General features: G+C 43.6%; 4 protein-coding genes across 7 annotated transcripts; 3 read left to right on the top strand and 1 right to left on the bottom strand.

The window, feature by feature from the left end:
- Positions 1-3,728: 3,728 nt before the first annotated feature.
- On the bottom strand, positions 3,729-5,042 carry LOC127295748 (sex determination protein tasselseed-2). The gene is made up of 2 exons (XM_051325738.2): positions 4,816-5,042; positions 3,729-4,723 (listed from the first exon to the last, which is right to left on the bottom strand). Exons 1-2 carry the CDS (start codon positions 4,926-4,928, stop codon positions 3,865-3,867), a joined length of 972 nt encoding a protein of 323 aa, XP_051181698.1. The 5' UTR covers positions 4,929-5,042; the 3' UTR covers positions 3,729-3,864.
- A 12,344-nt stretch (positions 5,043-17,386) lies between these two features.
- On the top strand, positions 17,387-25,764 carry LOC127295749 (U2 small nuclear ribonucleoprotein B''). Of its 2 annotated transcripts, none has more exons than XM_051325739.1 (5): positions 17,387-17,557; positions 18,071-18,243; positions 18,814-18,907; positions 19,822-19,898; positions 25,325-25,764. In XM_051325739.1, exons 1-5 carry the CDS (start codon positions 17,485-17,487, stop codon positions 25,598-25,600), a joined length of 693 nt encoding a protein of 230 aa, XP_051181699.1. In that variant the 5' UTR covers positions 17,387-17,484; the 3' UTR covers positions 25,601-25,764. The 2 variants fall into 2 exon arrangements, with proteins under 2 accessions (XP_051181699.1, XP_051181701.1); XM_051325741.2 differs by having other exon boundaries at positions 19,825-19,898.
- A 1,504-nt stretch (positions 25,765-27,268) lies between these two features.
- Positions 27,269-33,774, top strand: LOC127295750 (uncharacterized). Of its 3 annotated transcripts, none has more exons than XM_051325742.2 (9): positions 27,269-27,691; positions 28,788-28,948; positions 29,055-29,178; positions 29,286-29,415; positions 29,639-29,706; positions 29,800-32,836; positions 32,927-33,010; positions 33,086-33,193; positions 33,301-33,774. In XM_051325742.2, the coding sequence occupies exons 1-9, from the start codon at positions 27,537-27,539 to the stop codon at positions 33,343-33,345; spliced, it is 3,912 nt and encodes a 1,303-aa protein (XP_051181702.1). In that variant the 5' UTR covers positions 27,269-27,536; the 3' UTR covers positions 33,346-33,774. The 3 variants fall into 3 exon arrangements, with proteins under 3 accessions (XP_051181702.1, XP_051181703.1, XP_071675359.1); XM_051325743.2 differs by having other exon boundaries at positions 27,270-27,691; positions 33,304-33,774; XM_071819258.1 differs by lacking the exon at positions 27,269-27,691 and adding an exon at positions 28,517-28,583.
- A 22,177-nt stretch (positions 33,775-55,951) lies between these two features.
- LOC127295751 (uncharacterized) lies at positions 55,952-59,689 on the top strand. The gene is made up of 4 exons (XM_051325744.2): positions 55,952-56,411; positions 58,382-58,451; positions 58,554-58,639; positions 59,377-59,689. Exons 1-3 carry the CDS (start codon positions 56,046-56,048, stop codon positions 58,604-58,606), a joined length of 489 nt encoding a protein of 162 aa, XP_051181704.1. The 5' UTR covers positions 55,952-56,045; the 3' UTR covers positions 58,607-58,639; positions 59,377-59,689.
- The last annotated feature ends 11,578 nt before the right edge of the window (positions 59,690-71,267 follow it).

The following is a 71,267-nucleotide window of genomic DNA, read 5'->3' on the forward strand; positions in this document are numbered from 1 at the left end:
GCAGGCATCGCCGCTGATGGCGGCAAAGAGCTGAGCTTTCGCCTGAAAAAACCTTAGCACAGCTCCGGAGATATCATACATTTTTCTGTTCTTCCTATAGGCTTTTACCAGATTCGTGATGACATGTAAAGAGATAAATAAACGGCGTGTACGTGCATCGTACATAAAATATGCCCGAAGCGATGGATGCAACGGAATGGAGTGATCGAGTAGAGTACAGCTATAGAAAGATGGACGCAGCAAAAGAGATGGGAACCACATGTCCCCCATACTCGGAGCTCTGTTGCGGCGAGATGGAGGTAGCTGGGGGTGGGAACGCGTGACCCGGAGGAGGCCGTCACACAACACGATCAACAGTTGTCCGTCGTGCCGTGGCACTCCTACTCCTCGGGATCGGGGTTCGCACCAGTCTGGCACCACGCTGCTCCCCCAGCTCCATCTTTCTTTACACTACAAATCGGTCTAATCTAGTATATCCAGAATCCGTACTTGAAGAAAGAAAATGCAACGCGTCCTATACCCAGACTGTCACCGCATCTCTCTCACGATCTTTGTTTACATAGATGGTTGGTCGATCGGTCTGATCCATCCATGGTATCTGAAAATACAAGTCCAAGATTATCCCCTGCAGGCTGCAGCGACAGCAAAAAAAAGACGACTTATGGCTCGGTGTTGCTCCTCTGATGTGTTGTGCTGCAGGTAAAGCTGGCTAGCGCGTGAAATAGTAGTCATTGGTCAAAAACGTTGTATGGACAGAAGAATTTTCACATCGTGACCGGCATAATAATTCCCAGATTATTTATGACTCTCTCCATTGTATGTTACTAGGACATGTCTCAAGTCAATGATAAATATCTGAAATACAAGCAATGTTATTCACATTGAACCTAGAATATGAGTTCAGGTTTGGAGGTAAATAGTCTATGTTATCGGTTTGTAATCAATTTTTCGTAGTGAAAGAAGAACAATTTTCTCATATGGAGTCTATTTCCGACGTATGACCACTCAAATATTTCAAAAAAAAAAAAACACACGTATCTAAGTATATTCACCAAAAAATAAAATAGGAAAACTGCCGTAACTTACCTTACTGGGAGATTCGTCCCTGGATATTGCTTCCCTCACCTTGCTCGCTACGTGGGAGGGGTTGGAACAATGGAACGAGTATAATGCAGGTCTTCCACAACAAGAGAAGGTTAAAAGGCAAGCACATTTATTGGTTTTACCAGGTGAGAAGTGCTTCGATGAGATCATGCAGGCGTAGCACATTAATTGTACTCTCTTTTGTTTAAAAATAGGTGTCTTAGCTTTGTCTAGATACATCCGTATCTAGACACACTAATTATGGATATATTTGTATCTAGAAAAAATTAAGACACCTATTTTTAGTTTTTTTTGAAGCTTTCACCGGGGGGGGGGGGGGGAGGATCCCCACCTGAATATATTACATCAAGAAATGTTTTGTTGGTTACATAGGTAGAGGTAGTCACGCCACAGGTCGGCGTGTACCTTCATTTCCAATTTCTTGAAGCGGTGAGACCAAAGTGTGAAGTCTGAGACAATGTTTCTAAGTGTCATCTCCATTGGTTGATCAACCGCTCGGAACACTTTGGCGTTTCTTGCATCCCAAATCTTCCATAGAATAGTGAGGGCGACAGAGTTCCATATCGAAGATGGGAGGTGGCGAGGTAGCGGCGTGGACCAGATATCTGAGAATGTCTGAGTGTTTGGTGCTATGGACCGCCGCCTCCATATTACTGCGGAAGCTGGGCAGGAGAAGAACAGGTGTGAGCGGTCCTCGACAGGTGCTTGGCATCTCGGGCATTGTTGCGATGTGATGATGTTTTTGTGCAGCAGGTTTGCCCTTGTATTGATCCTATCAAGGTGAAGCAGCCACCCAAACACCTTGATCTTTTTTGGCACGTTGGAGCTCCAAATGTGTGAGGCGTCTGGATCCTGGAGCTGGGTTTGGAGTTGCTTGTAGGCTGCTTTGGTGGTGAATGGCGATCCATCTAGCATCGTTCTGGTATCCTGTTCATCAGTGAGGTGTACATCCTGCAGCAGATTAGAGAGAGAAGCAAGTTGCTGGGACGTTGCATTGGTTAGTCTACACCGAAGGCCAGCAGAAATATTATTTTGCATAATGTCACATACCAATGCATGGGTTTGTGTATGGTGGGAGTATAGGGCAGGGTAGGCTGTGGCTAGGGTTTCTGGTAGGAGCCATTTGTCATGCCAAAAAAGTACCGATTTACCATTGTGTACAATGCAAGTAGTGATCTGTAGGAGTGTGTCCAGGTTTTTGGAAATAATTTTGCTAAGGTAGGAGGGGTTTGAGGCAGTGTATGGATTTGGTGACTGGGTTAGTATCCATTGTTTCCAAGGTAGATCATGTGAATGCAAGAATTTGAAACAAAATTTTAAAAGAAGGCAAACATTCTGTGCATTTAATTTTTTTTGCGCCAAGACCCCCTCGTGTAGTCGGAACACATAACTTATCCCACGCTACGAGGCATTGAGATCCCGTACATGTTTCTTCAGCAGCCCAGAAGAAAGCTCTACAACGAGCGTCGATATTTTTTAAAACGGAGATGGGGACGAGGAAGGATGACATGAAATATGTTGGTAGGGCATCTAGAACTGAGGAAAGGAGTACGAGCCTCCCCCCTTTGGACAAGAGGGTGGCGCGCCACCCTGCTAGGTACCTGTCGGAGCTGTCTATAATAGGTTGGAATGCTGAAGGTGGCAATTTGGTGCCTATTTTTAGATTGAGAGAGTAATAAATTTATTTACGTTTTTTGTAAACTTCTCCTTAATCAATACTTTGGGGCAAAGTTTTTGACGCCATTTTAAAAACAAAGGAAAGAACTACATGGGGCGGCTGCAATGCGGATTCAGCTTTTAGACCAGCCAGCCATTGCTTTGTGCAAAGTTCCTATATATTCTGTCTTTTTGGCTTTTCGGTCTGTTTTGAGCTACAAACGGAATATGCCCTCCGAATTGTATCGCGTCCTTTCCCGGGTCGGAAGCCAGCACGCAGCTGCTGCTTGCTCAGCTGCACTTATTAACCGTTTCAAATCGACAGATAGATTTGATCGTGGAACCACATTGATCCGACTTGCTGCACTTGCAAATGGGTATATACAAACGTCCGCGCGCAACTATGTCAAATCTACAGGTAGATCGCGCCATGGACACCCAGCTTAGTTAGCCGTCGGCTAGTTGCAAATTGTAAATGTACAATCTACCCAACCTTTCCAAGTCTAATGGACACCAGCTTAGCCGTCAGACTAGTTGCTCTTTGTAAATGTACGAACTACCCAACCATTCCAAGTAGGGAGTAGAAAGTTTGTCTCTGTGGGACAAAACTTTTCAGGGATTTGACACTCCAAAGTGGACCATACACGTACATACATGTACTAAGCTAAGATAGACCTTGACGTAACTGTCTGCTCTATCAATCACACTACTCCTGTACTTTTCGTTTCAGATCGTATCTGCTAGGCTAGAGGTAGCAGCTAGCCAATGTTCACCAATTATTTTCAATCGCTCTTGTACTCTTCTTGTACATGATCTTCTTCTTCTTCTTCCTCTGTTTTTTCTTATCTTCTGTGGAGCCTAGACCAGGCGAGTAGCCAAACGGTTGGAGCGTTCCTTCGAGGACAGAGAGACAGAACAAATACAAACAGACTGATCAATGGCCACAAAATGCAACACGAAAGCAAGAATTCTCAACACACTTAATCAATCAATTAACCGAACGAACGAAAGAACTTGAGTACAGTTGCATCGACGACTAAACAATCTTTGTTGTTTTGTTCTAATCTAGACAGCGAGCAGAGTGAGAGGGGTCATGTGGCTTCTTCACAGCCCGATCATGTTCCTGGAGGTGGTGACGCCGCCGTCGACGACGAGGTTGTGTCCGGAGACGTATCTGGAGTCGTCGCTGGCGAGGAAGAGCACGGCCTCGGCGATGTCCCTGGGCCTGAGCGTGGACCCCTTGAGCGTGGCGAGGCCGCGGACCACCTCCTCCATCTTCTCCACCTCGCGGTCGCTGGGCACGGCGGCGGCGCCGTCGAGGCCGATGCCGGCGTCGGCGTCGTCGGCGGCGTCCGCGTCGTGGCCCTGGCGCCACGCGTTGATGAGCATCGGGGTGGCCACCCCGAAGGGGGACACGCAGTTGACGCGCACGCCGTGCGCGCCCAGCTCGCACGCCGCGTTCTTGGTCAGCCCCACGATGGCGTGCTTGGACGCCGTGTACGCGTGCGGTCCCAGCCCGCCGAGCACGCCGGCGACGCTCGCCACGGAGACGATGCTGCCCTGGCGGCGCGGGACCATGGCCCGGCCGGCGTGCTTCAGCCCGAGCGCCGTGCCCAGCGCGTTGACGCGGAGCACCCGGTCGAACTCGGCGGCGTCGAAGGACAGGATGCTCTTGGCGGCGCGCGTCTGCCGGCCCAGGATCCCGGCGTTGTTGCAGAACACGTCGAGCCGCCCGTGGCGCGACACGGCGCGGTCCACGGCGCGCTCCACGTCCTCCTCCACCGACACGTCGCACCGCACGAAGGCGACGCTGTGCGGGCCCAGCGACGCCGCCAGCGCCTCGCCGGCCGCCTCGTCGATGTCCGCGATCACCACCTTGGCGCCGTGCTTCACGAACAGCCGCACGATCGCCTCCCCGATGCCCCGCGCGCCGCCGGTCACGATGGCCACCTTGCCGTCCAGCCTGCATACCAAAGAAACCGCATTGGTCAGCAACACGATCCCGACCACCACAGAGCGACGACGAAATGAGGAATACAGGGGAAGCTTAATTACCTCTTGTGCATGGGGGTGGGGGCGCCGGTGGCGTCCCAGCCAAGCGCACCGCGGTGCGACGGCGACATGGGTGGCTGGTGGGCCTTCTCCGGCATGATGTCCAAGGCAGGCATGGCGGTGGTCGCCGTGGCGAGGTGTTGCGTGTAGGTGGCGAAGCTAGTCGTCTTCACAGCAAGTGTGTGAAGCGAGGCTGATGCTGCTGAATTTGGTAGGGAACTGCAGGGGATATCGGGCTGGTTTTATAGGCGGCCATGCGCGGTCGACTCGTCGTACGGCCACTTTCTCAGGCCTGCACGAAATTCAACGCGTAGTTGTTGTTGCGAGTTTTTAATGGTTGATCCGGTCGATCCATAATGCGAGTATAGTAAACAGATTAGCCAAGCAGTTCAGTACCAATCTCTGATGACATAGTCTTAATCTGCTGCCAACAGTTCAGTAAACAGCTTTGTTTAACTCGATGTGGTGTGGTGTGGTGTGGCTAGGAGCATCTCAACCATATTCATACCTTGAAATCAGCTTACAGTTTGGGCAGCTCTCCTTGGACTCTAGAACAAACTTAATTTTCGGTCACATAAAAATTACGATGCAAAATTCAATGTAAAATCTAACACCTCTAGAGTCGGTCTAGAACTAACTTAATTCTCCGACGACCTAGAACAAGTAATGGGTTACAATTTACCCCGACTCGTTTCTACGGTGCGAGAGGTGTCCCCACAAAATAGGCGCAAAATATAGCACGAGACCAATTTGTCGATGTCTTTTATTTTCCTTTTTATTTGGTTGTCTTCTTCTCCGGCCAGCGGCTGTTTTCTTCTCGAGTTGAACCGGCAATCGTCTTCTTTCCGAGCCAACCGATGTGCTTGCACACCCGCTCTAGTGGCTCAATCGCGCCCACATCCCTGCTCCTGGCGGAGGGGTCCTGCACCGCCCATCGCCTCTAGCCCTCACCTCGCGGTGGCCCGCGCCCCGAGCCGGCATCCCACGTTCTTCGCACAAGAGCACTTGTGGAGGTGCTTCCATGGACATGCTCGTGTGGTGTGAGATGCTCCTGATTTTGCGCCATTAGGGCGACTCGGTGGAGATTGACATGGATTTAGCTAGAATTTAAGCAATGTGGCTGAATTTGGCTAGATTTCGGTGACCGACGCCGTGCCAGTGAGGCTTGGGCTGAAATTTCCCTCGTGGAGGTGCTTCCATGGACGTGCTCGGGTGGTGTGAGCTACCAATTTTGCGCAATTAGGGCGGCTCGGTGGAGATTGAAATGGATTTGGCTAGAATTTGAGCAATGTCGAAGAATTTGGTTGGATTTCCGCGACCCGACACCGTTCTGGTGAGGCTTGGGCTGGAATTTCCCTCCCGCCAATCGTTTTCTAGTATAATGGGGGCTATAAAACTCCCTAGAAACTAGCGGTTATCGATATATTTGGCGCTTTTGCTTCTTTTTCTACAACACATTGTGCAAATTTTAGGAGCTCCAATTTTCGACGTTTTCTTTTACCCTAAAATCGTAAAATAGCCTCATTTTACACTTGTAACATCTGATGGAGATGCTCTAGCTCGTTAGTATTATTCCCTTGGGAGAAGAAGACATGCTGATGAGCGCGGAGAGCGACGCTGTCTCTGAGACTCTGAGCACAATAATATAATCTGCGTCCTGGCGGGAGGAGAAAAAATGTACTCCTACTAGGATGGATGGCGTACGCCAGCGCATCCGTGGAGCGACAGGGAGGAGTTCGGTTCCGTGACGCCGGACGGGGAGGCAGAAGCCGGTGGAGCGAGCGGCGCACATGGTTGGGCCATGGGCGATCGAGTTGACCACCGCGGCTTCGGGGGGTCGTCCGGACAGGTGGGGCGCCGGATCGGCGCCGGAGAAATTATGGGCTCCGACGACGACCGACGTTGGTCCTGGTCTGGCTGTCTTCATCTTCTCGGCTGATGCCGATGCTGACGCCGATGCGTGAGCGTGACTAACTCAACCACTGGGATTTGATTTGATTTCTTTCACCAGTGTGGACGCAGCTGAAAGATTGTGGGGCACGAAACCGACGCCTTTTCTCTAGTTTCTTGGCAATCTCCATTGTTTAGGGCCTTGGAGGGTTGCTGAGTCAACCCCGGTTGAGAGGAGGGCGTTGATCCAGCAAGCAGGAGCGAGGTAGGAGGACGTGGTGTTTGCTTGGCTCTCGCGGTTTCTCCTTTCTTGGCTGGGTAGTTGCCGACCGGAGCCAAGTTCAACATCAAATTCTACTTCACAGAATTCTTCCTACGCAACACCATACTGTAGTGGAGTAACTTTTTTTTACCCTTTTGAAGAACTAGCTGCATCTTCTCTGGTCGGGCTGCACGGTTCCTTCTCCGCCCAAGACTGTGCCAGGTCTAATCGCATCGTTCATCCTGCCTAATTGCCAATCTTAAGAATATTTACGACGAATCACGCTACTAGCTTGTTTGCGTGACTGCTTTTCACTCATCAATTTTGGTCGTAGAGTTTGGCCAACTTGGCATGTACACATCACCTGGCTTTTACCCAAGTGCCAAGTGTTTCAAGTGTCTAAAAGCATCTCTATCAGGTAAATATCGGCCCTTAAAACACATATACGTGATTTAAAGACTGGAAATACATCGCGCAGAGTAGATATCGCAAAAGGTAAAACAACATACTCTGAAATATGCCACTAAATACCCACAGGTTAGCGATCGCCCCCCCTACACACACACCACTTCCCGCCCCGTACCGGCCGGCCGTCGGCCTAGCCCTATCTCCGCGTTGGCCCCGACCTGCCCTTGCCTCCGCTTCGGCCATTGGCTGACGGCCACCCACTTTCCCATGCTTGACCAAGCATCCAAGAAGGGACATGCACGACGTGTTGGGTGGCCAAGGAGCTGCAACACTTGGCTATGGCATGCAGCGCTGCTGCCCATGCGCGCGGCGGTGGCATTCCTGCCCATGTGTGACCTTTTGGAGGCCTACGACGGCTTTTAAAATTAGCGGTTATTTTACAATTTTCGGCGTGTTTATGAAATCTACTCTAATGCTACCCAAGCAGCGCACTTCGTTGACATTGCAGTATAAAGGTGACTGGTTCTAGTTAAAAAAACCAACGGCCCTCAGACATTCATACATGCGTACATGATCACAAGATTGCAAACTCATACTCCCTCTGCCCTAACTTATGTTACGCATAATTTTTGGCGAAAGTCAAACTTTATAAAGTTTAACCAATTAGTAGAAAAATACAGTAACTTTTATAACATGAAATCCATATTACTAGAATCGTGGTTTTATATATTTTCATAGTATACATTTCATATCATACATAATAGTAGTAATAATTTTAGATATATAGTCGTCTAACTTTACAAAATAGGAATTTAAATAAAATTTATATGCAACGTATTTTAGAACGAATGAAATACTACATGCAGGCATGATCACCAAATTAATGACGCCAAAATCAGGTGAGAGCTAGAGAATTGAATACGGTGGTGCTCTCTCCGCAAAGAAAAATTAAATGGAGAATAGTAAGAAACAGATGACGTCTACTGCTCGTGAATAGTCACCGTTGAAAGGAAGAGAAAATTCCGACGAGCACGTAGGTAGGCAGAGGAAATTCAGTGCACCCCACGGCACCACGCACCAGGCCAACCGCCAACGGCAATCCCGATGTTAACCTCTCCGAAAGTCAGAAGGCGAAAAGGCCACCCTCGGTTCCATCGCAGAAGCTACGAACCCTCCTGCATCTCCATCTCCAGCCATGGACCTACCTAAACAAATTGACCAAATCTTGGCCTCGCCACCTAAGCACTTTTGCAACCCAGCGACACCGCTCGGCCAGCTAGCTTAAGCTTACGTGTTCCGCTCTGCCTGACGCACCTACTTACATCACTACCATAACTTCACCGACCGAGGTCCGTGGTGTACAAGTCGTATGACGTGGTGCTGACCTGTGTCCTACACGTACAAGAAATATACATATGAGATATGATGCAAAACAAATACTCCCTCCGTTTCCATGACACATATTTTAACTTTAGCAAAATTTGAATATATATAAACACTAAACAATAATTAGATGCGTTCAAATTTATTTTTGATAAAATTAAGAAATATTGAGTATAACTAATTTTTAGGGCACAAGAGGCAAAAAAGGAGCTACACCAGATGTCCCATCTTTATTTGATGATGTAAATCTTTGCATCACACCTCAAAATTTTGCCCTGCGTGCTGCATATTTGCAGCACCACTACAAAACAAATCGAGTCACGCGTACAACCTGTTACAACATTCGGCCCATTTCCTTCACCTTTAGTGCGCGATCGCCCTTACTGCCGCCAAACAAATTGACTTGGGATTACTCCGCCGCCACTCCTCGATCGCCCACCGGCCCCTCTCCACCTCGCCTGGCTTCTTCGGTTACTTGGGAAGGCCAACCACTCCTCACCGTCACCGTAAATCTCCACATATCGCTGAGTAGGATCCAATCGATTCTAGCCCGCCGCGCTCCTTCACGGACGTATGTGGGGCCACAACCACCCGGGGAGCTTTGATTTGGTGGCCGGGAGGTGCCGCATGGCCCACATGCGACTCGCCCTTGATCGGTTCGATGGGTGCTACTGTGCGACCTCGACGCTCCGGCCACCTACCACGTTTTGTTGACGCAGCTGAGAGCCTCCCATCAGCCTTCTTCCTCTATCATTGTGTCAACGCAGCCACCTACTGCCACCGGCAGAGGAGCTCCACCTTGCACACAAGGTGTTTTAGAGTTTTTGTCAAACAGATAATTTCACTCATTTTTCTAGTTTCTTAATTTCTAAAATTTGTTGTTGTGATGTAGTAGTAGTTTGACACACATATTATTGGATTGTAGATGAGTTCGAGTTTATATGATTATTCAGCATCTGATGAAGAGTTTGACATGGACGAGGATGGAGACATCGCTTTCCCTTGTTGCATTGCAGAAGAACAAGCGATCAAAGCACGGTGGTTGCGTTATCGACCGTGAGAGGTGGCAGAGGGCTAGGGTTAATGAACCAACAAGTACGGCTGCACCGCCGACAAGACCGCATCTCCCACTTCCTTGACTGCTACAATGGCATTCACGATGCTGATGTGCACGACAAAGTGATGGTTATGGTTTGGCCAACAAAGCCACTAGTACGTGATGATCTCTATGTTGTATGTCATGAACTTTGAGTGTTCGTGAGTTGATTTGTGTGCTACTTGATGAACTATTTGTGTAATATTTGACAAACTATTTGTGTGATGTAATAAGTAAGTAACATTGGTGTTTAGAATCATTTAAATATGAGTTGATTTTTGTCTCACCTATCTTTGCAATTGTGAATATGGGCACAACCCGAGTGTCCTATTTTACATAGTCTGGAATTTTGCTTGTGTTCTATTTTACATCATCTGAAATAGACGTCCTATATTTAATGCCCTAAAACCACGAAAGTGGTGCCCTAAAAATATTTCCCGCTGCCATATTTTACATCATCTGTTTAAGATGCTCCAAGACGATGAAATGGTGTAGAGGCCTGACGATTTCAGTAGACTTTTCTACGTTCGATCTGTAGTGTTAGTATATTCTCTCGTGGACAGAGAGGAGACTAGGTTATGCAAATTAGTTAGTTACGTGGACTAATCGCCGCCTTTTCCATCTTAAACTAGTGCAGCTTGAATGCTTGATCGCAGTCAGCATCGATCGATCGCCCGATCGACTAGCTAGCTACCTACGCATATGCATAGCCATGTTATGGGCAAACGCAAGTTGGGAGTAGGACGGAGATGGAGATACTGTCTAGCGTACTACGCAATACCCGCCGATGCAATCATGCAAGTAGTCAATGCCAATGCATCCACATTATTGATTGATGCCGGACAAGGACAAACCGGCCGGGGAGTTTCAGCTCCTAATTATAAGGCCATTTGACACTGATGCTACCAGTATTTCGTATAGTACACTGATCGATGGATGTTGTCCATGAGTAAGCACTTGCATAAGGGACGTTTGTGAGCAACTTTCTAATTAAAGAACTTTGTTAATACACGTAAATGGGAAATATATCTGGATACCCTAGATCCTGTCACAGCTTCCTGATCCATGTGCTAGTAAACAAATGACAAATCGATCTTTTGAGGATACGTATCCCCGAGTTGTACTAGATTATTGCACGGCCAGATTTCCTTCTGTTTTGTATAGCACTGCAATCCAGTCTAACAATAGACTCAATGGGTAGAAAAATGACCCAAGAAGAACAATATCGAGATACGGCAACAGAAAATAAGATTAAGGCATATAAGCAATCAACAGTGTGGCCCGGAAAACAAATGCACTGGCCGGTTTGTTTTTTTTCGTAGTAATCAAAGTTCTTGCTACAGTAAGCATGCTGCAAGCTTACAAGAAAGATAGAGCTGTCGCCTCAGTAATCATGGCACAGCAACACAAAATGGATACACTATGAAGTAAAGTAGAAGTAAAATAAGATTCTCAGCGTCAGAAAGAATTCACACAATTTTGTAAAATAAGTATGAAAATTATTCCATGAATTCAAACTCCATTTTTTAGGGGGTTTGAGTGAGACCATTTTGAATGCATGTTTCATATAATAAATCCTTGAAAAATATTACAGTAGTAAGGACACAATCTGACCTGTGGCAAAAAGTTGGACCCTAACTAGTCAGGACACAATCAGGCCAATCCTTTTTGGGATTCTTGTAAAAAAAACAATGAACCTATGGATGCAAAAAAAACATGTTTTAGGGTTTGTAAAATTCTCAAAAAATCACGCACATATATATTGAGATGAAACTCAACAAAATATTTTTTTAAAAATAATATGATAATTTGAAAAGAATCATAAAAATGTGCTACAAATTATGTTCAAAACTTACGCGGTAGCACTCTTATTTTTCCAGGTTTTGTGCGAAGTTATAGAAAGCGAGTTCGATTGCACGTTTGTTTCAAAACCGGTTCCATCGGATCACAGGGTGGTATGATTACTAAGATTTTCAGAACAAGTATGGTAATGTCGTGAAAATCCGACCAAATAACTCCACCTCATTTCATATCTCATTCCATGAGACCATACCTAGCCATGCGAAGCCCGGCCCGAAATTCCCAGGCTTGGGCCAGCCCGAGGATGCCTATGGGTCGGGCCTGGGCCAAAGATTTAGGCCTGATGGTCGGGCATGGGCTTGAGAAATGTGTCAAATAGTGAGGAGGCCTAGTCTGAGGTTCGAGGCTTGACAGGTATATGCTGTGATGGTCCGGGCTTGTGCCAAAATGTTAGGCCCGGCTCGGCCTAACAATGCCCAGGTATATGAGACTGAGGATTATCTTAGTTCTCAATTAATTCATAAACCATAGGACTGTGTCATGATTTGTGCTAGGCATGAGTTGCAACATAGGTTGTAAATGTAATTTTTTCAGTTGCACATGAGGTTGCAACTAAGATTTTACTACTTACTTACACGTACATTATGATCACATCACCTGAGTGTGAACTAATTTGATTATAAAAAAATAGTCAAACCCTAAATTTATATAGTACTTCCTCCATCCCAAAATGTAAGGCGGTTAGGATTGGTCAAAAGTCAAATCTTACTAATTTTGATTAAATATTTAGGAAATAATATTTACATCAATAATACCAAAAGGGCATATTAAGAAAATAAACTTTACGATGAATCTGTTGATGTTGATTCAGTATTGTAAATGTTCATATTTTTGTATATAAACTTCATCAAACTTAAAAAAAACGTTGTCTTTTGACTAATTTTTAGAGGCCTTACATTTTGGGACGGAGGGAGTATAATAAAAGGATGAGCTCATGGTTGGATCGTTCTATAACTTATGAAGATACAACCTAACGTATACTTCATCTCGCCAAACAAGGTGAAAAGAAGCACACGACCAAAGTTTCAGCTCTACTTGAGTGTATATTTGATCTTGTTCTCGGCATTTTCACATTGCAGAGCTTCTTTTTTTTTTTGGATCTCTCCTGATTTCATCATGCATGAAATCATTCTCTTCACATTACATGCCTAGGACTTTTGATGTTTGAAAAAGGAAAACAAAGACACAGGAGCAGCAGCCATTGAACGACCTGCTAGCATACATCCGAGGATCGGTCCAACTCCAGGCACCCGAGCAAGGCAGCTACTCTATCGGGTTTGGAAGTCATGGACGGACGAAGGATGCCTGCAAGTATCTCAAGAGACTTTTTTTATGCTAGTCTGGAATCCAGCTGGTGGATGGCTTCAGCTGTAAGTTTGGGTTTGCCTTTTGTGGTGTGTGGGAGAGGTTGACCGCCAACTGAGACGGCCAGAGGTCGTAATCCTCTCCTTGCATTGCATGGCTCCCGCGCTCTAGAAGGCGTTTTGACCCGACCGTGTGATACGTAGGCCAGTTGACCCCTACCAGTCCACACCGTGCGTGCAAAGCTGCGGGCGAGCAACACTCGTGCGGTCAAACTAGCGCCATCCTAGCGATTTTGTGATCGACACTTTCCACTTTTAAGACACGCACGTACGCTTTAATTTGCTTTGACTCAGCCCAAAAGCCCTTGAATTTTTTTTTTTTCATCTACTCCTGAAAGAGTATTTTTTATATGAAAGCTTGTGAAAACTATGGATTTATTTATATGAATATAGTGTATATTATAACAGCAAATAATGAGAAATATATTGGTTTATCCTGATAAGAAAATGGACTCATATCACGCTCCAATTCGAGAGCAATGGTGCGACGTGATCTGGGCGACCTGTTCAGATCGGGATGCCCGGGGTTTTTTTTATGGAAATAATAATAATAAAATTTGTCAGGCCCCACACATTATCCACCCTCGCAAATTAGGTATGCGTACCGCAGGAGCACTGCGTGTATGTTCGTGTGACATAGAAGTCGAAAAGAAGATGTTCTTAGCTCTCTTAGCATAACTACGGCCATGCTATACAAAGTCAAAGGTGAATTACGAATCATAGCGAGCTCCCCTTTCAATGATGTGGTGGTGAACCTCTCATGCATCGTCTTCAGTGTTTCCGAACCGCGCGAGAAGGTTTCCCATCACGTCTCACCAAATAATGTAGTAAGTTCTCCATTTCAAAAATTACGTCAAATGAAAGCTCGGGTTTTAGCACATTGAGAGAACGAGTTTCCAACCATTGATTTTTATATGGAGGTAGACGGAAACTGTGAGACTAGACCTCTCGACACGTCGAAAGTCTTGGATGTGTTCGCTCTAAAGAACGCCCCCCCTCCATATTTGGGCCCTTTTTCTTTTTTAATAACATCCACACATGGACAATTTTTTATAGGCTGCATCGGTAAATTAATTCACACAAAATTTAAAAGGTTCGATCTTGAGCCACCGCCGGTACGATTGTTCTGCAACCCTTGATCCCCAGTGCTTCGTAGGTCTAGACGTCTAGTGGGTTGAGTTGTTTGGTGTGGGTGTTGGCTCGTTCCGAGCTTGTACATTATTGTAAAAACTCTCTTTTCTATCAATGCATCGAAACACAAAGCTTTTGCGTTTTCGTGATTTTTTTTAGAAGGTTGGCATGTTTTCCAAATTAACCTTTGAGTGACTTTCAAGGTGCCTGACAAGAACAAACACTATTGTTTTGACAGCGTTCGTCAGTCACATACTCACATCAGGGTTTTGGGTTTGGTACATTGATTGGAGTAATTAATTAGCTAATTAATTAGGGTGGGGGGGGGGGGGGGGGGAGACAAGTCCGCGTTCTATTATGTCAGTGAGATGTTTCCTGCAGGGCCACTGTGAACCTAACACTCCAATTCTGAACCTAACATGGAGCAGAAACGCACATATATACTCAAAATAACATGAAATAATGGAAGAGTAAGTACGCAGAGTCAAATATATAAATCGCGGCATTATCCTGGCTATAAACTGCTTGCCACTGGACCAACTTGCCGAGTCGCAAGGGTGTCGTTTTGCTGCAACTGGAAGTAGCCAAGCCCAAGATCATGGGCGACAAAATGGCTCCGACAGCTAAACGCAGCAAGTTAAACAGCAACTTTTGTGTCAGATTGCTAAGCACAGCAACTTGGGCACCGAAATGGTGCGATGGAAAGGGGATCCGCACGAGCGCCACCACCTGGAAATCAATGCGTAGATCGATAATAATGTAGACTTTGGCTCCCAGAAACGATGAGGTTTGCACAGCAGCTTGATGCGATGATCTGTGTTGTATACGTGTGACAGATACCCAACCTAGCTCAGGAGGGGATTAGTTTATCTCTTGCCGCGATTCCGGCCGGCGGAAAGCGACGATCCAGCAGCTCTCGATCGCACGGATCCGCGATGGAAGAAAAGCTTCCGGGAAGACGACGACGACGGATCGCCAGTGCCAAGTGCCATTTTCCAGCTCCAGGGTGAGTACAGCGTCAGATGATGGAGAGAGTTTAGCTGGAAATCGACAGTAGTTAATCAGCACGAAAGCCCTGCAGGCTGCAGGTATTATTCTGCATGCACTCGCACACGTTCACGCTTCAGCAAGTGCAAAATGCTCCTGTCAATTTCTATTCACAGCTGTTTGCTAGCGACTGTTGGAAATTTTGCTGCCTTTTCCTTCCAAGAGAAAAGTGTTGCGGTCAGCAAGATCTTTCTTTTGAAACTGTGCATTAGCCAGAATATTGGCAAAGTAATACAACTTGATTAGTTCTTCTCACGTTTGGGAGGCTCATTTGATGGACAGGAGATTGCTTAGGGTAGTGAGGTTTACCTGGTCTTTGCAAGAACCAGTGAACCACTAACTCCCCCCTTTAGAATTTTTCAAAAATTGGAGGAACTAAAACGAGTCCTCGGAAGGTGTCAATAAAAAAAAAAGAGTCCTCGGGTAGTTAAAAAATGGAAATGAAAAGAATCCGAGATAAAAGTTTGTAATGGACCAAGTAAAGCACTACTGTAGAGATCTTTTTGAAAACTTATTTTAACGAGGAAGGAACATTTTTGGGCGCACCTACACATCGCCTGTTAGCGCGCAATTCCTATATGCCGACCAGGTCGGTACCTGCACCGCGCCGCACACCCCCGCGCGCGGTGTGGGCCGGCCCGGTTAGGCGTTTTTTCCTGTTTCTTTCTTTCTTTTTTCTTTTTTCTTTTTTCTTTTCTGTTTTCTGTTTTTTTTCTTTTATGTTTTCTTTTTCACTGTTTCTTTTTTTCTCACGTTTTATTTTATGTTTAAAAATAATTTTCGAAAATTATAAAATTTGAAAAATGTTCAAGTTTTGAATTTTTGTTGAACGAATTTCGAAATTTGAACAAATTTTTAATCTTGAACGAATTTTGAAATTTGAACAAATTTTAAGTTTTGAATGATTTTTAAAATTTGAACGAATTTCGAATTTGAACAAATTTCTAATCTTGAACGAATTTCCAAATTTCAGAAGAATTTTGAATTTTGAACAAAAAAATTCGAACGGTTTTTGAAATTTGAACAAATTTTAATCTTGAACGAATTTCCAAATTTCGGAATAATTTTGAATTTTGAACAAAATTAAATCAAAATCTGAACATTTTTAATTTCCAAAATTTCGAATCTGAACAGATTTTAAAATTTTGTTCTACGATTTTTTTAAGTTAGATATTAAAAAAAAATTAACAAAAAAGAAACAGCAAAAAAAAGAAAAAAAACGTACCTACTACTAATGGGCCGCGGTCCAACCAACCGGCCTGGTCGGTGAGGTGTGCGGTGGCCCGTACACACCGACCAGGTCGGTGTACAGCACCACCCCTGTTAGCGTGCGTTTGTACGCATCCCACGGGTGGTTCTTCAATTTGGGCTTGGCCCATCTCGTTCGTGCCTGAATTCCGTCCGTACGAATGAATCAAAGCACGTATACACTTGATTCAGATTCAAAATTTGCTTAGATTCACAACATTTAAAAATTTGCTCCAAAGATTTTCAGATTCAAAAATTGCTTACAGTCGAAATTTGCTTAACTTTGAATTTTGCTTGAATTTAAAATTTGCTCAAATTTAAATTTGCTTAACTTTAAAATTTGCTGAAGCAACTTTAAAATTTAGTCCAGTTTAAAAAATTCGCTTAACTTTGAAATTTGCTATAATATAAAATGTGTTCAAAAACAGAAAAAACCAAAAAATCGAAAGGAAAAACAGAAAAACAGAAAAACGAAAAAAACGAAGAAAATCGAAAGGAAAACCCAAAACCGAAGAAAATCGGAAATCCAGAAAAAAACTGGACAGGAAAAGACCAGAAGAAGCGCTCTGCAATGAAAGTACAGACAACCACCTATTGGGCCGGGCCAAAACGTGATCGCACGTGGGCGTAGCATATTAACGCGCGCACTGAAGCGATGAGTAGGTTTTGCCAACATTTTTAGGCAAAGGATGACCAATAAGGTACTTCGGTCCACGGCCCACGGCCCACATGTTAGCAACTGTATATTCGCCAAAAAATAAATAGCCACTGTATGACGCTGAGCCCATAAAATCCATAAAGCCTATCTACCCTCTCGTACCGACTTCGAGGCCAGATCCAGATGCGATAAGCGGAAGAGCGAGCCGAGAAATCAGAAACCCAAACATCGCGCACAGCGGCTACCGTTTCCCGGCCCGAAAACAGCAAGGTCTCACCCTCCTCCTCGGCTTCGGCGGGCGGCGGCGGCGACAACGGCGGTGGCCATGCTGTCCGGCGACGTTCCCCCGAACCAGACCATATACATCAGGAACCTCGAAGAGAAGATCAAGAAAGAAGGTACGGCTTCTTGACCTGCTCAGCGCGCCCGCCCGCGGGTTAAATCCTTCCCAAAACCCTAGCCTCCCGATCCGGCCCGTTGCTAGTTTCCGCTTCGCTGCTGGGTTCGGCGAACTCTCCGCTACGCCCTCTCGACAACAGTATCTGAAAATCTGTCCGTAGGAGCTGTCTGAACTGCCAGATTTTTTCTGGTTTTGTTTCACGCTTTTGCTCAAAATCATGTTAGGCTAAATTCTTAGGAGAATCGCTCTCCCGGAAGGCTGGTTGGAGACTATTTTATAGGCGAAAAATATTCGTAGCAGTTTACAGAGCACGCTCGTCATCTCCAAGCGAGCAACTGCCATATTTGTCCAAATCAAATGTTTGCATAGACCATTGTTCTATGTTGCTAGGTTGTAGTATACTGATCATTTCAAAAAAAAAAAAAGAGAGGGTGTAGTATACTGATGAACCATTTTGATTCGCCATTTTGCTCGTTTCATGCTGTAATGTGCGCTGATCTTTTTCTTGCAGAGTTGAAGAGGTCACTCTATGCCTTGTGCTCTCAGTATGGGAAGATACTGGATATCGTGGCCTTAAAGACTCCTAAGCTGAGGGGGCAAGCGTGGGTGGCATTCAGCGAAATCACATCTGCGACCAATGCTTTCCGTGGCCTGCGGGATTTTGATTTTTACGGCAAAAGCATGGTGAACCATCTTCGCTCTAGCCGATTGTTTCCAACTGTCTTGTTTCACCTTTTATTCTCCATGTTTTCTTCTTTACATATAAGAAGCATGGTGGGTATGGTCTGTCTGAGTTAAGCAACATATTTCTGATTCTTAAGGTGACAGTTAAGTGTTCCTCTAGTGCCTAGATTTGCATTAGCACAACATTTCTGTTCTGTTTGCAATCTGCAGAGGCTTGCCCTTGTGTCCTACACTCAGTTTTTTGCCCAACTGGCACACTTAGGGTGAGATTTAGGTTGCCACAAGAAGTTATGTCACTTGCCTAAGGTTGGCTATAGCAGAATTAGACGACATTAATGAACCAGACACGCTTTAAAAGAGACAGCCTAGCAGCCTTTGACTTTTACAATGTTTAGTCTGTTACTCCCTTTTGAATCTATTGTTTATTGGTTAACTGTCTAATTGCAAATGTGCCTTTTCTCTTAGCTAGTCATTGCATCACTACACAAATAAAAAATGTCAGTGTTAAAAGTGCTGCCCTGTCACATACCTAGACTGAGTCCAACTTACTTCTTTCCCTTCCCTTCACAGGTAGTACAATATGCAAAAACAAAATCTGATGTTTTTGCAAAAGCCGATGGTTCTTATGCCCCTAAAGAGAAAAGGAAGAAGCAAGAGGAGAAAGGTAATTACAATTGCATATCTTATATTTGGGTCTATGGTCCTTAGGGATATGCTGGGTTAGTACAGGAGTGGAGCGAAAATGATAAGAAATTGTAATACCGGCGTTCACACTAGCATGCTTTTCTGTTTCCAAAATCAGTGACTGCACTGTTTGAGTATTCAACTACTAAATAGGTGCTATGGAGATTATACTGAATTTTTTTTCTCACCCTGAGATTAGACTGAATTTTATTTAGCCCTCTTTCATTAGGGAAAACTATAATAGCTCAATTATCAAAGTCTAGGTTTGTTTAACTATGAAGTTTGAAGCTGTCCTTAGAACCCAGAGTTATTAAAATTGGTGCAAATAACCCCCTTCTGCCCTTGTCCTGGGTGACTTTTGCTGCATGGCATGCTACTAATGAATTGACCGAATATGACTTCAGAAACTCCACTTATTTATCGGTTCCTAGGTACAAAAAAGTCATCTTCAATTTGCCAAGGTAGGAAAATAAGACAAAATAACCTTCCACCTCACCACCCCTCCCCTCCCCCCAAATCTCGATGTGGTCAATCTTTTTGGTGAATCAACCACAATGCCGGCTCCTGCTTCTGCCCACCATTCCCTCCATCCTAAATATTTAGTGCTAGATACATGCATATCTAGACAAAACCGAGTCAAATAATTTGGGACAGGGAATATTAAATTATTAATCTCTAATATAAAACATGTACTGCTGACATTCATGCTATGTAAGCACAGTTGTATCTGCCAGGCGATGCCACCTTAGTCAAAAGCACCGATGTAAAATTATAATGAGATTACTTGGGTAGTTTAATGGGCATAATTTGAGCTTTTTCAGCAAGTTACTGTTTGGAGTGGTAAACGATTGTGTATTTATATATTTTCCATTTACCTCTTATTCCTTTTTTTAGCAGCTGAGAAAAAACGACGAACTGAAGATGCGCAACAACCTGGTCCTAACGCTCCTGTTGCCCCAAGCAATGGAACTGTAAGTTCTCGGTTTGAAAACCACACTTCTTATTATTTAACCATAATGTTTGTTGTATTGCCTGTGCAACAATAGGCATTGTATGGCAAAATTTTACATATTGTGCCTTCTTGTGAATTATAGTGATGCATTTGTCTATGTAGTATTTTGTACTTACAACAACAACCAACAACAACAACCAAGCCTTTCAGTCCCAAACAAGTTGGGGTAGGCTAGAGTTGAAACCCATAAGATCTCGAAGCCAACTCATGGTTCCGGAACGTGGATAGCTAACTTCCACGCACCCCTATCCATGGCTAAATCTTTGTCGATGTTCCAAACCTCCAGTCTCTCTTAACAGACTCCTCTCATGTCAAGTTTGGTCTACCATGACCCCTCTTAACATTCTCAGCACGCTTTATCCGTCCGCTATGCACTGGCGCTTCCGGAGGCCTCCGTTGGATATGTCCAAACCATCTGAGACGATGTTGGACCAGCTTCTCTTCAATCGGTGCTACCCCAACTCTCTCCCGTATATCGTCGTTCCGTACCCGATCCTTTCTTGTGTGGCCACATATCCATCTCAACATGCGCATCTCTGCTACACTTAACTGTTGGATATGTCGTCTCTTCGTTGGCCAACACTCAGCGCCATACAACATCGCAGGTCGGATAGCTGTCCTATAAAACCTACCTTTTAGCTTTTGTGGCACTCTCTTGTCACAGAGTACGCCAGAAGCTTGGCGCCACTTCATCCAACCAGCCTTGATTCGGTGGCCCACATCTTCATCGATATCGCCATCCTTCTGCAACATGGACCCCAAATATCGAAAAGTGTCTCTCTCCGTACCACCTGCCCATCAAGGCTAACCTCTCCCTCCTCGTGCCTAGTAGAACTGAAACTGCACCTCATGTATTCAGTTTTAGTTCTACTAAGCCTAAAACCTTTCGATTCGAGAGTTCGCCTCCACAACTCTTAACTTTCTATTAACCCCCGTTCGGCTATCATCGACTAACACCACATCATCCGCAAAGAGCATACACCATGGGATATCTCCTTGTATATCTCTTGTGACCTCATCCATCACCAAATCAAAAAGATAAGGGCTCAAAGCTGACCCTTGGTGTAGCCCTATTCTAATTGGAAAGTCATCCGTGTCGCCATCGCTTGTTCGAACACTTGTCACAACATTATCATACATATCCTTGATGAGGGTAATGTACTTTATTGGGACTTTGTGTTTCTCCAAGGCCCACCACATGACATTCCGAGGTATCTTATCATAGGCCTTCTCCAAATCAATGAACACCATATGAAGGTCCTTCTTTTGCTCCCTGTATCTCTCCATCAGCTGTCGTACCAAGAAGATGGCTTCCATGGTAGACCTCCCAGGCATGAAACCAAATTGGTTTTTGGTCACGCTTGTCAACCTTCTTAAGCGGTGCTCAATGACTCTCTCCCATAGCTTCATAGTATGGCTCATCAGCTTGATTCCACGGTAATTAGTACAACTTTGAACATCCCCCTTGTTCTTGAAGATTGGTACTAAAATACTCCCCCTCCATTCTTCGGGCATCTTGTTTGACCGAAAAATGAGGTTGAAAAGGTTAGTTAGCCATACTATCGCTACGTCTCCAAGGCCTCTCCACGCCTCGATGGGGATACCATCAGGACCCATCGCCTTGCCTCCTTTCATCCTCCTTAACGCCTCCTTAACCTCAGACTCCTGGATACGTCGCACAAAGCACATGCTAGTATCATCAAAGGAGTCGTCTAGCTCAATGGTAGAGCTCTCAACCTCTCCATTGTAAAGGTTGTCAAAGTACTCCCGCCATCTACGCTTGATCGCCTCTTCCTTCACAAGAAGCTGATCCTCTAAGTCCTTGATGCATTTGACTTCGTTGACATCCCTCGTTTTCCTCTCCCTAAACTTGGCCATCTTATAGATGTCCCTTTCGCCTTCCTTCGTGTTTAGACGTTGGTAGAGGTCCTCATACGCCCGACCCCTTGCTTCACTCACCGCCCGCTTTGCAGCCTTTTTCGCCACCTTGTACTTCTCCATGTTAGCCGCACTCCTGTCTAGATATAGGCATCTGAAACAGTCCTTTTTCTCCCTAATAACCTTCTGGGCCTCATCGGTCCACCATCAGGTATCCTTAGCTTCCCTTCTACTTCCCTTAGTCACCCCAAACTCCTCTACAGCGACCTTCCGCAAGCAGGTCGCCATACTCGTCCACATCATGTTTGCATCGCCTCCTTCCTCCCAAGGGCCCTCCTTAATAACCCTCTCCCTGAAAGCCTGGGATGCCTCACCCTTGAGCTTCCACCACTTTGTTCTAGCAACTTTGGCGCGCTTACCCCGCTCGACACGGATCCTAAAGCTGGACACGGATCCTAAAGCGAAAATCAGCAACCACCAGCTTATGTTGAGGGACACCACTCTCTCCAGGTATCACCTTACAGTCAATGCAGGCGCGTCTGTCTTCTCTTCTAGAGAGGACAAAATCAATCTGGCTAGAGTGTAGACCACTACTGAACGTCACTAGATGGGATTCTCTCTTCCTAAAGAGGGTGTTAGCTACGACCATGTCATAGGCTAGAGCGAAGCTCAGGACGTCTTCTCCTTCTTGGTTCCTGATGCCATAGCCAAAGCCCCCATGCACCCTTTCAAAACCTGTGTTAGATGTACCCACATGGCCATTGAGATCTCCTCCTATGAAGAGCTTCTCACTAATAGGTACCCTCCTAACCAAGTCCTCCAGGCCTTCCCAGAACTCCCTCTTGGTGCTCTCATTGTGGCCTACTTGTGGGGCATACGCGCTGATAACATTGAGGACTAAGTCCCCAACAGCCAGCTTGACAAGGATCATCCGGTCCCCTTGCCTCTTGACGTCCACAACTCCATCCCTCAGGCTTTTATTGACCAAGATGCCTACTCCATTTTTGTTTGAAGTTGTCCCCGTGTACCACAACTTGAAACCGGTATCCTCCACCTCCTTCGCCTTCTGTCCCTTCCATTTGGTCTCTTGGACACATAGGACATCAACACGCCTCCTCATCGCTGTATCAACTAACTCCCGTAACTTACCCGTCAGGGACCCTACGTTCCAGCTACCTAAGCGTATCCTCCTAGGCTCGGCTAACTTCCTTACCCTCCGCACTCGTCGAGTCAAATGCGGTGACCCTTGCTCATTTTTCACTACACCGGGGCGTCGGTGCAGCGCGCCACTAAGGATGCGGCGACCCGACCCTTGCTCACTTATCACCGTATCCAGATCAAGATACGGCGCGCCACCAAGGGGGTGACGGCCCGGCCCTTGCCCATTTGACACCACACCCGGGTTCCGATGTGGCGCGTCGCTCAGAGGGTTACGCCCCAACGAGGTTCCTTTGGGTTTCATCTCCATAAGAGTGGCTGGGTTTTTTACGTTGGCTCGCCTCGCCTATCACAACCCTCCTCCGTTACCCGGGCTTGGGACCGGCTATGTTGAGACAACATAGGCGGAGTTCTATGTAGTATTTTGTACTTGCCACAAAAAAAATGCTGTCTTCATGCCAACCTTTTTTTTTGATGTAAAAAAATATGTTTCTGTTGTCACTTTTGTCCTTTTTTCTATTATTTTTCACTTGTAGCATCTGAATGATCTAGTCACTTGAACTACCATTACGCTGACAGTGTATTCTAAAATTTGCATGCAAGCAAAATTAAACTACACCCAAAACATTTCCAATTTGGTTGTGTTTGGTTGCACAGAATTAGGCCTAGAATTAGGGAATTGGAATTTAGGCCATTAATTTAGGCGTTTGGGTGTGTCTGGAATTAAGGACTAGAAACTGGAGGCAATTCCACACCATACCCGCAAGGACTAGTTTTCTACAGCCCCGTGGGAGCTCCGTATTAGCCTGGAATTTGCGTGGCGAGCAAACCTGAACTGGTAGGCCAGGCCGAGGCTTCGTCTTCTCGAAACACGCCTGAGGTCCTCCTTGCAGCCATCAATCTGCCTCCCGAGCTCCCGCGAGTCGCCGTCGGCGCGCCTTGCCCTCTGCCCTCTCTTCCTACTCCGGCATCCCCGCCCTACTCCGCCCTTCTCTCGATGAGCAGCAACATCGTCATCCCCGATGTTGCCCTGCCCTAACCCTTGCTCGAGCAGGGGACTGGGAATCGGCGCGGGATGCGGTGGTGGTCCTCGCCCCGCTGGCCTCTCCCCTTCCACTCACCCTGCTGGCCTGATCCCAACGATCACCCGGATGGCCTCACCTGTCCCGCCGGCAATGTCTATTTCTCTGTTTTTGTACTTCTCTGTATAGTACATGCATGGCTGGTGTAATTTTTTTTTCAGGAATTAATAAGGCTAAGTCCAAGGCTAAATGTTTGTTTCTGTGAATTTTCTTGTGATACATATATGCTTTTGAATATACACAAGTTTATATTGTCTAAACTCAACAAAACATCAAATTCCATGATTTGTACATCCAAACATGAATTGTAATGGAGGTAGGCCCTTTGATTTCAACAACAAATTTTAAGCGCACCCAAACAACAGAATTTGAATTGGAGTCAATTCATTTCCATCTTGGATTTGGAATTTCCAGTCCAATTCAATTCCATATCTAATTCACGCATCCAAACATAGCGAGATCAATTCTAGCTCTTCAGACTTCATTCTTATTATTGCTAACTAAGTTCTGGCCTCACCAAAATGTTTTTTTGAAAATATATGGCCCTAACAGTTTGTAGTTGTTGAGCTGCAAGTTGGTCTGTTGGTCCTTTTATTTTATTCTGTTCTGTTTCACTAGGCCCTGCTTGAAAGCGCTCTTCTTCAGCATAGAATTTTCTTGAATACTGTACTTTGCTTGTTTGTAATTGTCAATTTTCACAGGTTATTTTGGGCTTCTGCCTCCATTTTCTTTCCTTTTCAAAGTGTAACAATACCCATTAAAACGACACTAGTATACTCTTAATTCAGCTGGTCGGTCTAGTTGAGTCATGGATGATGAAGAAACTATTGTTGTCTGTCCCATTAAATTGGAATATTGTCCAAGTGTCTGCGAGTTTGATCATAGTCTTGTGATACCTTGTGTTCACAATATTTAATTAGGTATATTAGCTCACCAGTATCCTGAGAACTCTGCCTTTACTGATCTCCCTCACCTAACTCAAAAGATATCAAACTGTCTTAACTGTTCCTAGTCTTGACAAGCCTCATACTGTCTTTCCATGACGTGGGTTAAATTGGGGAGTAGTTAGTACGATATCATATCTTCCTATTAACCTATTTCCTCAAGATGCAACATCACCTTCACGGATGATATATTGTAAACAAAATCAAGTACTAGTTAGTCTACTTACTATATCCACATTATCATTTTATATGCTCAACTATTATGCAACTTTGAGTTACTTTTTGAACTAGTAATTTAGTTTGCTTTGCCTACCTTTGTGCAGGGTGATCAATCTTCTCGTTCTGCCAAGCCTCCCCAAGAGCCACCAAACAATATCCTCTTCATCCAGAACTGTCCTGACCAGACGTCGAGCATGATGCTGGAGGTCCTGTTCCAGCAGTACCCTGGTTTCCGGGAGGTTCGGATGATCGAGGCCAGGCCAGGCATTGCTTTTGTGGAGTTCGATGACGAGAACCAGTCCATGGTCGCGATGCAAGCACTCCAGGGGTTCAGGATGAGCCCAGAGAACCCAATTGCTATATCATACGCCAAAAAATGATGATGATCCATGGGATCCCCAAACTATCCGAAAAAACTGTAGCTGTAAGATTTTTCCCACCCTAAGCTTTCAAGCTGCTGTATTAGCGTTCTAACCCTGTATTTCCTGGAAGTCATCTTCACTTGTTGAAGAAGTTAAAGCCTTTGCTACCTGGTTTGGCTCTACGTCTTTTGTGCGGACCCTGTTATTGTTGTTGTCAAGTCTGGTATCGTGGCCTATGTAGGCTTCATGATCTGTTATCTATCTACAGAGGTAGGAGGAAGTTAGATGACATGGTCACTCGCTTAAAAGCAAAGAGAAAATCATCATATTCCTCCTGCCTCTAATCTTTGGTCAGAGATGAACGCGGAGGTGTATATCCTGAAATAAATTATTGCTAAAATGACGAGTGTCACGTCAAGTAGTTGCCTGCATGATGCCATATTGTTGAACCAGTATTTTAGTGGTGGACGGTAGGTTTGGTGGCCTGTTTTTTGTTTAATGGGAGGCGTGCAGCCGGATTGTACCTCTACTATTTGGCAATTATGGGATTGTTGTTGCCTTCGTGGCCCTCAAATTAGGTGCGTATCTTCCCATTCTCACGTCTATGAGTAGCTTTGAAGCCGAAGAACGTGTATGTGTGCATGCCCTGGAATTTTGCATTCTAGTGGAGGTGGTCGGCTAGGGGATGTTTTTGTTGCTGAACAAACGATTTCCTCCTCAGTTTGTGCACGCTCGTGCGACCTATGCTGGTCCTACGCCTATCTGGTTGGTGCGGGGCTGCAGATAGGCTGTAGTAGGGTTGGGCGCTTGTATGTAGGGCGGTGTAGCTGGGCACCGTTTTGTGCTGTCAAAATCGCACCGGAATCTTGTAGCGTACTGCGCTTGTGAGTGGTGTTTCTCGTCGTGTAACGAGGGACTGGAGGGATCATGTGACATTCCAAAGGCATCGAGTTGCTGGTTTTGGTTGTTCACCGTCCTGGATGTTTTGGATTTGGATGTCTTGATTGATTCATGCTGGATTTACTATGTGCAAGTACAGAGCTGTTCATGGAACCTTGGAATTTGGCTGTTAAACTGCCGCGGCAACCTTTGCAGACCGGGTGGGAAGTACATTAGAAACAAGGATGCCAATGGCTAGAATAGAGCAGTATCACAATCATACCTGTATAGTTAGTATAAAATTCTACCCATATCTGTACCCATGTGTATGAAATTTTACCTATAGTTGAGTATCGACAATTATAAAAATTTAGAAATCACAATCCCATGCTTATAACTCACAAGTCAACAAAAATAGACGAGTCACAAATAATGGACGATAACTAAACATAGGTTCACAAACAAAAATCTGCATGTCACTGCATAGGTCCATATGCTACTACAAATGGGTAAGGTTGGGTATATGATATCCATAGCTTACATGGCTATACTTGTGTTCTACCTACGACTTAATGGTAAGGTAAATTGCCATCCTTATCTAGAAACCATCTTTGGGTTTTACGTTCTAGTCACGCACGGGGCAGTAAAGGTGCAGGGTCACAAGTCACAAGTTGTGCAACGGGAGTAGGAGTACGAAGCAACATTGACTCGCTGTTCATAAACAAGCTCACACGCACTACGCTGAGAGTATAGGCGGGCCCCTCTCGTTGAGGAGAGAATAATTACCAGTAATCGCTCTCCCACTCTTCCTCTGTCTCTCTCTGCTTATGTGTGGGAGCACGAGAACAAGACCGAGACAACCGCGCGAAGAACACCGGCCAACGGCCACACCAAGCCTTCCAGACGTCTTCATTCCATTTAGCGGCACCAATCCGAAAGTGTAAAGGCAGCAGCGAGAATCTCCCTAGAGCTCTGCGCTTCCTGCCATAGCCACCCAACCAGAAGGTGCACCGCACCGCCAGACCAGAGAGAAAAGCTGCCATTGCTGCAGCTACAGGAGGAGCAATCAGGGGCAATGCCCCTGTCAAGGCGCACGGTCGCCAACGAGTACGCCCTCGGCGGCCCCGAGCTCTACAAGGGGGTCGACCAGCGCGACCCCGAGGCCGTCCTCGATGGCGTCGCCATGGCCGGCCTCGTCGGCGTCCTCCGCCAGCTCGGCGACCTCGCAGAGTACGTCCTCCCTCCCAACATGCTTCTTCCTCCCCGCCCCTGTTATCTCGGATGTTTAGTTTTCCTTTTCCTTCAAACATGTTTCAATTGCTCCGTCATTTATTTTTTTGTTGGGGTGTTGGTGTTAGATGTCGTTAGCATTTTTAGATCACTTAAATGCTTTTGTTACGAACAAATTCGGAGGTTTTCAGGTTCTTTCTTAGGCGATTGATTTGATGTATAAATGTATTATAGCGTCTTTGACTTCCGGGTGCTTAAGCGTTGTTGATGTGCCTCTCATTAGCTCGGCGACAACGGAGAGCACTTTCTTTTTCCTGGGAGTTGTGATCGAGCACTACCTTGTCATTGTACTATGACTTCTGTTTCTTTAATATTCTGTCGGCATTCATGTGATAGAGAAAAAAACAATCTCCTTTGATACTATTATTATCTGTAGCCTGAAGTTCCAAGCAAAGACAATACAATACTGCGCTGATAGTAACACAAAATCTGCCACCCTAGGAAGTACACCATGCTGCATTTCGGTCGAGTTTGTTGAGCTAATTCCCCCCTTCAGTTATTCTTGAGATCGATGGGGATGATTATTGGCATTTCTGTTCGTCATGAGCTTAAGATTTCTTTTTTTTCTTTGTTGCGGAGGGGGTCCAGCACAAGTGTACAATTCAGCTATAAACTCATGTTGGCTTTAATGTTTTCAGAGGTTCTTGTATTGCACTTAAGCCACATGTTAGGACATATACTAGTCCAATCTTAGGCTCCTTCTGCTAGCATTTAATTTAATTAATATTCTAGGTACTGCCTTTTATGAACTCCTAAACGGCTCCTAGTTATGCAGAGGCTGGGTGTAATGCTTAAAACACTTTAAGTAATAAAGCGTCCCTTATCGAAAAAGGTACTGCCTTTTCTTATGAGAAAAAATTCTGTAAGCACATCCATTCATTCGCGGCAAAGATTCTTTCAACGTACTAGTCGAATTGTACAGCACAGTAAAGCAATGGCAAACTGTGAGAATCTAGTAGAACTGTAGAGAGGTGCACTCAAAGTTCAGAACTCAAGGTCTTGACCATGATGCCATCGTATCATTGTCTCTGTGCAGATTTGCTGCAGAGGTCTTCCACGGTTTGTATGATGAGGTGATGACCGCGTCCGCACGGGGCCACGGGCTCGTTCTCCGGGTGCAGCAGCTGGAGGCAGAGTTGCCACTCCTGGAGAAAGACATCTGCCAGAGAGATTACCTCTACGTTGCTTCTAACAGGGGTATGTTCAGCACATGGCACAAACTTACTTCTCCTCTGTGCACCTGTATCTTTTTGCTACTTGTAGTTTCTTTGTTTCTGCACTGAAAAAAAACGTTGCTCTGTAGGAATTGATTGGCATGCGAACACGAGGGTGGACCATGGGGTTGTGACGACAGGCGACACGCCTCGCTTCATCATGAATTCCATCAAGCAATGCCATGGGCCTCCAAGATTGTTCATGCTTGACAAGTATGATTAGTTGCCCTGCCTTTTTTCAGTTTTTTGTTGAGTTGGAGATAGTGTAGTGATGTAGGTGTGTTTGAAATTGTGATCGTGTAATTTTTCTTAACTTTCAGGTATGATATCGGCGGCGAGGGAACGTGCTTGAAGAGATACTCAGACCCAGCCTTCTTCAAGACGGATTCCGCATGTGCTAGGATGCTGCAGGAAGGAATTAGAACAGAAAGAAGACCAATTAGAACCATGGTAATGAATAAATTGTTCAACTCTAGTGCTGTGATCACACGTGGTTCATATATAGTTCTTTCAGTTGTAAATACGTGCATTTTCACCCTACTTAGGAATTCTGAAGGTTCTAGTGTAAGTCGGATAACAGTGTGGACTGAAATTTTCTTGTGCAAATTCGTGCACTTTAATTCGACCCACTTCTGTAGAAAATGACTCTTACCTTATTTTATTCCCTTTGCAGGAAATCAGGCCTAACCTGCAGAATGCTGAGATTTTCAGACCTCCCGATGGAGCCAATGATGACTCCAAGTACGGACCTTCATGACCTAAAATATTGTGTTAAGTGTTAACTTATTATTATCTTTTTTTTCCTTCTACAAAACTGATCATTTCTTTGTGTAGATTCAAGTCCGATTTATCCAGCGAAGTTTTAGATGAGGCCCCGACAAGGCGGCAACGACTGAAGTACCGACAACTAAACGGGTCTCTGTTCCGAAGCTTCAGACCGCTGATGCAGGATCTTTATGAAAAGGCTTCACCAGAGGAGAAAACCTTCTCCATGGATCAATCAGAGACGCAGGTATCTTTCAGCGACTCGCCTGATACAAACGCTGAAGAGAGAGACATCATGGTGGACACCTCCAGCAGCATTGGAGAAGGAAAGGATAGCAACTTCACTACATTTCACAAGATCAGGACAACTTCCGAAGAAACACCGTCAAGTTGTTCAGAAGACCGGTCAGCAGGAAGCAGCAAGGGGTACAACTCTGAAACTGACGTCTATGTAGATGCACTCACCACAATGGGATCTGAACTGGAGACAGACTCTGAGCACAAGGACCATGGACAACGCACCTTTACATCGGCATCGTCAGGCAAGATGTGGTCTGATGCTCACGGCGCCGCGGTCTCCAGGTCCAGTACCTTCAATAAGGAGGAGGACTCGCCGATGCCTTGCTCTTCAGATGTTGGCTCAGAAGATGAAGATGTGGCTGATCACTATGACGAAGATGTCTCTGTCAACGTACCGCATGCCAAACCTGTTGCTGGTGAACATGAGAGGACTAGCTCGTTGGAGGAATTGTTTGAACAGGAAAAGCCGGTTTCTTGCGAGCACGAGAGGACACATTCCTTGGAGGAATTGCTCGCCGGGGATGTCCTTGTTTCAGAGCCTGACATAAGAGAATTAGCTACCGAGTTCAATGCTAATAGTATAATCGGTGATGCTACACCCGATGGTACGGTTGACACTACTAAAAAGGCCAAGGCGAATAACATTTCATCTATTACCTTCAAGAAAATGGCGAGCAAGAGGTGCGTCGAAGGCATGGAGCTGTTTGCTTCAAAAGTTGGCATTTTGCCCAGGAAAGTCTCCAAGAGGCATGATCCCTTCTCTGATTCCCTCCGGAACATGGCGAAGGAGCTACTTGAGCTGAAGTGTGATGGCACTCAAGATACCGACTTGTATGACTACGAAGCAAATAGTGAGGTATTCGACGTTAGGTGTCGAGAAATGCCTCACTCTCCTGTTGAAATTAAGGGTGGGAGTTTCAGGCAAAGCATTTCTTCTGATTCACATCAAGATGATGTTGGTTCAACAGAATTGCAGCCAGAAGAGTCTGACCTTGATGTTCCACCTACAGAGAGTCCCCAAGATTCAGTACCTGATGAAGATGTGTTTCAGCAAACCCATGTCCACTTGACCACATCACCGAGTGCCCAGGAAAAAGAAGGATGTGCAGGTGCTGCTCTTGATGAGGATTCATGCATTGGTATGCTAGATCATGCACCAGAGCTTATTCAAGAGCAGACTGAGGATATACATGCCGAAGTTCTATCTGAAAATGCATCTAATATGAGTGAAGAGTTGAAAGAAGCCTGCATTTGTGAAGAGAATGTGAATGAGGAAGACGCCAAGGAATGCAGTGAATCCGATGAATATGCATCAGATGATGAAACAGAAGAGTATATAGGAGAAGATATGGTCCCCTCGCCGGTTTCATCCAAGCAGTCTGATGATCCTTTCCAAGTAACTCCATTTACCCCCACAGACGCAGATGATACCATAGCAAGTGAAGACGGAGGCGATGTGATAGTAAGTGAAGGCACAGACAACTACATCCCTGAAACAGAGCATATCACATTGCTGGAAACGATCACGGAAACTGAACTACCTCAAGATGTACCTGAGTTAGCAATCAGCAGTGAGGTTGCCGTGCCAGATAATGTACAGTGTTATCTACACCCAGAAACTAGTTTTGCACCGGACACTGTTCTCAGCAGCCGTGAAGTTGTAGGACAAAATGAGAAACTACAGTTATGCAGCTCATCCTCGATGACTGCGGGTCCAGACCTGACTATTAACACAGAGCAAATACATGAATTAAATCAGGAACCACCGAGTGCATGCAATACTGAATATTTTGCAGATCGAATGGCTCCTGACTCGAGACATGTGCCGCTACCGAACATTTCAAGTTTTGATTGGATGCTTAGTGGTGCAATGCGGCAGTCATTAAATGTATTTCCTGCTCAAACATCTCACGGAATTCTACAAGAAAATCGTTCTTCTGAAGATACTGAACATGCACCTCCACTTCCACCTCTTCCGCCAATGCAGTGGCGAGCGACCAAGCTTCAGACAGGATCCACATCTTTATTTGCAAAACTTGGGAAACCACCGAGGCCTCCAGTGAAGCACAAGGAAAGTGATAGTAACTCTGCAGGTGTTGAAACACATGAAGAGCCTGGAAAGCTCAAGGAAAAAAGCCTGCATAACAGCTTTACTTCGCAGAAGGAAATGGCCCAGCCAGAAGTTTCTGATGAGATTCTGACAAACCCGTTTCTTGACAGGGATTCTCAAGAAGATCATCTCCAAGAAGGATGCCAGGAGTCTGATGTGCGCTCTTTTAATCTATTTTCTGCTCCAGAAGTCAAGAGCGTGACAGATGTTGCTTCAGTTGAAGGCGACAGTCTGAACACTTTGCAGCTACCTGAGCTTATAGTAATTCCAGAGGAGGCTTGGTCTGAACTTGCTGTTGATATAGAACCAATAATGCAACAAGAGAAAGCGCGGACCCAAGAGCTTAGAGATGGAGTTTCTGATTGCGATGGCATGCAAACTACTGTTTTGCCAATAGAAAAGACCAAGGTGGAGCATGAAAGATCTGATCAAAAGAAGAAGGAACTACCAGCTGGAGATAGCAACACAATTTCTGATTCAGAAGAAAACAAACCAAATGTGCTTTCTTGTAAGGATGATATTCAGACCCCTGACTTGTCGGCACAGCAGGAAGATGGAGGACATGGTAGTTCAGATGATAAGGCCAGGGAGTTCTCTTCAGCATTAGAACAAGAACTAGCAAAGTTACCTTCTGACCCAGTGCCAGAACCACCTAAGTATCCTCTGCTTCAAGTTATTTCTCATGATAGAAGCATGGTATAACTACTTTCATGATTGAATTATTTATAAAATGCTTTAACGTCTTCACCTGACCATATTGACATTTTTTTCTTTTCGTGATTTTAGCTAAGAAAGGCTCCAACTTTGGTCCAGCCTTCAAGAAAGCTTTCAGATGAGAAGAACACGATGTTGGAACAGATAAAGAACAAGGTAAGCCTTACAGATGCACCCAAACATTATCGTCGTTCAGCTACATATATAAATACAATCATGCTTTGTTTACAGTCCATCAACTTGAAGCCCGTTGTAGCAAAGAGACCAAATGTGATGGGCGGTCCGAGAACAAACTTACAAGTGGCTGCGATTCTGGAGAGGGCCAATGCGATTCGCCAGGTTGATCATCTCGAATTTATCCCGTGTACATCTTGCCACAAACTTCAGCTGATCATAGCATTATCGTACGCGGCAGCACGATGTTGATATGTTCTTTCTTGTGAAAGCAGGCTGTTGCTGATGACGATGACGAGGATAGCTGGAGCGAATAGCTGATTCCTCAGAGAAATTTGTGAACGCTTGATGTTTTACAGGTTATGCGCGGATCCAGGTCTTGTGGTAATGTTCTTGCATGGAGAAAATGATGGAATAGTCAATTGTACTTCCTTTCTCTCCTCGAGAACATCATGCCAAGACAGTTGATCTGTGGCAGTGAAGTTTTTTGCCAGGTACATAGGAGAAGCAACGCTGCAGAGATTCTATCATTCTCCCTTTGGCCTTTTGGAGGCTCATCACATGTTTATTAATTGCTATCTTTTGATGTACATCCTGAAGGTCTGTCATCTGTGTACTCCTCATAGTCATAGAGATTAGTGTGATTGTTTGTTACTTGATGAGATGTATATAGAAACTCGTGCTGCATAACCACGTAATTTGTAAATCTTAATATTATCTCTGGTCAAAACGACATTTTGAAACAATTGCCACATGTAAATCTTGATCTTGAGAGGAAGTTTGGCAGACCAAATCCTCCACTTATAATTAGTACCGGCCAAGTCCTTTTGAAGCCACTTACATTGCAATTTTGGTAGAAAATTTTGCATTCTTGTTCAAAGCCCAGCAAACCACATATGAACTATTGATCAAGGACAGAGCATGAATCTTAAACAAAATCTCATTCCACTAGATCAAGGAATGTCCAGTAAAGGTTTCTTCCAAAGGACAGAGCCAGGTTTTTATCTACAGCTACCTTAATAGTGCAACCCCACTCTTGACAAATACCAAAGAGCACAAGGATTTTTCACATAAAAAGATCCGGTATACGAGTGCTGCCATCTATTTGCCGGCCTTTTCCGGTAGGTCGGGCGGACGAGGATGGCTTCTGCATGGGGGCTCAGCCTGAATAAAGGCGACGGTCCTAGGGTTCCTCTCGCGCCAAGATGAAGATCTACTTGATGCCTTTCGTCCTTGATTTGGCTTGAGTGCCGAGTTTCGGAAGGCTCCACTGGTGAACTATCTTGGATGAATCATGCCTGGAGATTGCTGGATCGGATAGGATTCGGTCGTGTAGAACCATTTTTTTGTCCGCTTGGTTTCGGTAAGTAGCGGCGCGAAGCTCTTCTATCTGGTGCTATCATGGAACATGTCTTTTTCGTTTCATGGTGAAGTCAGAGGTGGAGAATGGCATGGAACCGGGATCTGAGGACTAGTAATGGTGGTTCGAATCGGTGATGAGAAACTTGCTTGGTGTTTCGGGATTCATGGCAGCGGTACGCAAGTGGGCGCGACAACACAAGGTGAAAACTTAAAATTTATAATCAGATGACAACGATGCTTGTGCACTGTTTCCTTCTTGAAGGCGTCGCTTGTGGATTCTTCTACTTTTTTGGTTGTGTGCATCTACACTGCCATTAGGGTATTGCATCCTTGTCTTCGTGATATTAATATATTTTGTGAAAGCTAGATTCGTGGCAACGGTATGCAAGGGGAACCATTGTATCTGAATCCGGCTTTCACAAAATATAAAGTTTTACCAATTATATATTTTTATTTAATAAATTGTTGCCATAAACCATCTTGTATTTTTGTGTTTCTAACTTCCATCACCATCTCTATAGGAGACTAATGCTCCGTTTCCTTAAATACTTAATACTCAAACCCCCCAATCCCCTTTTTCGACTTAGATCTACAAAATCTGTTCCAGTTGATCATATTATATCTTCTTTTAGTTTTCTTACAATGCCATAAGAATATTGGTTGGTGCTTATCATTTTTTTTCAACAAAGGTCAAGGTTTTATTCAACAGGAACATATATATGTTAAGTAGGCAAGCTGGATAAACTAGCATTAACCAATATTAACCTCTCCTAGATGAAGCAGCATTACTTCTCCCAGCATTTTAGGGCCATCTCCAACGGCCACGCATAATGGACCATTTTTTGGTCCGTTTAGGTCCGGATGCGGCGGCCCACGAACATGAAATAGATCACGGTCCATATGTCGTGTGGCAGAGCTAGTGTCCCAACGTCCCCGGTTGGATATGTGCCCTAGAGGCTAGAGGCAAGTAAATATGATATTTTATTTTTATATATGTATTGTTCATAATAGTTTTATAGCATGATGTAACTGTATTAAGCGGAAACATTGGTACACGTGTGGTATGCAAATAAAACCTTCTCCCTAGTAAAATAGTCCATTGATTAATAGTAGATACGGATCAAGGGGAAGATAGGGTTTGGGTTTTCTCGGGACCAAGCCAGAGTGACGACTGAATGAGGGAAATGAGGAAGTGGGTTTCGCTGGGATTTGGCCCATGTGCGCGCTCGCGCGGTGAAGCAAGGGAGTCCGAAGAAGCCGGAATGGCGAAAGGGTGAGTCGTAGTGGCAGAATAGGGAACACCTTCGTCCTTTTTAAGTAGTGTAGATGTAGATAGATAGTGTAGAGAGATGTAGATACTAGTGGTGGAACCCACACTCCTTGAGAATCCCTCAACCATATCACAAGACATTCTCATTACTCTCTTGTTTTAGTTTACATTCGTTATTTACTTTGCTCTTAGTTACTTAGAACTCTCAAATATTTGCCATTTTAGCACCTTATGGTAATAGCTATTTTCAAACCACGGTTTGGGTGCGAACGTGGTTGCGCCTTACAACGCAGTTGCTGGGTTGTGTTTATTGCCATTTGCAAAGCTCCTTTGGACCGAACTTTCTAATAAATAGTTGTCGCTACAAGTACTACAACAACCATGTTGTTGAGCACAGGAACCCAGCTATCAAACATAGCGCTTTTGGTCTTCAAGGGTATGAACACCGAATCCCTCTGTTACTTTGCATCTCCATAGAATAGATCTTGGCTATGTTATTCTGTCGTAGGTTTTATTTTTATTTTCTGCAACAGAACCCTACACCCCTCCCCGGCGATCTAGCTATCCGAGCTTGCTCTTAATAGATGATAATGCTGGTCGTGGCTGCTAACCGGAGTTTAGCCGACACGCTCCGAAAATGGTTTCCTGCGCCGAGGGGTGGGGGAATGATTGTGTCCTTCCCGCCAGTGCCACTAGTTTCCCGATCAGGCCGTTGCGCTATAAAATGAGCTCATTGGGGACTTGGGCAGGGCCAAACATCCATAGCCATGGCCCTCCTTCTCCCCCAGTCGCCCGCTGACCACGTGGGCCCAGACCGGGGAGGCCGCCCTCGAGAGGTCAGCTCCAAATCCCGCGGCGAGCGGTGACGACTGATACGTCTCAAACGTGTCTGTATTTTTTGATGATCCATGCTTGTTTTACACCAATTCATATATGTTTTGCTTACACTTCGTTGCACTTTTGTATGATTTCCGGCACTAACCTATTAACAAGATGTCACAGTGTCAGTTTCCTGTTTTCTGCTGTTTTTGTATTTCAGAAAAGTTGTACAGGAAATATTCTCGAAATTGGACGAAACAAAGCCGAAGTCAATATTTTACCGAAACGAAGACAGAGTTCAGAGGGGGGTCGAGGAAGTGCCACAGGGCAGCCAGACCACCCTTGGCATGGCCTAGCCTTGACCCGTGCCAAGCGGGGTGTGGCCCCCCAGGCACTCCACCGATCTAAATCCTCCGCCTATTTATACATCTTCTCGGGAAAACCCTGGATACCGGAGCCTCCATCCGCGAAAAGTTACGTCGCGGCCGCCATCGCAGAACCCATCTCGGGGGTTCTGAAGCTCTTACCGGCACCCTGCCGAAGGGGGAAATCATCGCATCTACATCGCCATGCCCGCCTCCGAAGTGATGCGTGAGTAGTTCATCCCTGGACTATGGATCCATAGCAGTAGCTAGATGATTGTCTTCTCCACTTTGTGCTTCATGTATAGATCTTGTGAGCTGCCCTACATGATCAAGATTATCTTTATGTAATTCTACATGTTGTGTTTGCTGGAATCCGATGAATATTATATACTATGTTGAGATTGTTTATATATTCATGTCATATTTTATTTGTGATCTTGCATGCTCCCCGTTGCTAGTAGAAACTCTGTCCAAGTGGACACTTGTGACTCCAATAGGGGGTATTCATGCTCGATAGTAGGTTCATACCTCTAGTTTTCTGGGAGAGTGACAATAACTTCTAAGATTGTAGATGTGTTGTTGCTACTAGGGAGAAAACAACAATGTTTTATCCGAGGGTAATTCTATTGTGTAATTTACACACATTGCTTAATGCGATAATCTGTTGCTTGCAACTTAATAATAAAAGGGGTTCAGACGATAACCGGAAGATAGATTATTAGTCATAGACGCAGTTGGATTATGGTCTACGTATTATGTTGTAATGCCCAATCAAATCTCATAGTAATCATCTTCTCATGTATGGTCGATATTCTATCAATTGTCCAGCTGTAATTTATTCACCCAACATGCTATTTATCTTTATGGAGAGACACCTCTAGTTAACTATGAACCCCGGTCCTGTTTCCTTTACTAATAAATTCTACTGCAATTCATGTTTTGTTTACTTCCTGCAAATATCTCTTTCCACTTGATACGTCTAATCGTTTGTGTTCAGCAAGCCGGTTAGATTTACAACCTCACTGTAAGTTGGGGTAAAGTACTTTGGTTGTGTTGTGTGCAGGTTACACGTTGCTGACACTGGTAGTGCGTCCTGCCACAAGCCAGCAACCAACACCTTCAGAAGTCACGCATTTCTCCTACTAGTCGATTAAACCTTGGTTTTTTACTGAGGGAAAACTTTCTAATGTGCTCATCATACCTTTCTCTTAGGGTTCCCCAACAGTGTGAAGTCGGCGTTACGATAAGCACCATCAAGCTCTTTTTCTGGCGCCGTTGCCGGGGAAAAGAGGATTTTAGCAAGGGGAGTCTCTCATCTCCAATCTCTTTACTTTGTTATAGTTTGCTTATTTTACTTTATTTTGTTTTGATTGCTTTATTATATCAAAAACATAAAAATTTACTTCCTTTTATAGTTGTCTTTATATCAAAAACATAAAAAATAGTTTTTTACATAGTTGTTATTTTGTTTCTAGTTCATTATGTTGATTTTAAGTACGATCTGATGGACCTATCTGTAGGTAGTGGTTCTATAATTGGGAAACATAATATTGAAAAATTCTTTAATCATGTTAGTAAGCATAAAGATATTGAGGATAAATCCCTGGTAAAACTTGCTCCTGATTATGAAACTCCTGCAGCTTGTTTAGTTCGAATGCTGAAGGCTAGATTTGTTAGCCTTAACCAATTTATGCAACAAATGTTTCTTAAACTCCAAGAAACTGAGGATGATGAAAATAAAGATTTTATCCTAGAAACTTTACTTCAAGAATTTAAAGATGTGGTTATAGAAGTTAGAAAAGTTTTTGATCGGTTCATGTGTAGATATCTTTGGTACACTTGACCAAACCAAAAATAGTAGATAAGGTAAAATACCAATACCTTTCAAATTATTAGCAATGCATGAAGCCTGGAAAAAGAATTTTGATTGGATTGTTCCTGAAAATCCATTTGATGAAAGTAGCGAACCTAAAAGTGCAGAGAAAGGGTCTTCTAAGACTCATATTTATAAAATACAAATCTTTGTTGAAAAGACTTCTCACATTGATCTTAATGCTTCTTCACTTGATGATACTTGATGCTCGCACTTTTTCTGCGCCTAGCGGAAATGCGTTAAAGAAAAGCGTTTATGAGAGATAACCCATATTTTATTTATAGTAATTTTTCTTTTTGTTGAGTTTTGGAAGTTATTACCTCTGTAATAACCTCTTCTTATCATTTTTATTTCGTTTTTGTGCCAAGAATAGCCTCTAATAGAAACAAAGTAAGATTTGGGGAAGTTGTTGTCCTGAAAACAGATTATGTGTTGTTACCATAAAAATTCTTAAAATATCTATAGAGAAATTTTGAAATATAATTTTTTATGCATATTCTCTAGGTTATTATCTAACTTTCGTTAGTTGACCACTTTTCGATATAAGTAACAGAGGATTTTCAAAAAAGTCGATCTTTAGCTGATGTTCTGTTTTGACAGATTTCTGCACTATTTGCATTCACCTCTTAAATATTTTTCTTTTTGAGTCTTTTGATCAAAGAGATTTTTGAAAGGTTGCTATAGTATCTTATGCTTAATAGATGTTTTATATATGTTAGTACTGAACCCAAATGGATTTGTTTATTTTTATTGTACTAATACTGCTAATAGAGAATTATGCGAAGTTTTGTACGAATGAAGTTTTCAAGTCTAGGAAAAGAAGAATGATATGATGAGATGAAAAATGGATAAAAGCCCAAACTTTAGGATGCTTCTGCACTCCAAGAAATATCCAAGAGGTACAAGCGTCAAAGCTTGGGGATGCCTCCCCTCTTCATCAACAAAACAACATGTAATCTCTCTATGCGCTATATTTTTGTTGCTTCATACGCTATGTGTTGTTCTTGGAACGTCTTTATTTTTGTTTTTAGTTTAGTTTAGTTTTGTTTGTTGTAGCATATGTTGGATTCCGGCACATTTGTTTTGGAGAAATACCCGCTCCTTTTTAAATTTCATAGAACGTCTAGTTTTCGTTGTTATTATTCTGCGAGTGTTCTAGTTTTCTGGTATTGCGTTTAGCTCTTGTTCTTTCACTCGAATTTTGTTCAGGAGCTCGTTAGTATTCTTTATTTGTGTATGATTACCTCTCTGGTTCATATTTAATTTCATCTCTGAGAGTTATTTCAAATAAGTTGATTGGTGTTGGATACGAGTAAAATATTTCATGAATATAGTGATGCAAAAAGGAGCTTGTCTAGACTGTGGCATAGACTTTGGCATGTCATATTGGATGTTATTCTTGTTATATGCTTAGTACTTACTGTTTTAGCATGAATTATTTCAAATGGCTGAGAGTGCATAATGTGTCATTGAAGGAATTATGTGTTGTTTCTATCATAAAATCATAATATTGTGGTATTCTCCTTTTATGCTTTATTGGGTTGACTTGGCGCATGCTTATACCATGTTGTGACTATAACCAGTCAACTAAAGCCTCTATGATCATTTAGTTTTTGACTTGTAATATCACTTTATGCTTTGATTGATAATGTTTTGTCTCTATGCATGATTATGGACATTATTGCTTTCTTAGTTGGTCGCTCCGAGTCTTTTGATAGCCCTCGCCTGCGCTGAGTATGATCTCTACTCGTGCATCCAACCACCATAAACTAAAGTTTGCCAATTGTGTTCACCATATCTACCTAGTAGCATTATTGTTATTCCAAGTAATTCATCATGTTTTTATTTATCTTCCACATTAAATTTTGGCATGAGAAAATTAGTCAGTAAAGCTCTCACGAACTTGATGGCACATTTACTTTCTTGCACTTAGTAAATTTGACCATTGTGCCTATCTTATGAAGTTTACTAGATCATGTATGCGCGCGTTGCCGTGCCCGTCCATTAGAGCCGCAGAATGTTAGGAATTGATGAAAATATGTTTGGAATTTAATTAAGAAGCAAGTCAGCCTCATATTTACAATAGCAATACAAATAAACATGTGAAGTGAACCTATATGTAAGATTGGAACAAAATAACTCCGAAAATACATATCAGTGATCAAAACGAAATAACCATTATAATATAGTAAACAATAAACATACACGACTAATTCTTTTTCTGAGAATCGGCCTCGGAATTTTATTCCATATATAGACGACATACATTCTTATTGTACAAGCTCAAACACAAAACCAGGGTTGACTCTAAAGTTCATAGCTGCAGAATTTAAACTAAGAGCTTCACGAGCGCATAAACGTGCTGCTTTATTTCCTTCTTGTCGGGTAAAGCACAAACTGACTGAATCCCTGGAGATTGGTGGAGATGGCTTAACTTCATCTCCCAGGACGAGCGATGTTATAGTTCATAGTGCCATCAGGTGAGCAAAGTCAGGAAATCAGTTTTAGTCCCATGAGGTGTGTTCCAATCCAACCAACTCAGTTTTGGTCATTCTGTCATACCCATGAGGTGTGTTCCAATCCAACCAAATGTACAGCATCACTGCTGCAACAGCTCCCAACCCTGCTTAAATTGAGCGGTTGTCAATAGCACCACCACTATTAAGTTTAATCCAGTGTAACATTCAGAAAAACATAGAAGTATTCTGCAGTGCTGAATTTCTGCAAATATATAATAGCTTATATGCCAACACTTTAACCATTTTTGTCATATAGATATGAAATCTCTTAGAAAACAGAATCAGCTCTAGTTCTGCTATATGAAGCCTGCAAAATGAGAAGTTGACATAGTTACAGACAACGAAATAGTGATTGTTCTTGTCATTGGGGGTTTGGAAGACAGCTAAAAGATTCCTATGACACATTGTCAAACTTGTATATGTTATACTCACAAATGTTTGCTGGACGATATGACAATTTCAGAAATGGCATATCATATATTAAGTGGAGAGAACTGAAAAGCCAAATCACTGTGCGAAAAAACATATCTGCTGACTACAAAACTTTCAGCTTTCTTATTCAAATGTTACATCATAAGAGTGAAATTGCAAATATAAGTTAAGTTTATAATTATGCACACATCTAGAAACATAAAGAAAACACAGCTAATACTTATGAGTCATGGCTTCTTGATTAAAAGAACCTCGTGTTATCACTATCTATATCTCAGAAAATTTAAACAGTTCAGTAATCAGTACCATGTTTCAGTATATGCAACAAATACTTGTGAGAGTGTTGTTCAAAGCTTTAGGTATAAACAACAATCAAATATAGCACAATCTTTCGTGATTATATTTTGTAAGACACATTTCAGAAACAGGATCTGAAAAGAACAATGAGAGTTTTAACGGGAATCGAGAAACATGATCTTACCAACTCAGGACATGCGGATGGCGTGCATATATGCTAGTTACAGAATTGATTCAAGTAGTCAGCCGTAAATGATTTATTTTTGTAAGGCATCATACATGCATATATTATCTGTGTATACCATCTACAGTTTTGGAGTGAACAAAGTGATGTGAGCAGAATGCAAATAAATAAATATTATACCAGTTCAGCAAGTGCACACCATATTATTAACCTCGAACCAACACACGGATTATTGGAATTTCTCTTATCTGTAAGTGAAAGCAGGATACATGTGTATGTTTGTTTTGGAACATTTGATTGAGTTTTTCGGAATTTTAATTTTCTTCTACGTTGCTGATATCCATAAGGAATCACACAAAGTCACTTGGTCGTTGAAATTTGTTCAGTCCTATTAAGAATTTCAGAAACTAAGTGGCTTCCCTAATAATGCTTACCATATAAAGAAAAAAAGTTCTGAGATAGAACTACTACGAACAATATGGTTAAAGGGTGGATCTCGAAATGTCAGGTTCCCGAGAAAGAAAAAAATCTATTACAAATATCTGTGTAGCTTTCTTGTACTTCTACCTCTCTAGAAAGACATCAGATAAATATGTGCAAAGAAGAAGATCTATCATGAAATGAAGACCCAACTGACAAGCAGTAGGAAAATATAGCCACAAATTCAGATCATTGATCACATTAAGGGCAACGTATATCAACTGATTACTGTAATATCAATGAATACATCTGGGGTCTTTCCAAATGTATGCATTGCACTGTCATCCAAATTTGATTTGTACAACCAAGATGGAGAACTCCAAAATGAATCCAAAACCTCCGAAACCTAGAGTCAAAACTTGCCTAAATTACTACGGAGGATCTCAAAAATTTCTTGTTGTTGTTGTATTTGACCTGGTACATACAAGAACCAGAATTGATAGTACCATGTGATTCCATTTCATGTTCTATCCAAATTCAACAAAAAACTTATCTAACTTTGAGCGGGTTTAAAGAATTGATTTGACATAGTTCCAGGTCTAGCAATGACAAGCAGACCATATATGTGGAAACTAATGACTGGAATTTAGCAAAATATACATGAACACATATGAAGGAGATAGATAAGGTTATCTAAGAACTGACCTGACTGCCAGCCATTGCACATACTAAGGTGACCAACAATCCTATATAATCAAAAAAATCCGATAAGATTCCAAGATTTTACTGAATGAATGAGCCGAACAAGGATAAACACAACCTGCAAGAAAATGATTTCAGATTATAGAAAAATGCTACAATTGTTATGGGGAAAATGGAGATTTCGCAGGAGAGACATTCAACCTAGCAGAAAACAATTGGAAAGAGGTTGAGGCAACACAAGAATATATAAGGCAGGAGAGGCATGTGTACAGTAACCGGCCATTTGGGCACGATAACAGTCATTAGTGCTTCGCAGGAACTGAAAGAATAACACGGGATTCAATCACAAAAGAGACAGATCAGAAGGGGAGGCGGGCTCGCTATCGCATCAGCCATAACCTCTGGTTTACACGGTTATGAAGAGGTACATAGAAGGATGCAGTTAGATGCAAATATTTGGTTGAACAAACTAAATAGTACCACACAGTATAAAGTTAATTTAAATGGATAATTAAATAGAAAAAAATTTATAAAGAGTGGTGCAATCGAATGATTCAGCAAGTGTAACCGTCTAGCCACCATTGTGAAATAAGAAGGTCACACAACTGGTCTGAGTTATCCGTGAATAAGAATATGTGGAAGAAACGAAAACTCCCAGGACAAGTAAGAATATGTCACTTGGGTACCTAATTTTTGTGACAATGTAATCATAGATCAAAACACATGATTGCAGTAAAGCGGAAAGACAAACCTAAGAAAGGAGCATCTCCAACGAATAATGAGGCGTCCAATGTGAGATGAAAGTAGTGAGGAAAGACAGGGTCATGTGTTCACATATTTATATGAATAATAAGGGTGAACTTCCAGTAACGGTAAGATTAATCGTCATAATCACAGGGCGTAGTATAATTACAGGAATGATGACTGGTCGAAATTACCACCATGAATCCATCATTATGGCGCCGGAAGGTAAAGTTAACTCGTCCAGAAGGAGAACCGTTCTTTTGATTCCCATGACGGGCCTGGTCTGCCAATGTGAAGGAGCAGTGTTGTTCTGATTCAGTCGATTGCCTCCGATTTCGATGATAGGACTGTGTTGAGGGGGCCCAGTCGAAGGCCTGCACGGAATGGAAACTTTGCCGGCGTCGGGGCTAGAAAAGAAACAAAATTGGTCAACTGTACTACTCCAAAGATCTGACTGAAATTGAACTAAAATACGCTAAAATTGGGGAATTCCTCACCTAACTTCGGTGTCCAGCCAGGAGTGGAAGTTTTCGGAGCAGGCTCAGATGCAGCAAGAGTGGCAGCGCAAAATTGGTCAACTCTATTACTCCAAAAATCCGGCGGAAATTGAACTAAAATGCGGAAAAATTGGGGATTCCTAATCTAACTTTGTTTTCCTGCCGGGGGTGGGCGTCTCCGGCGTAGGCGGAGCAAGAAAGGCGGCGCGGGCGGAGCAAGAAAGGAGTAGGCGGAGGAGGTCCGGCGGCCGGCGGCGCACGACATGGAAACAGAACGAAGATTTTTTTTCTCAATCACCGGTATTTGCTTCAAGCCCAAATAAAGTAGGCCTGTTAAACCATTTCGGGGCCCAATCAATCTGCTGCGGCCTAAAACAATACCGGGAGTAGCAGCCCTAGAAGGAAAACGGGCCTTTAGAATTCAAAATGGCCCAGTTCGGGAACAGATACCTTTTCGGAAACGTGAAACATTTGTAGACCCTTAGACTGTCCGAACGCTGTGAAGAGGTCCTGTTAGTTCCATTATACTGTTAAGTAATATGTTTGCAAATTGCGAGTTGGGAGTTAGTAGAGCCATGCTTTCACGGGGAACACTTTCTACATTGCACTTATATTTAGTTGATGTCATGTTATTTTGTTTATGGATGCCTAGCGGTACGAAATAAAATCAAAACTTATAAGTCCATGAAATTTGTATATGAGTTAGAGAAATGTCTGGGCCGCTAATCTAAGCCATGCATCATTCATGGTGGAAATTTACATCTAAGCCATAGTGAGCATTCTATGAAGCATTTGCAATAAAAGCTATACCCATAATAAATAAGAAATTGCTGAGATGCTCACTGTATTTTTGTCTTGTCATTTTGGCATGGGATTTCTCTTACAAGAGTACCTCCATATCATCGGGCAAGAGGTACCCCGTTGGCGGTTCTCAATGATACATGTATACTTACAATGACAAGAACTTATTTGGGACCTAAGTTGAGTAGCATGAGGTTTAGGTACTCGCATTCAAGGGGCACGAGATTTTCAACTTGTGATTTGCAAGAATATAGCTCATTTTTTACTCACATTAACTTTAACCATTCAAAATGCTTATGATAGGGGCAATGAGAGCTCAAAGCTAATAAGTACCATACTTTTTTGGAAGCTTTATAAAACTTGTTTATCTTGCTTACTCTGCAAAGAGTTTCTCTTTAACTATTATGTTGATTCTTCATCTTCTACTTTATGCACCGATTAAGAGAGCATAGTTGTCATTCTTAGTGCAATATGCATAGTCCCAAAATTATTATTGATTGATTCATGATTGTGCTATTTCTTGCTCTCAAATTACTTGTATCTACTCACCCTCTGAACTTTGAAGGTGTCCTTGCATTTATGTTTTGCTATTTCATAAGGACATGTTGAGTACCACTTTGTTATGTTTACTCTATGATCATAAACACACATTTGCTTTCAGTGCATTATAATTCATGATCTTTTCTTTGAGTTACTCTTCATGTTATAACATAGTTGCTAAGTTCGATTGAATTATATCTAACATGTCTATGTTAGAGTACTTAAATCCCAGCTCACAATGTTTTACATGCTTGATCAAGATTGTGTTGGCTTCATGTCACCTCAAAAATTATTTTGTTATCACTTACCTACTCGAGGACGAGCAGGAGTTAAGCTTGGGGATGCTTGATACGTCTCAAACGTATCTATAATTTTTGATGCTCCATGCTTGTTTTACACTAATTCATATATGTTTTACTTACACTTCGTTGCACTTTTACATGATTTCCGACACTAACCTATTAACAAGATGCCACAGTGTCAGTTCCTGTTTTCTGTTGTTTTTGTATTTCAGAAAAGTTGTACGGGAAATATTCTCGGAGTTGGACGAAACAAAAGCCGAAGCAATATTTTACAGAAACGAAGACAGAGTCCAGAGGGGGGGGTCGAGGAAGTGCCACAGGGCGGCCCGACCCACCCTTGGCGTGGCCTGGCCTTGGCCCGCACCAAGGGGGCCCCCAGGCACCCCATCGACCTAAATCATCCGCCTATTTATATATCTTCTCGGGAAAACCCTGGATACCGGAGCCTCCATCAACGAAAAGTTCTGTCGCGACCGTGATACGTCTCCAACGTATCCATAATTTCTGATGTTCCATGCTTGTTTTATGACAATACTTACATGTTTTGCTCGCACTTTATAATGTTTTTATGTGTTTTCCGGAACTAACCTATTAACAAGATGCCACAGTGCCAGTTCCTGTTTTCTGCTGTTTTTGGTTCCAGAAAGGCTGTTCGGGCAATATTCTCGAAATTCGATGAAACGAAGACCAAACATCATAATTCACCGAGACGGACCAGGACACCGAAGGGGAGTCAGAGGGGAGGCCTGGGGCCCCCACACAGTAGGGCCGCGCGGGCCAGCCCCTGGCCGCGCCAGCCTATGGGGAGGGCACCCTGTTGCCCCTCCTGCGCCGCCTCTTCGCCTATATAAGCCCTTTCGACCTAAAAACGCGACACCAATTGATGAAACTCCAGAAAGACTCCAGGGGCGCCGCCGCCATCGCGAAACTCCAATTCGGGGGACAGAAGTCTCTATTCCGGCACCCTGCCGGGACGGGGAAGTGCCCCCGGAAGCCATCTCCATCAACGCCATCGCCTCCATCATGCTCCGTGAGTAGTTCCCCCATGGACTACGGGTTCTAGCAGTAGCTAGTTGGTACTCTCTATCCCATGTACTTCAATACAATGATCTCATGAGCTGCCTTACATGATTGAGATCCATCTGATGTAATCGGTGTTGTGTTTGTTGGGATCCGATGGATGATACATTTTGATTAGTCTATCTATAAAGTTTGTGAAGTTATCGTTGCTGCAATCTTGTTGTGTTTAATGCTTGTCACTAGGGCCCGAGTGGCATGATCTTAGATTTAAGCTCTATACTTATTGCTTAGATTGTATCTACAAGTTGTATGGACATGTCACTATCCGGAACCAAAGGCCCCGAAGTGATAGAAATCGGGACAACTGGAGGGGATGGCGGTGATGTGAGGATCACATGTTTTCACGGAGTGTTAATGCTTTGCTCCGGTACTCTATTAAAAGGAGTACCTTAATAGCCAGTAGATTCTCTTGAGGCCCGGCTGCCACCGGCTGGTAGGACAAAAGATGTTGTGCAAGTTTCTCATTGCGAGCACGTACGACTATATATGGAAAACATGCCTACATGATTAACAATCTTGATGTTCTATCTTAATGCTATATCAATCCTATCAATTGTCCAACTGTAATTTGTTCACCCAACACTTGTTACTTGTTATTGGAGAGTTAACACTAGTGTAGATCGCTGGGAACCCCGGTCCATCTTTCATCATTATATACTTGTTCTATATGTCATTGGAAGTAGTATCAACTATTTTCTGGTGCCATCGCCTCTGTGTTATTGCCACTGCTGCTGTGTTACTGTTACTACTGCTCTCATATTACTGCTACTTTCACATCACCCCTGTTACTAGTGCTTTTACAGGTGCAGCTGAATTGACAACTCAGTTGTTAAGGCTTATGAGTATTCTTTACCTCCCCTTGTGTCGAATCAATAAATTTGGGTTTTACTTCCCTCGAAGACTGTTGCGATCCCCTATACTTGTGGGTTATCAAGACTATTTTCTGGCGTCGTTGCCGGGGAGGCATAGCTCTACTCATAAGTTCACCTGGGGAGTACACTCTACCTCTCTCTGTTTTTATTTTGTTTTATTTTGTTTTGCTTAGTTTAATTTTGTCTAGTTTATTTGTGCTTAGTTTATTTCTGTCTAGTATTATTTCGCTTAGTTTACTTTTTTCTAGTTTCTTTTATCTCGTTTTATTTTTCTCATATACCCAAAAATCCATAAAAATTTGAAAAACCTAAAAATTAAAAACTACTGTTATGGGAGAACCCATAACCTACTTGGAGCTTATATAATATTATAATAATTATAGAGAATCAAGAACTGGGAAAGTTATGAGTGCTATGATAGAAAAATTGAATACAATTGCTAAAATCTTGCTTAAACGCCATGATATAAATTGTTGCTCTAAAGAGGACACTAAACATCTGAAATTTCAATGTGGCTTTAGTGAGGAAGTTTTAATTAAGAACTATAATTGGAATAACTATATTCATCTTGGGTTCGAAGAGGTAGAACAATTTGTCATATTTATGGGAGCCTCTGAGATAGAATCCTTCATGGTAAAAAAATTATGAAACTTGTGTTGTTTGTAAGGACCTTAAAGATTATGTCTCTTCCATCCTTAATTTTTGCATAGAAAGTTACAGCGATAATCCTTATATTATTGATTATAAAGAGAGACTCATTAATGCACAAGAATGCACTCACAATTTGCAGGAACCTGTGGAAGAAGAAATTGATGAACCCGAAAGCTCATTGGATGAAAAAGAGGAGGAAATTGATGAACCTGAAAGCTCATTGGATGAAAAAGAAGAGGAGAGTGATGAACAAAAGGAGGAAGAATGGATTAGCTACTCATGCCAACCTTCTAATGAGAGTAACTCTTTATCTCTTACACTATTTGATTGTCCTCCATGCTTACCGAAAGAGGTTGAATGTTATGTTCCTGTGGATTCTCTTGAAATATTACCTATAAGTAAAACTTGTGAGAATAATTATGCTACTGTTATCTATGATAATCCATGCTACTTTGATAAATCTTTTGATAATGCTTTGTTTGTGCCTGATGTCGAAATGCATGGTACTAAAGAATTTTGCTTAGCAAATGTTTATGATAAAGCTCTAGATGATGGTCCTATGTTACTTGATAATATTAATTGTACTACTAATGAAAATGGGATTGGAGATTTCTTAACTTTATCTATGAGTCCCATATCTCTTGAGATCGATCAATCATCATGTTATATCATTGATAAAAGTGTGTTTGAGAGTTTTAATCCCACTATTTTTGAGCTTGATAAAAATTATGTGTTCTTGAATCATGAAAAGAATGCTGCATGTGATAGTTATATTGTTGAGTTTATTCATGAAGCTACTGAAAATTATTATGAGAGAGGAAAATATGGTTGTAGAAATTTTCATGGTGCTAAAACACCTCTCTATATGCTTAAAATTTTGAAGTTATTCTTGTTTTATCTTCTTATGCTTGTCACTTTGTTCTTCATGAATTTATTTGTGTACAAGATTCCTATGCATAGGAAGAGGGTTAGACTTAAATGTGTTTTGAATTTGCTTCTTGATGCTCTCTTTTGCTTCAAGTCTTATTTCTTATGTGAGCATCATTAAAACTGCTGAGCCCATCTTAACGGCTATAAAGAAAGAACTTCTTGGGAGATAACCCATGTGTTTATTTTGCTACTGTTTTGTTGAGTTTTGGAAGTTGTTACTACTGTAGCAACCTCTTCTTATCTTTATTTTATTGCAATGTTGTGCCAAGTGAAGCCTCTAATCGAAGGTTGATACTAGATTTGGATTTCTGCGCAGAAACAGATTTCTATCTGTCACGAATCTGGGCTGTTTTCTCTGTAGGTAACTCAGTAAAATATGCCAATTTACGTGTGTGTTCCTCAGATATGTACGCAACTTTCATTAGTTTTGAGTTTTCTGATTTGAGCAACGGAAGTACCTCTTTAAAATTCGTCTTTACTGGCTGTTCTGTTTTGGCAGATTCTGTCTCTGTTTTTTGCATTGTCTCTTGTGGACTTTAAGCAAGGCTTTCTAGATGTGGAGAGCTGTAGCTAATGTTTTATTGAGTTCTTGCAATGTGTCACTACAGGACCAAGATGAATTCAAGTTTTTTGAGTACTAACCCCTCTAATGAAGTTTATGAGAAGTTTGGTGTGAAGGAAGTTTTCAAGGGTCAAGAGAGGAGGATGATATATGATCAAGAAGAGTGAAAAGTCAAAGCTTGGGGATGCCCCCGTGGTTCATCCCTGCACATTTCAAGAAGACTCAAGCGTCTAAGCTTGGGGATGCCCAAGGCATCCCCTTCTTCATCAACTTATCAGGTTTCTTCTATTGAAACTATATTTTTATTCGGTCACATCATATGTGCTTTACTTGGAGCGTCTGTGTGCTTTTATTTCTCTTTTTGTTTGAATAAGATCGGATCCTAGCAATCCTTGTTTGGGAGAGAGACACGCTCCGCTTTTTCATATGAACACTTGTTCTTCGTTTTACTTTTAATGTTCAATGATAAAAGTTGGAAGCTACAGCACTTATGGTTATTTGGTTGAAAACAGAAAATGCCTCATATTGACTTGGATAATTTGATACTTGGCTATTGTTTTGAGCTCTCAAGTAGACCATGTTTAATTTCATGCATCATGTAGTTTGAACCTATTAGTGGAGAACTACCGTAGAGCTTGTTGAAATTGGTTTGCATGATTGGTCTCTCTTAAGGTCTAGATATTTTCTGGTAAAAGTGTTTGAGCAACAAGGAAGACAGTGTAGAGTATTATAATGCTTGCAATATGTTTTTATGTAAGTTTTGCTGTACCGGTTCATACTTGTGTTTGCTTCAAATAACCTTGCTAGCCAAAGCCTTGTACTGAGAGGGAATGCTTCTCGTGCATCCAAAACCTTGAGCCAAAACCTATGCCATGTGTGTCCACCATACCTACCTACTATGTGGTATTTCTCCGCCATTCCAAAGTAAATTGCTTGAGTGCTACCTTTAAACAATTCAAATTTTATCATCTCTGATTTGTGTCAATGTTTTATAGCTCATGAGGAAGTATGTGGTGTTTATCTTTCAATCTTGTTGGGCAACTTTCACCAATGGACTAGTGGCTTCATCCGCTTATCCAATAATTTTGCAAAAAGAGCTGGCAATGGGGTTCCCAGCCCCAATTAATCACAAATAGACACTCCTCCATGGTATGTGAATGATTGCACGGCACCCGAGAATTCGGTTAGCCATGGCTCGAGAAAGCAAAGGTGGGGAGGAGCGTCTTCACTAAATAAAACTAAAATAAAATAGACACTCCTTCATGGTATGTGATTGTTGGAAGGCACCCGAGGATTCGGTTAGCCATGGTTTGTGAAAGCAAAGGTTGGAAGGAGTGTCACCCAAAAATAAAAATAAACTACATCATGGGAGCCGCTCTTTGAAGGTTTGTCTGGCAAGGGGGTTAGAGTGCCCACTACCATTCGTTGACAACAACAAACACCTCTCAAAACTTTACTTTTATGCTCTCTCTATGTTTTCAAAATAAAAGCTCTAGCACAAATATAGCAATCGATGCTTCCCTCTTCGAAGGGCCCTTCTTTTACTTTTATGTTGAGTCAGTTTACCTATTTCTTTCCACCTTAGAAGCAAACACTTGTGTTAACTGTGCATTGATTCTTACATACTTGCTTATTTGCATTCATCATATTACTTTATGTTGACAATTATCTATGAGATATGCATGTTGAAAGTTGAAAGCAACTGCTGAAACTTATATCTTCCTTTGTGTTGCTTCGATGCCTTTACTTTGAATCTATTGCTTTATGAGTTAACTCTTATGCAAGACTTTTGATGCTTGTCTTGAAAGTACTATTCATGAAAACTTTTGCTATATGTTATCTATTTGTTAGCAACTATAGATTATTGCCTTGAGTCACTTCATTCATCTCATATGCTTTATAATCGCATGATCAATGTTATGTAAGTAGCATGTCACTACAGAAATTATTCTTTTTATCGTCTACCTACTCGACGATGAGTAGGAACTAAGCTTGGGGATGTTGATACGTCCCCAACGTATCCATAATTTCTGATGTTCCATGCTTGTTTTATGACAATACTTACATGTTTTGCTCACACTTTATAATGTTTTTATGTGTTTTCCGGAACTAACCTATTAACAAGATGCCACAGTGCCAGTTCCTGTTTTCTGCTGTTTTTGGTTCCAGAAAGGCTGTTCGGGCAATATTCTCGAAATTCGACGAAACGAAGACCAAACATTATAATTCACCGAGACGGACCAGGACACCGAAGGGGAGTCAGAGGGGAGGCATGGGGCCCCCACACAGTAGGGCCGCGCGGGCCAGCCCCTGGCCGCGCCGGCCTATGGGGAGGGCACCCTGTTGCCCCTCCTGCGCCGCCTCTTCGCCTATATAAGCCCTTTCGACCTAAAAACGCGGCACCAATTGACGAAACTCCAGAAAGACTCCAGGGGCGCCGCCGCCATCGCGAAACTCCAATTCGGGGGACAAAAGTCTCTGTTCCGGCACCCTGCCGGGACGGGGAAGTGCCCCCGGAAGCCATCTCCATCAACGCCATCGCCTCCATCATGCTCCGTGAGTAGTTCCCCCATGGACTACGGGTTCTAGCAGTAGCTAGTTGGTACTCTCTATCCCATGTACTTCAATACAATGATCTCATGAGCTGCCTTACATGATTGAGATCCATCTGATGTAATCGGTGTTGTGTTTGTTGGGATCCGATAGATGATACATTATGATTAGTCTATCTATAAAGTTTGTGAAGTTATTGTTGCTGCAATCTTGTTGTGTTTAATGCTTGTCACTAGGGCCCGAGTGGCATGATCTTAGATTTAAACTCTATACTTATTGCTTAGATTGTATCTACAAGTTGTATGCACATGTCACTGTCCGGAACCAAAGGCCCCGAAGTGACAGAAATCGGGACAACCGGAGGGGATGGCGGTGATGTGAGGATCACATGTTTTCACGGAGTGTTAATGCTTTGCTCCGGTACTCTATTAAAAGGAGTACCTTAATAGCCAGTAGATTCCCTTGAGGCCCGGCTGCCACCGGCTGGTAGGACAAAAGATGTTGTGCAAGTTTCTCATTGCGAGCACGTACGACTATATATGGAAAACATGCCTACATGATTAATAATCTTGATGTTCTATCTTAATGCTATATCAATCCTATCAATTGCCCAACTGTAATTTGTTCACCCAACACTTGTTACTTGTTATTGGAGAGTTACCACTAGTGTAGATCGCTGGGAACCCCGGTCCATATTTCATCATTATATACTTGTTCTATATGTCATTGGAAGTAGTATCAACTATTTTCTGGTGCCATCGCCTCTGTGTTATTGCTACTGCTGCTGTGTTACTGTTACTACTGCTATCATATTACTGCTACTTTCACATCACCCCTGTTACTAGTGCTTTTCCAGGTGCAGCTGAATTGACAACTCAGTTGTTAAGGCTTATAAGTATTCTTTACCTCCCCTTGTGTCGAATCAATAAATTTGGGTTTTACTTCCCTCGAAGACTGTTGCGATCCCCTATACTTGTGGGTTATCAGACCGCAATCGCAGAACCCATCTCGGGGAGTTCTGAAGCACTTCCCGACACCCTTCCGAAGGGGGAAATCATCGTCGGAGGCATCTACATCGCCATACCCGCCTCCGAAGTGATGCGTGAGTAGTTCATCCCTGGACTATGGGTCCATAGCAGTAGCTGGATGGTTGTCTTCTCCACTTCATGCTTCATGTATAAATCTTGTGAGCTGCCCTACATGATCAAGATCATCTTTATGTAATACTACATATTGTGTTTGTTGAGATCCGATGAATATTGTATACTATGTTGAGATTTATTATATATTCATATCATATGTTATTTGTGATCTTGTATGCTCTCCGTTGCTAGTAGAAACTCTAGCCAAGTGGACACTTGCGACTCCAAGAGAGAGTAATTTATGCTCGATAGTAGTTTTATGCCTTTAGTTTTTTTGGGAGAGTGACAATAACTTCTAAGATTGTAGATGTGCTGTTGCTACTAGGGAGAAAACAAAAATGTTTTATCCAAGAGTAATTCTATTATTTACTTTACACACATTACTTAATGTGATAATCTATTGCTTGCAACTTAATACTGAAAGGGGTCCGGACGATAACCGAAATGTGGATTATTAGTCATAGACGCAGTTGGATTACGGTCTATGTATTATGTTGTAATGCCCAATCAAATCTCAATATAATCATCTTGTCATGTATGGTCGATATTCTGTTAATTGCCTAGCTGTAATTTGTTCACCCAACATGCTATTTATCTTTATGGAGATACACCTCTAGTGAACCGTGGACCCCGGTCCTGTTTTCTTTATTGATAAATTCTACTCCAATTCCTGTTCTGTTTATTTTTCGCAAACATCTGTTTTCACTCGATACGTCTAATCTTTTGTATTCTGCAAACCGATGAGATTGAGAACCTCACTGTAAGTTGGGGCAAAGTACTTTGGTTGTGTTGTGTGCATGTTCCACGTTGTTGCTGATACCGATAGTGCACCCTGCCACTAGTCAACTAGCAACACCTTCAAAAATCACGCCTTTCTCCTACTGGTCCATTAAACCTTGGTTTCTTACTGAGAAAAACTTGCTACTGTGCTCATCATACCTTCCTCTTGGGGTTCCCCAACAGTATGAAGTCGGCGTTACGATAAGCACCATCAATGAGGGGGGTGGGAGGACGAAGACGCTGGCGACCCTCTTCGTGCCCCCACCACGGCAGAGCAGCGTGTCCTCCTCGAGTCCTTCCAGAGCGCGCGAGAGCGCGTCTCAAAGGACATGAGGAGCCCATCGACTCCTCCATCTTCGAGCTCTCCTTCCGGTCGGCGGTGGGCGTGGTACGAGATGGAGGAGAAGCAGGCGGCGGACGAGGTCGCCGAGCTGACGACCAACGAAGAGGCCGCTCGACAACAGGATGCCCTCGCAGAGGCGCTGGAGGCGGAAGAGGCTGCCCGCACGCAGGCAACCTATGCCACCGCGCATGCGGTAGCTGAGCGTCTCCAGTGGGACAAAGCGAAGATGTCACCTCGACAAGATGCTAGGAATACCGAGATCGAGGCGTTAGTCGAGGCGGATGCGGCGGCTATCACGACCGCCCACATGTCAGCGCAGCGTGCTTTGGCAGTTCGCATTCAACGAGAGGCCATGACCTTTGCCCGCCACGCTAGGAGGCACGCCGTCCGCGACATGATACGTCAGGCCGCCGAGGCGATGCACGGCGGCGACGAGGGCCAAGGCAGCTCTGGCGGTGAGGCCGGGGGCGCGAGGGCCAAGCCACCTACGCAGACATTGGAGCTGGCCCAAAGTAGTTTATTAGTTTAAATTAGTTTTAATTATGGCTCCATAATGGATGTGTCCGCGGGACGCAGTCCGTATGCGGTCCGCCCTTGGACCTGGTTTTCAGCCGTGGCAGACATCGACATACGTCGGCCTAACAACTAAATATATTATGCTCACCCTAAAAAAAAACTAAATATAAGTATGTTCCATGTCTTTTCTTAGTAGATGCTCAAAGTCTTTACTAGTATTCAACAGGAGACGTTGCGTACGGGACGGTTTACGTGTGCATATACAACTACAATTGTACACGTCGTATTCTAAACCTATTCGGAAAAGAAGCCGTCTATACTTTTTCCCTGGCGACACCAACCCTCCCACCTCCAGCAAACCGAGACCGAGTAGTACGCCTCTCTTTTGCACAAAACCCCTCGCTTGACTTCTAATATCCGCTTCCGCTCCCATCTCTCCTCCCCTGAAACCCCACCCTTGCATGGGAAAGCGATTCCCGGCCGCCGCCCTAGCCGCCGCTTTCCGCCCCTACTCCCGCTCCGGTGGTTCCGCCGCCGCAACCGCCGCCGGCAAGGCATCCAAGCCGCCCACCGCCCCGCTGGATACTCCCAGGAACGCCGGCGCCGGCGCCGGGGCCAGCTCCGGCCGCGCCGAGGTGCGGGAGGTGGCGGCGGCGTGCGGGATGCAGGAGGACGAGCGGGTGCCGCTCTCGGAGATGGTGCTGGACTGCACGCGGCGCTGGTTCCAGGACGCGCTCAAGGAGGCGCGCGCCGGTGACGCCGCCATGCAGGTGCTCGTCGGCCAGATGTACCGCAGCGGATACGGCGTCAACAAGAACGAGCAGAAGGTGAGCCCTCCCTTCCTTCGCTTTCGGTCCGGATTTGTGTGGAATCTGGAGTTGAAAGGAGCTGCCTTTACAGAGGGTTTGTTTCTGAATAGTTGACCTTTACGGTTCATTACTCTTATGTATCAGTCTGTTCAGATTCCTGGCTAGAAATCTAGAATTGGATGTGCCGCTGTTACTACAGTTGTGTTAAATCATGTTCTGCATCATAATTCTCATGTAACACTCAGAACTTATTCAGCAAACTTGTACGAGTATATATTTAAGTGGGTCCTGAGCCAAACAGATTTCCTTCCCCTGCTTGGATTCCTCATAATCTCATTCTTTCTCCACTCTAAAAGTTGCAATAATATTTGAAAACACATGAATACTCACTCTGTCCCCGATTAATTTATACTCCGTATTATATTTGTCAAATTGACAATCTAGGGATACACGCAGGACTTATAAACTGGGACGGAGGGAGTAATTACAATGCTATAACATGAGCACTAACAAAATTTGGTGCTAACATATGACCGTACAAAACAAACAAATCTGTATAGCCTTGTAAATTTGTAAATTTTCAAGATTTTGTTTCAAATACTTTCACAGCCTTTTTGGACTTGGAAAGGGAGAGGGACCAAGTAGGTGAAGATAAGCATTTATGGGTCTTGACCTTGTTTGCTTTCTTACTGGACTGCAATTACAATGCTTATCAACAGAGAAATCGGATTAATTGAACTTGCGCAGCTGCTCACTGATGTACTTAAACTTGGAAGCACAATCAGGATGCTGTAGATACTATCTAATCACAAGGTTCTAAAACTTGATAACAAGTGCGGAAGTACTCACTAGGTCACCACACCTTGTAGCAAGTTAATCGGCTCTGTAACTGGTTTTCCTCTACAAATCTGGATACATTTTAATTTTACACCTCTCAGTTCCTGCCCTGGTTTAACTTTCACTCTAACTTCAATACCATTTTATTTACCACCCTCATCTGTGAAAACTGCAACAAAACCCCCCCAGCGGTTGTTTTCAGGACTGTTCTGTAACTTCAGCTGCTAAGTAACTTAAATTACTCTAGTTGGCTTTTGTGAGGCTTAGGAGAGGAGGGCACGTGTTTGTTTGGTGGTGGGCTGTGGGACAAACTGAGTAGTGTGGTGATTAGTGAGTACAGGTTTACTGATATTTTACTTATTTGCAAATTACGAACCAAGTAACCACCTTGTTAAAAAACCATTGCATGATTATCTTGAGCATGTGCAAGGTTAACCCTGTTAAACTGGTCGATTAGTCTCTGGCTCTGCATCCTTGTAACCTGTGAAGGGACCTCTTATGAGTATTGACTGAGTAGACCTCTTTTTATAACATTGGACATACACATGTCTTCCTCATTGGAAGGCATGAAGGATGGAGAAAACAGATTCGTGTCACATGCTATGCTCCTTTTGTTGTTAATCAACTGTTCATAAAGCTTCTTGTGCAATTTTCTTCTCGTGGTTAAGATACTGAATAACTGAAAGAAACAATGTCTGCGACTATTTGCTTGTCCTCTTAATAGGCATGTTTAGGTTTTTTGCATCTATATTCTAGGGCTATAGGGTTACAAGTGCAAAAAATTACAGATATTATTATCATATAGTAAATGGAAATACATTATATGATTTCCCATGACCCTTTAATGGGGAACTGAATTCCGTGCCACAAACAGAATAACAGATGCTAGGGTAAACTGAAGTTTGGGCATATTTATGAATGAGCCATGTTTTTGTTACATACTTTAGCATGACAGTTTTACAAACAGCACGTAATGGGTTTGCAGTTCAGTTGATTGAAGACGTGAGATATTCTGGAAAGGAAGTAGTTAGTGGAAAGCTAGTCATTTAGCACCCTTGCATGAGTTTTTTTTTTACCTTTTTCTATTGAATTTCATGCATCCTTTCATTTCTGTTGGATTGCTTATAACTAAGAGAATTTGCATTGTGTAGTCTCGAATTTGGATGGAAAAAGCATCGAGATATCGATCTACAGTCTGGAAAGTTAGCAATAAACGTCCAGGTTAGCTGTCTGTGCGTTCATTTCAAAGGTCCTTCTGTTACTTGCTCATGCAGAAGATCTAGGTGTACTTTTGTTTGCTGAACCTAACATGTTTTCTTTTAGGATATAATGCTAGTGACTCAGACACAGATGATGCTAATGAAACAGGCAAATAATGGATATTTCCGAGCTAATGTATTACTGGGAGGGTAAGTTTTGTTTCCTTATGTGCCATTGTATAATCCAGAATTGGCTTTTTTATAGCAGCATTATTATTTGAATTAATGGAGAAAAGAATTTACCAGTTTATCAGTATCTGAATATCCATATTTCTAGCGAACTACTCCCTTCGTCCCACCATATAAGAAGCTTACCGAAACCTCTTATATTGTGGGACGGAGGGAGTTGCATATTAGGCTGTACAACGATGATAGGATTTTAAGAGTGATCAATAGCTTTTTCTTGACCCTTTCTATGTATCCCATACGAGCAAATCATGTTTATGGCCTCAGTTACGTAACTTTTCCATATTATGAGAAAGGTCTGAAAGATCCATTAATACTTTCTTTTTATTAATGATTGGGAATACTTATATTCCGCCCGTTCCAACGAATAAGGCGCACGCGTGTTCCTAGATTTCTGTTTCACCAAGAATTAGTCAAAGTATACGAGAACTATTTGATGAAAAGTTGATATCATTAGAAAGTGTTTTTCAATGCAAATCCAACTATATCAATTTTGTATAACGTAATTGAGATACTGTTATCAAAACTTCGGTCAAAGATTTGTCTTGGAAAGCACGTGTGCCTTATTCATAGGAGCGTAGAGAGTAGATATATTATTTAACAATGGTACTTGACTACTTTTTGAGCATGTGTTGACTATTTTAGTTTACTCAAAAGCATTTGATACTGTATTTGTTTAAGCAGCTCCCTTTATTTTGCAGGGCCTGTAGTGACTACAAAACAAGCAAGGGGACACAAACTATTCAAATATGCAGTTGTATCATGAGAATTGTTTTGGGCATCATTAGTTAGCATGTACGATGGTCTATTTTCTTCTTTTTGAAGTGTGTTATATCTGCTTATCATCACAAACGTAAGATTCCTCAGGATGTGTTTTCACTCCATTTGCTGGCGCTTGCGAACCCTAGAGAATGTGTTATTCCCTTTTCGCTAGCTCATATGCGTCCTATTCTTCATTCGCTACAGATATCCTCCTGCTTCCGCTTCTTCTATATCTGATTCAACCTTGGCTGAGGAGTGTTCATTTTAATTTCATATACTCTCTCCCTCTGTAAAAAGATGTCTGAACTTCAAATTTGTCTGTAAAAAGATGTCTGAACTTTAGACAAATTTGGATGTATCTAGATACTAAAATAAGTGTAGGTACATCTAAATTTTAATAAAGTTGAGACATCCTTTTATAGAGAGGGAGTATATGGGAAATTCTTACTTCACATTTTTACCTTGGAAATATATAGGGCATGGGCAGGATATGACTTCTTGTTTTTTTTTTTTTTGTCTTGCATTCTATTTCTGGGAGTGTTAAGTATTTACTTTCCCCGTAGTAAATTCATCTGGCTTCTGATAGCATTTTGTTGATAATTGATAATCCGCCGACCTTTGGTTTGCACCACATAATCATTAGCCAGGGGGAGGGCTGATATATTCATCACTAATACTCCCTCCGCCGATCCATCTTTAGGAAAGATCAACGCGCTGTCCTTGGAAGACACGCCTTGTACTATGTTTCTCAAAAAAAGTGAAAGAACCGATTTAGAATGAAGACTGGATTAACTAAAATGACAACCTTCATTAAACTTCTCCCACGTCTGACATAGCTCCCTATAGTTGACAGTAGCGAGGACAAGAAAATACTCAAAGAACTCTACTGTGGACAAGGTAGATCACGAGGCACATTCTTTGCCTAAATTGCCATTTACGTGCTCCAGTGCTGCCTATAGTATACGAAAGTAAAGTTGTAAAGGGCATTCACTTTGGTGCACATGAGCTCCAGTGCTCCCAGTTTTAAAAAATATTTAAAAATCAGAAATTTTTGTTTCAAAGAATCGTTACATTTATTTTTTGAATAAATACACATGTTCTAAATACTTGTGTGAAGTTTCGGTAAAAATTACATTGTATTTTAAGCTACATGAAAAAACAAATATGTGGCTACGAATAGGAGTAGATATTTGTCAGAAATTTGTCTTTTTATATACCTCAAAACACAACATATTTTTCTCCAAAATTCCTACCCTACCTTCGCAATGTTTATATGTATGTGTGTATTTAATTTCATTTTTTTTGAATCTAAAAAATGATTTTTAAAAACCAGGCTCATGTGCCAAACACACTTTTTGATTCACTTTTTCTTTTAAATGCAAGGAAAGTGAAAGTAGCACTTAGTTCTGCAAATGCGTTAAGCAACTACGATGTACTCACTTCATTCCAATGAGTAGGCATTTTCGTTTTTCGTAATTTTTAATCAAAAGATATTCTAAATATATAAATTTTTTAGTATACAATTAGCAATATTAGAAAGTGTTTTTTAATACGAATCCAACAATACTAATTACGTACATTATAATTAAAAAACCGTTTAACTTTTTTTGGTCAAAGTCCATCTTAAAATACGTCTGCGTCTTGCTCATTAAAAATCGAAGGCGTTGCTCAAAAAAAAAAAAAAAAATTAAAATCGAAGGTAGTATCATGTTCACCGCTTTTCTGATTTTCATACCAAATTGATTCAACTTGGCCTCTTTCAATATCACCTAATTACAGGTAGTTCTAATTGTAAATTCCAGTCTCCCTATGCAAGTATGCAGCCTCATACTCTGATGTCTATGCGACCCCACCAATGGATTCAGACTTTGATACGGTTTACCTAAACAATGCTGAAGCTAAATGCAATGGCGTGTTGAATTACATATTCTGCTCGCCCATATATATTGTGCAGTGTCACCGCAACCAATCGCTGAGTTTTTCTTTGACAATTAATATATATTTAGAGTAGGAAATATTACAAGATAGAGATAAATGAGCCGTCTCCAGCCATTGCATAATGAAGTCGAAAAGAAACAGGTAAATTTTAGAGGTCTTCGAATTGTTTCGTTTTCAATCTTTTACGTTTTCTGAAGGTAGGTGAAGCAAAATAACATAGGAGTAGATACCAAACCACATACATGTAAATACCGACGACTTAAAATTTTAATGTAACCCATAATGTTTAGGCTATGTGCACGAACGCAACCATTAAAATACACAATCAACATCAAACAACACTATTATGACAAGGAAAAGCAATTAAACAGCCTGGCCGACGTCGCTACCAAATCCCTAACATAATATATTGAAAATACTACTTTTATTAAAAACTCCACGGTTATATTGGGTTACTCAACTCTCGAGAAGCCAGCGAGGTCGGCAGAGGAGGAAAAAATGACCTAGAACAGGCAGAGGTGATGGCTCCTCTCCTCCGAACCGTTCGCTCGCTCGCCCCCCGCGGGCGACGGGCGAACCCTAGCCGCCGCCACCCCAAGTCCTCCTCATCCCTCTTCCCCGGCCGTCGCCGCCGGCCTGGGCCGCCAGGAGTTGCCCGCGCGGTGCCAGCGGCGGCGGGGCTGACCTTCCCCGCGGCGCGGCGGGGGCGCGGGGGCCCCTTGGCGGCGCGGTGCACCTCGGCTGACGGCGGTCCGGCGCGGCGGCGTGAGACCCGCGCGCCGGGTGGGAGGAGGAACGGCGGCGCAGCCAGTTGGAGGCGGAGCAGCGACGGCGGGCGGCACGGACGGGACCTGCTCGGCCCAGATCCGGCCCAGTTCGGGGCCCAGATCGGTTGGGCGGGTCTCCTGCGTTCGGCGCGCCGGTGGAGCTCCCTGGCGGCGGAGATGGTGCGGTGGCGGTGGATGGGTGGCGGCGGCGCTTCGGCCGGCCTGCTGCAGCTTGGCAGTGGGGCTTTACGGGCCTGTTTGGCCCGTCCGGGCCAGCTTGGGCCTGGTTTGCCCCCTTTGCCATGTCCGGTCGGCGACCGCGAAGGCGGTGGAGGTAGTTCCCTCCCGCCCGGTTGGGGTGCCGCTACCCCCATCCCTGCCCATGTCGTCTCTTCCTCTAGGCCCTGTTCCGGTGACCACAGTGCGACGGCGAGGGCGACTACAAGAACGTGGTGGCGTGTGCTGGTGGGTGGCATGTTTGGTGGAGCACGTCGGAGCGTTCAGGGTGGTGGGTTTGGTGGTCGGAGAAATCCGTGTTGGCATGTTCGACTCCGACGCGGCGACGCCTGCGGGTGTCGCCTTCCTTCCTGAAGGGCGTCGGATGTATCCCTCCCTATCCCTTCCGCGTACCGGGGGAAACCCTAGGCCGAGTCCGGGCAGCAGCGGCATCGTCGTCGTTCCCTTGTTGAAGGTGCTACTTGGTATGCGGCGTCTCGGCGTGCTAGGAGAGTGGTGGTACTTCTTCGGAGGGCGCAGCGGTTGCGGAGTCATCATCGTTTTCGTCAATCTGCCGGTGTCAGCATTAGTTTCTTTTTCGTTACTTTTTCTTGTCGTTTGGCCTTGGTTGTGCTGCGGCCCCAGCTGTTTCGTTGTATCGGATGGTTGCTATATTAATATAGCGGGGCGAAAGCCTATTTCGAGAAGGAACAGGCAGAGGTGCAAGCAGCGATGGGTTTCTTAGTAGGAGGCGGCTAGGCTTAAGAGCAACATAACTAATCACTAAGTTTGAAAGTAATTTCAAGTTGTGTAGTTGCATTCAAAGTTCAATACAAGGGTATCTCCTTCAACAATTAATTCCTCACTAATTTCTCGTCTGGGGTAACGCCCATCTCGAAAAGGGGTCATGCGTATATATCATCATCGAAGAACAAGTGCAAAATAAGAAGAAAACATATGATTGTGGTGACAATATATAGACCATTATTGATGAATATATTCTAATTATTAAGAACCAGCTATAACTGGAGTAAGTAATCCACGATCATAGTTTGTTCCTCATCATCTAGAGGCCCACCTTTCTTGCATGGAAAATGATTGTATGCCCCCGGGGGCTGCTCGCCATCGCAACCTCCGGATCCCGCACCGTCCGATTTGTGCCCATCGTCTGGCTTCTGCTCCACACGCGTCCCTGCGGGCCCACCCACGAGCGTCATCCCCTCGTCCTCATCCAGAGAATTTGGGAGTTGCAGACGGCCGCTCCCCACCTCCCCTTCGATTCCCCATCGTTGACCACCGCGCCGCCGCCTTGCTCGTCCACCAGCGCGCCCGCCTACAGCTTGCTCCTCCCGCGCCGCCCCCCGTGCTACTCCTCTGCCTGCGGGCGAAACCACACCACCATGGACCACCTTGATGGGAGATCGGGCGCCGGAGATCCTGTCGCCGCTGGCCGGCTGCGGCCGCGCTTCGTGGCTCACGACGACGCTGCTGCGGGGCGCCACCGACGTTTGGGCCGGCCGCCACTGCGCGCCGCGACGGCGTCGCCCGCCTAGCTCACCGCCGCCGGTCGGGCTCACGACGCGGTAGAGCTCCTCAGTGGCGACAGCTGCGGCGTCCAGCCGAGCTCTCTGCGCCTTCTGCTGAGGGCAGAACGGTCTAGGCAGTTCTGTCACACGGCCAAACCCAACAGTCCGATGCCGAACTTTGGATTGGGCTTTCCTTTCCCCTCCCAAAATGGCAGCAATAACAGCGCCCCGTATCAAGCACAAGCGCGACGGCGCCGCCCCGTCCAGGCGCCACAGCATGCCACTGCGGTGCCGCTCCTTCACCGCGGGGTAACTGCCCCGGGCGTGGCTGCGCAAACGCAGGCACGCAGGGAAGATGCGCTCGAATACGGCGGCGGCGCTCGGGAATTGGTAGGCCATGAGCAAGCGAAGCCACGAAGTGCTACGAAGCCACGATGCTACAATAGTATATTTTTTTTGCTACAATTATTAAAACTGTTTTGCTACTTTTGGTACAAAATTATGTTACGATTTTCCGACGAGGTTGGGTTTGCTACGATTTTCCCACGGAGGGTGGATTTTTGCTACCATAGTTATAGGGCGTTGCTACTAGCAGCTTGTGGAGTTGTTGTCCTTGACAAACGGAGTTGCTACAACCTCGGACGGCGTTGCTGCCGGCTGTAGGCGATGTCTCCGTTGATGTTTTTAGAGGATTTGCAACATATGAATAAAAAAAATTGCTACAATTTATTTGCGGTTTTGCTACATCTGCGTAATATGTTTGCTACGTGGTCTCCGGCGAGGTCTGCGGCGAGGCCGGTCTTTTTATTTTCTTTTCTGAACGAACCGTTTTTTGCTTCAGTCATTTGCTGCCGGGGGTGATTTTTTGCTGCCGGAGATGTTTTTTTGCTACATGCAAATCTAACCGTCAAAATAGTTGATCCGACGGCTGGGGACCCGGAGGCTGGGGAATCAGATCCCCCGGGGGACGCCCAGCAGTTTCCTTCTTGCATTCTGCGATGAGAAACGCAGCAACGAATCCAGGGCCGAGAGCAACAGACTCCCATATAAACATCATGTAAATGGGGATCGCCTCGTCTCTTAGCGTCATGTACATGCCAGCGCAAAAGAGGAAGACGGCGCCGACAGTGACGAGGAAGATGAGGATCCACCTGGTATGCTCCTGTGGCTCTGCCGCCACGGCCACGGCGTCGTCCTCATCGCCGCTACCATGATTGGCGGTACTGTATCTCGCGAAGAAATCCCTTGTCTTTTCTACCCACAGCAAATACATGGGCCGTCGCGCGACGGCAGGCTCCGCCATGGCGAGGTTCTCTATGTCGGCCATACCCTGCAGCAGCTAGCTTTAGTCTTCCGCGTGATGAATAGCGAGCGCGCTAGCAAAATCTAGGTATCCTGAAAATTAAGAGAACCAGTAGACAAACGTGCTCGCAAAATCTAGGTTTCCTGAAAATTAATAACTACTCCCTCCGGTCCTAAATATAAGCCATATAATTTCTAGCACGGAAATTAAGAAACGCATATTTAGGAAAAATTACACCATGTTTGGCTAGGGTTAACCGTAAGTAATTGCCGTGAGCGAATAGAGGTCTTTGCATAAGCTAAGTAAACCTAATCAAATCTCCAAAAATATTGTCCATACAAGTAGGGCAACGTAATAAATCTTATATTCTGAAATTTTTCTCAAAAAACTATATGACTTATATATAGGAACGGAGGGAGTACTAATTAAGAATCCGTATGCACGTACGCCCGATCTTCAGTTATAGTAGGAGTACTAATAGTTAAGTATCCGTATGACTTACGTCTGATCTCCAGTTATATTTTTTTTAGCAGATCCAGTTATAATTAGTTGAGGATCCGTAATTATCTCGATCAGTCGGCCAGGCAACGTGTATGGGTGTTTAACCTGGCCAGGCGAGAGGGGTAAAAAGCGTGCGCATGCAACGGGAGATGGGGGGACACCGGACACGGCGTAACTGAAAATCTGGCGGGCCCCGCACGCTGCTGATTCGCCTGCACGAAACTAATCAATCTGTTATCTTTTCTCTCTGTGGCCAGCGTGAAAAATTAAGGGTAATGGGGAGACGTGCACGCGCAACGACATTATTACTAGTAGTTCGGTGCAGAGATCTTGTGCTGTGAATAACCTCGTCTCCAGCACTAATCTCAGCAAAAATGGACTTTGTGTATCGCCCACGGTCGGACCGCTTCCATAGTCGAATGCATGGCCCATACCCACGTACTCCCTCTGTCCCAGTTCGCAAGGCAAAGTTTTCAAATATCTTGGCCCAAGGTGAATTCTCATTAGCTCTAAATTTCCACGTAAAAACGTTAACATAGGCGCTGTAATTATTTAGGAAATTAAAAAGAACTTTATTTTCTACCCTTTAATTGGTGGGATACGAAAGGAGGAGTCTTTTGCATGCAATAATGAATCAGTTTTACTCCTATATTAAATGCAAATGTGCCTAAGAGGTGAGACATTTTGGGACAAATATTTTTTGGAACTTTGCCTTGCGAACTAGGATGGAGGGAGTACAATATTTTTTTAAGACAGTATGGCGCTGCTGTGCCTCCTCTTCTAAATTGGGTGCAGAGATGGACTTAAAATCTTACCACATTTTGCACCATAGTTTTTACTCATAAGGTGAAATCCGTGATAAAAGACTGACACTTGCCAGTTGCCACTAGTTACACACAATGCCACCGAAAAACTAATTATATCCCGCGGTGCTATTTTGACTCACTTGGTAAGAACAACACGGTGCCTCGCCTAGAACTTAACTAGAACAAACCCTTCCAAATTCTCACCGACTATAGGTACAACAAACTCTCATTTATCTTCTCAAGCACACGACTAAATTAAACGAGCACACCCAACAAAATCGGTCATTTTTTGTGGCCGTCACCAATGCACCTGGATACACCCAAGGAAGGAGGTACATAGAGAGAGGTAGGAAGGAGGTAGAGAGAGAAGGAGATAGGAATTAAGGTGGTAGAGAGAGAATTACACAGCGGGCACACTCTTTGGCAACACGGTCTACTCATTGGGTACAAGAGGTTGTGTGACGAGGGAGAGCATTGAACCTACGACTATGGTGAGAGGATATGCGATGACGCCACGATAGTGTGAGCAAAGTTGTGGGGAATATAGTGTTCAACTGGTTGCATAATATTGTTAGTGGTGTGGTGCTGATAGTCCCTTTCGGTGTAGGTTTTTCTAGCGGAGCCACGCAGATGAGAGCTACAAGTCCGAGCAAAAGCTTGACGCCAAAAATAGATCGAACTAAAGCTTGTCGTGAAAAAGATCTAACCAAAGCTTACAATCCAACATGCAAGCCCGTTGCACGTGCGAACCATCCCAACATCATGTCATCTTGGCATAACAGTCGTCGTGTTTGTGCATTGCACTAATTTTTTAAAATAGTGCTTCTGTCTCCGTGATAAAATTTGTTGTCAAGTGTCATTGCAGGGTATTGTGTGTTGTTCCGTGGCAACATAAGGGTACTTGGATATAGTTTATATTAAGATAATTTTGCACCATACTTCTCTGACCTTAATTGAGCACCTTTTATTTATTTTATCATTTTCCACAAACAAGAAAGACACATCAAACACGATAGAACCCATGGCGTCGTCGCCGAGCGGGGCGGACTTACAATGTGTGTAATGGACTAATGGAAAGTCTGTATAGTAGTTCTATACGTTTCATGTCACGTATACAACGTGTCCATACGACTGCGATCTATGTACGTACAGTACTAGTACTAACGCGGCGGCGAAAAAGGTCTTGATTAACCTGGAGGGGGAGAGGTAACAGAAATGAGCGGGGTCCACCAGTCTGGCCAGCCGAGCATGTCTGCCGCGCGTGCGAGGGAAGAACCCAACAGAATCAGGAGGGCCCGCTCCTGATTCGCCCTGATCGGCTGATCACGAACGCAAACTCGTGCCTTCTTCTTGCGTCGCACGCCAGTTCATTTCTCCGTTAATTCACTTTCTTTTTATCGGCTAAATTTTGCTATCATTATCCATGGTCAATGGTACACATATTATATACGTAGTACTACATGGATAATGGTCGATCCATGTCATGTTGCCACCGTTGCAAGCATATGTGTGTGTTCACCACATGTCAGCTTGAGTATCATGTCGAGGGTGTCCTTGGAAACTTTTTTTTTTTTTTTTTTTTTTTTGCGAATTGTATACTTGGACGACTTGGTGTAAAGCCATGAGAAAATGTTGGACAAGTTCGTGTTGGCGATGGTGAACTTCAACACCACCATGTAGCTAAAGCCAGGGTTCTTCCCAACCAGAAACTAGAGTTGTGTGCATTATATGCACCGCAAGTATCGATCCAGAGAGAGTGGATTTGGTGATCAGGGGGACACGTGAGCACCCGGTTATCACCGTTGGATTTGGTCCATCACCGTTGGATTCTGCTACTCACTAACGGCCACTAACAGCTAACCACTAACGGCCACTACCTCGCCGGCCTCCACCTCCACCTCGCCGGCCTCCACCTCGCGCATCTGAGGTCGTGCCAGTGTCTTCCCGGCCAAGCGCGTCACCATGCACCTTCCCCGCGTCTCTCCTCCCTTCCACTCGACACGCTGGACCGCGTCGATGCGTGTGCAGTGTTAACGTTGTTAGACACGTGTCGAGCAGAAAAGTGGTGCTCACGTATCCCCCTAATCACCAGGCTTCATCCGTCGACCCAGATCTTTCAATACGACGGTATGAACACGATACCAAGGCAAACCCATGGAAATACCACTTTAGCAAAGAAAAATGGATGATGGCCAAGCGTGTGTTTTCCTGTTTAGAGCTCCACCCCTTGAACAAATAACTTGTTTGGATAAGGTAATTAAGCATGCATCCAGGACCACGATTGGCTTCCTAGACAAAGAAAACTAGAGTGCTTGCTTTATATGCAACGTTTACCTAATTAAATTTAAGAATCTTGCACTAACGTTCCTCCAAACTGTTCCCATCGTCTACTCCCACGCGCGTACATACGACTAGAGTTTGTCGCCTCCCGTTGGCGCCAGCGCCGTTCTGCCTTGCCTTTTGTGGACTCCAGGCAATGGAGGCGTGGTGGATCTAGACCCCCGCCGGTGGGAGGGATCCATTTTCCTTGTTTTTTAGGTTTCGACCTTGAGACATTACTTGTGACCTTCAAACACTTTTTTTAATCATTTTCGACAACCTTATAATGTGGATTTCACGAGGACGTGGAAGCATGTTATTCAACTCAACTCGGACCCGTATTTGGTGGGAGTGTATCTGATATGATGAAGGATCGCGAGTACTTAACTTAGATTACTCATAGTGGAAGTAACATAGGTACTAACATCACACATTTCAAGTTATTTTGATGACACGACATGATAATAAATGAAGAAAGAGATTAAGGTGGTAACTAGTTATGTTACCGTAACATCACACTTTCCAAAACCAGATGAGTCTACAACCTAATAAATATGACCTTGCATGATACCATATACATATGTTAGTACCCACTATAGAGGTAGTAACATAGAGTAGTAACATGTGCCCCACTATGACTAGCCTTAGCCTCATTTGTTGATCACATATCGACACAATTTCTTATATTTTGACATTAAAAAAATTAGAAATAAATTGATGCAAATACAGTTTGACCAAGTTTGAGAGAATTCGACATGATTTCAAATTCCCCTAATTCAATATGGGAAAAATTCAAAATAAGAATAATAGAAATGTGATAGATGTGCCGACATGTGTAGAGAGTAGGATTAGAAGTTATTTTGCATATGCAAAGGAGTCACATGGACCCTACATGTGAGGGGGGGCGACTAAGACTAATCTATGGCACAAGCGGCTCTTGTTTGCCCTCTCTGTTTCCATTTCCTCCCTAAACGGAATTTTTGGAACTGGGCTCAATGGAATTGGATTAAACTTACTACTTCTATTATAAAAAGTTGAGAGAGGGGTTTTCTTTAAACTATTCATCTGAAACTTGTGATTTTTGCCTAAGAAATATACGTCCAAATTTGGGTATAAACTTGTGAATTTTGGGGCTCTGCAGTATTTTGGCACGTATTTTCATCTCCTCCCTCACGTTTGAGAGCCCAGCTCGCCGCTCCTCTCCCCTCCTCCTATAGTGGCTTCCGGTCGTAGATATTTTAGCATTATTTATACGTTTAGAGCTTTTCTAGGTATTGACTGCAACTTTGATCAAGTTTTTATAAAAAACATTAACATGTACAATACAAAATCAATGTCATGAAATATATTTTATATGATATCTATATAAGTTAATAGTTTTTCCTACAAGTTTGGTCAAAGTTTACTAAACCTGACTTTTCATGGGAAAATTGTCTTATTCATTGGAACGGCAGAGTATAGTGCTAGGTTGATGGGGATTTGGTTGCCAGAACATGTGGGGGCGCTCCTTCAGCATGCTTTCTCCGGCAAATCTTGTATCTTGGTCTGCACTCTCGGTGTTCCTTGGTTTGGTCCTTCCTTGGTGTACTTCAACAGCATGGAAAGTGAAAGTGTTCTCCTCGTGGTGGTTGTCTCTGTTGCCATTGTGTGTCTCGGTGGTGTGCAGTGTGTGCTGGTGAGCCGGTCTAGGCTCTAGGGTGAGCTTCAGCCCGACGACTTTTCCCGTGACTGGCGGGATGCATTATGCAACGTGTGTCGATGAGCCGGTTTGTTCTCTAGGGTGAGCTTCGGATCGACATCTTTGCCCGCCCAGCTAGTTCTTACACTAGTAAGGAAAAGGTTATAGGGGCTCGACTAAGACCAATCCATTGGTACGAGCGGCTCTTGTTTGCCCTCTCTATTTCCATCTCCTCCCTAAACGGAATTTTTAGAACTAGGCTCAACAGAATTGGATTAATCTTACTTCTATTATAAAAAAAAGTTGAGAGAGGAAAGACTGTTCATCTGAAACTTGTGATTTTTTCCTAAGCTATATACGTCAAAATTTGGGTATAAAAATTACCATTCACATACATATGTGCATCCTCTGTATGCAAAAGAAATTATTTGGGGTGTGTGTACTGCAACTTTGATCAAGTTTTTCGAAAAAATCATTAACATGTACAATACAAAATCAACGTCATGAGATATATTTTATATGTTTCTCGTATTCACGGACCCAGGGGCTCTCATTTCCTTCTTTCACATCTCTCTCTCCACTCCCCTTTGAGAGTCGCCCGAGCCTCTCCGGCTCCTCCTCCTCTACTGTCCGGCGGCTCTGCCGGTCCGAGGTGATTGGGGATGGGGAGGCCGGTTCTCCTTTGTATATAGTGGTAGTTTTAGGTTGAAGTTTTTGCCTGTATGGCTGGATGGCGCTATGACGTTTCCGCGTCGAGATGTTGGGATGCTTTCGAG

The sequence above is a fragment of the Lolium perenne genome, chromosome 4, assembly GCF_019359855.2.
Source record: "Lolium perenne isolate Kyuss_39 chromosome 4, Kyuss_2.0, whole genome shotgun sequence".
NCBI classification, from domain to species: Eukaryota; Viridiplantae; Streptophyta; class Magnoliopsida; order Poales; family Poaceae; genus Lolium; species Lolium perenne.

Coding starts and splice junctions, on each gene's coding strand:
- LOC127295748 (XM_051325738.2), bottom strand. CDS start 4,928: ATGCCTGCCTTGGACATCATGCCGGAGAAGGCCCACCAGCCACCCATG. Junction 4,724..4,815: donor CCCACCCCCATGCACAAGAG/GTAATTAAGCTT, acceptor TTTGGTATGCAG/GCTGGACGGCAAGGTGGCCA.
- LOC127295749 (XM_051325739.1), top strand. CDS start 17,485: ATGCTGTCCGGCGACGTTCCCCCGAACCAGACCATATACATCAGGAAC. Junction 17,558..18,070: donor AGAGAAGATCAAGAAAGAAG/GTACGGCTTCTT, acceptor TTTTTCTTGCAG/AGTTGAAGAGGTCACTCTAT. Junction 18,908..19,821: donor GAAGAAGCAAGAGGAGAAAG/GTAATTACAATT, acceptor TCCTTTTTTTAG/CAGCTGAGAAAAAACGACGA.
- LOC127295750 (XM_051325742.2), top strand. CDS start 27,537: ATGCCCCTGTCAAGGCGCACGGTCGCCAACGAGTACGCCCTCGGCGGC. Junction 27,692..28,787: donor CAGCTCGGCGACCTCGCAGA/GTACGTCCTCCC, acceptor GTCTCTGTGCAG/ATTTGCTGCAGAGGTCTTCC. Junction 28,949..29,054: donor CTACGTTGCTTCTAACAGGG/GTATGTTCAGCA, acceptor GTTGCTCTGTAG/GAATTGATTGGCATGCGAAC.
- LOC127295751 (XM_051325744.2), top strand. CDS start 56,046: ATGGGAAAGCGATTCCCGGCCGCCGCCCTAGCCGCCGCTTTCCGCCCC. Junction 56,412..58,381: donor TCAACAAGAACGAGCAGAAG/GTGAGCCCTCCC, acceptor TGCATTGTGTAG/TCTCGAATTTGGATGGAAAA. Junction 58,452..58,553: donor AGTTAGCAATAAACGTCCAG/GTTAGCTGTCTG, acceptor GTTTTCTTTTAG/GATATAATGCTAGTGACTCA.